The sequence below is a fragment of the Urocitellus parryii genome, assembly GCF_045843805.1.
Source record: "Urocitellus parryii isolate mUroPar1 chromosome 13 unlocalized genomic scaffold, mUroPar1.hap1 SUPER_13_unloc_2, whole genome shotgun sequence".
Classification (NCBI taxonomy): Eukaryota; Metazoa; Chordata; class Mammalia; order Rodentia; family Sciuridae; genus Urocitellus; species Urocitellus parryii.
Genome location: NW_027551770.1, coordinates 416003 through 488091, shown reverse-complemented (window position 1 = coordinate 488091; position 72089 = coordinate 416003). Strand labels below are relative to the sequence as shown.

Genomic DNA, 72089 nt, shown 5'->3' with positions numbered 1-72089 from the left:
TCCCAGTAGATCTCTCATTGCCACATGCTCTCCAACAATGCCCAATAACGGAGACCCACCAAAATATGCCCTCTTTACTTATCTCCACTCCATTTTCCATACCAGTCCACAGACTCTCAAAGCCTTTCTCCACTCTTTCTTTACTTTGACTCCCTAGAATAAAGAAGAGCTACAGCAAATCACAGCCTCATGCCAGATATGCAAAAGAGTGAATCCTAATACATCTTTAAAACCCAGAAAATTTCCTTCTCATCAGGCTAGGGGCCATATTCCTGGGGCAGATTGGCAAATCAACTTTACCAACATGCCCAGAGTAAAAAACTTCAAATACATACTAGTTTTAATAGACACATTCTCAGGTTGGGTAGAGGCCTTCCCCACCTCAAATAAGCAGGCTACCATGGTGGCTAACATCCTCCTAACTAAAGTAATACCTCAGTTTGGGATGCCCTCTTCAATCCAATCCCAAATGGGCCTGAATTTGTCTCTCAAGTAATCCAGAATGTGGCAAAGACATTGTCCATCCCATGGCACTTTCATTGTCCCTATCACCCCCAAGCCTCAGGTAAGGTTGATCGAGCCAATCACACAATGAAAGTCATCATAATGAAGCTATCTTTAGAGACTCACTTAGATTGGGTTAAACTCTTCCCTCTTGCCATACTATGCCTGAGGGCTTTACCCAAAAAGCCATCCCTTGCCTCCCCCTTTGAGATAATGTATGGTTGTCCTCTTCTTCCCCCCCTGGGAATTTCACCAGAGCCTTGGCCCCTCCCCAACCAATATGCTCTTCCCCTCCTCTTCCTTATATGCTCTGAGCTATGGAAGCAACAAGATTTTTTGCTTCTGGATCCAGAGAACTCAGCTGCCTCCTTTCTGCTCAAACCAGGAGAATGGGTCTACTTTTCTTACCCAGGGGAAAGATCCCCCTCTAACCCCAAAATGGGAAGGGCCATTACAGGTAGTCCTGTGTACACCCAATGCTGCAAAACTCCAACAGGAAGGAAAGAAACTAACACCTGATTCATATTTCTAGATTAAAACCAGCAACAAGCCCTCCAGAGGACAATCTCACCACAGCTCCCAGCCTTGCAGGACCCCCACAATTACCCAGATTTACCTGTGAGATATCCCCAGATAACCCTGGCAAGCTCTTTTTTTTCACAGTCATGTACCATCCTCCCTCCCATTCCAGAGGAGAAGAATATACATAAGAATGGGTCTCCCAATAGGATCTAGGAACCATGGCAACACAGTACACCCACACCCTTTTTAGACCTATGTCTACTGGCTTTATACCTGCTAACTCTCTTTCGAAGTGTAGTTCAGGGAAGGCTAAACCCTGTACTATCCTGTCCCACAAGCTGTAGCCAAACTTCTTCTAAGAAGAATTTTAAATTCTTCAATGAAACCCCTCAAAAGACTGTTACCACGATGATCCCCAGGCCTCTGAACACAATAACAATAGATACTGGATGGCCATTGGGAAAAATCCAGGCCTGTTTCCTCCCACACCATGCCCAAGTGGCTGGACATTCGATAGGAAGAATTGCTGGAAGAGAACAATTGATATACCCAATTGGCTGCCTGATTTGGTTAAGGCAAAAATAGTCAAAGAACCTCTTCTCTCTCATAAACATGTCAATATCTCTCTCAATCTGTCAAAGGCTACTAATAATACAAACTATGTCCAGCAATGTTGGCCATGTTTGCAGGCTAGAATTTAATCCCCAAAACTAATAGCAAACCCGATAAATAGTTCTCAGTCTGCACTCAAAGAGGCCTCTTCAATCCAAGACACCACAGCCAAACTCTCAGGTGTCCCTCTCTACCAGGCTGCTCCATTATGTTTTCAGTCATCAGGAAACATACCAGTAGGAGACTTATCTGAGAAGCAATGTCAACAAAAACCTCTCTACCAAAAGGTAGTAAGGCCCACTGCCCACCAGTCTCCGAGGCATCACTCTTATGTGGGATGACTGTATACCTGTCTGCCCCCTGAATGGGCAGGCATATGTACTCTTGTTTTCTTATTTCCCTATGTAGACATTGTTCCAGGAGATACAGAAATACCAATCCCCCTCATGACACACATAAGACCCAAAAGGGTGATCCAATTAATACCTCTCATTGCTACTTTAGGAATTACTGCAGGTTTGGCAACAGGTACAGCAGGTTTGGTTACCTCTCTCACATAATATGATCAATTGTCCAAATTATTCATAGATGACCTCCAACAGGTGACTGAGGCCATACTTACCCTCCAAAATCAATTAGATTTCCTGGCGGCAGTAGTCCTACAAAACCACTGAGGCTTAGATACACTCACAGTGGAGAAAGGAGTCCTCTGCCTGTTATTAAAGGAAGAATGTTGTTTTTATGTTAATCAGTCAGGGATAATGAAAGATAAGATTAAACAACTACAGGAACAACTAGAAAGAAGAAAGCTGCAATTGGTGCAACAATTCTATTGGGACCTCTTCACAAACCCCTTCATCCACTGGATTCTCCTGATACTGGGACCTCCCTCTAGTTGGGGTCTTTTGATTCTGTCCTTCCTTCCTTGAATTTTAAAATTCCTTCAAGGACAAATTAACAAAATCTTTCACCAAATTTTTAATCAGCTCCTCCTCAGGGATTACCAGCTACTTGCCAATGAGCCAGATGACACTCACATCCACACATCCCAAGAAACCTCCACCAAATGCTGAAAGATGAAGATACCAAATGACAACTCCATCAAAGATCCATCTCTACCCCACCATTCCAAAGAAATAAACCCTTGGTTTTCAGCTGTTTATGTTCTAATCTGCCTTCTCCTGGGCATAGGCCTTTTTCTTTTAGCCCTACACATTGGACAACATGCCCGAAATTAATGCTGTTTATTTTCATAGCTGCAGGGCATGTTCATGGATTTCTCCCCTGAGGAAATCCATGCCTTTAGTGCATGGATATGGGGCCTCCTGGCCCTCCTTCTCCAACCAACTGACCTACCTCCCTCTCTCTAAATGATGCCCCTACTCAGCAGGAAGTAGCCAGATCAAGCTTGGTGCCCCTAAACCAAAATTAAAAAAGGGAAGAATGTTGGTAAAGATGGCACCTGGAGTGTTTCTCTTTAGGAGCTCAGGTCCATGATGCATTGAATAGCATGTGAACCATCACCTCCAATTCCTCTGAATGGCACGAACTTTGAATGGTGCACCTCTAATCCCGGAAGTGGCATGAGCTCTTGGCCAATGCCATGCTCCTCCTCATCTCACGTTGAGCCCATAAATATCAACACCCTGTTTGCGCTCTCTCTCTCTCTCTCTCTCTCTCTCTCTCTCTCTCTCTCACACACACACACACACACACACACACACACCTCCTCTCTCCTCTCCCACCTCCCCATCTTCTCTCTCTCTCTCTCCTCTCCCACCTCCCCATCTTCTCTCTCTCTCTCTCTCTCAACCCCCTTCTCTTCTGCGACTGGCCATTACAGTCCCACTAATAAAATCTCGGACAAGTAAATGGTTGTTTCAGCTTGTTGAGTTTATGGAGCTCTTTCTGCCATTTCTATAGTTTCATGCTGTTTTCTTACTTTCTCTCTCAATATTCTCATACTAATTTTAGGTTTTATTAGAACTTGAATTTTCTCAAAGACTAGACAAACCAGCAGCTTAGGTTTGGGCTCACAGAAGTAAAAAAGCATGATTTGTATATGTCAGATGTGACAAGAGAAAAACTACTGTAAAACAATGCTATCTTAGTGGTGGCTAATTCCTCATTTTCAGAAACAGGCCAGTGATTACATTTGTAAATATTTATTAACAATATCAGAACAATTTCTAAGTTTTCAATATAAATTTTATAAGATCCTGTACTCACAAGTATTCCCCACCACAACTGTGCAGCAGGTCTGTGTAGAGGAAAGAGCCAGCATCCTGAGCAAGGTTCCAGCCACAGGGTCCAGCTCCACACTCTCTGGGGCACCCCAACCCCACACCCAGTTTCCTGCTTGGTGCAGAGGTCTCCCTGCTTACACCCCCTCTCCTCTCCAATGAGGTGTGGAGGTGAAACCTGCAGATGCACCTACTCATCAGCCACTCTGTTCTCCTAGCCCCAGACACCTGAGGAGCCACGCGGCTGTGGCTGCTCTAGGCTGGCACTCCCCACGTGCCATTGGAGCCCCTGGTAGTAATCCAGGGAAGTACAGGCAGGGACAGTGAATCCTTTTTTAAAATTTTTATTGATTTTTAAAATAAATGATAACAGAATGCATTACAATTCTTATTACACATATAGAGCACAATTTTTCAGATCTCTGGTTGTATATAAAGTATGTTCACACAAATTTGTGTCTTTCATACATGTACTTTAGAATGAATGTCCATCACATTCCACCATCCTTTCTAACCTCCTGCTCCCTCCGTTCCCTTCTCATCCCTCTGTCCTATCTAGAGTACCTCTTTTCCTCCCATGCTCAGGGTCAGTGAATCTTAAACCTGGCTGGGCTGGTGACGCAAGGGAGGGAGTCTACAGACCCACTTTCCTGGCTAGTTTGTCCTGTGTTTCCCACTTTCAAGAAAAGAACCATTCCAGGTCTGCTCAGTAGTAGAGCACTTGCCTAATGCACAGGGTTCCATCCCCAGCACCACATTAAAAAATATACATACACTAAATAAAGGTAGTGTGTTCATCAAAAACTAGGAAATATATATTAAAAAGAAGAACCATTCCATATACTTCAGTTTAAAGAGGCCACGTATGATGAGTGAAGTTTGCTCATTAGCATTGTGTCCCACATAGTATATTGAGCATGGATGGTAGTAATATTTTTAGTTGAAAAGAAGTTAGGACAGAAATAACTAATGAGGTTTGAAGAACATAATTATATACAATAAAAACTTGTACAAAAAGTATTTTTGTCTTCTTAGTTTATTTAATGATCCAGACTTGGGGAGGGGGGTAACCAGCCCACTTCAGTTGTAATGTCAGAATTTTATTATGTATACTCCTACTTGAAGACTTGAGAGTGATGGTCAGCAGATGTATTAAAAATCATAAACTGCCATCTGGAGATGACGAATCAAAGAACAAATACCATCATAATAGTGACTTTACTAAGTTAGGGGACTGAACACTTTCAACTGATAAATGAAAAGATTTTGAGACTGTGGTATTGATTTCCACCAAAATATTACTCCCAAAAGAGGCATTTTGAAAAAAAAATGGGATTTGAAGGGAAAGAAACTTGAATAGAGTGGTTTGTGATTTAAAAAAAAAAATCCAGAATCTAGTACCCAAATGGCCCACGGAAAGAAGAATCAAGAATTTCAAGATCCATGATGCTTGAAATAAATTGCCAATTTACTGACCTCCTCTAATTCCTGAAGAGGCTGTGAGCAGAAGCAAATGAAAGGGTAATGAACTGTCTCGACCCCTCGCCGGCAAGGGAAAAAACGACATAGGATTCTTCCTTCAGCAGTTTACTCATAATGAAAAGACAGGAACAAGAGAAGAAAGCACGCGCGCCCGAGCAGTCGGTCTGCCCTAGCTTAAGTAACCAGCCCCGCCAATGAACCAGAACCACGTAGAAGAGTCTAATAGGTGCAGCGCAGCGGAAGCAGGCCAGAGCCCAGCCCACAGCCCAACAAGGAGTTGTTTAACAACTCTAACCGCTGAGTCATCAGAAGCAGGAAGCCAGCGCCATTTTCAGGGTGCGGTCGCCGGCTCCCAACAATGAACCATATAACCCTGAGATCAATACTCTCCTAAAACTTGGTACAAAATTAAGACTAATGAACTCAGCCTATGGGAAAACATTCTTGCTGCATTCTACAATGTTAAAGATTTTAACTTTTGTGTGTGTGTGTATGTGTGTGTGTGTGTGTGTGTGTGTGTGTGTGTGTTGGTGGCAGAACTTAGGAATGTTTTACCACCAAGCTACATTACAAGTCCTTTTTATTTTGAGATAGCATGTTGCTAAGTTGCTGAGGTGCTCACTGATTTGCTAAGGCTGGCCTGGAACTTCCAATCCTCCTGCCTTAGCCTCCTGAGTCACTGGGATTACAAGTGTGTACTTTTGTGTCTAGATAAGATCTTTAATCCACAGAAAGTTCACACTTGCCTGAGATCAAAGCAGAAATTTTTGCAATTAAAATAATACCAACAGTAATAACAGGACTAGAGAATTTTCATAGCTTGCTAAAGTCACTGAGTTAATGCTAAAAGTGTTCAACATTTTGGCCAAAATATGAAAGTTTTGATTCTTTTTATCTGTTTTCACTCATTCTCAGGTCTTCGGGGAATCAGGAAAGCTCCCCACCCAGCAATCAGCAGCAATAGAGACTCCAGCAATCTCCCTGATTGGTTTTGCTATATAAAAACAATGCAAGAGGATGCCATTTAGAAAGCAGGAAATTATTATCAATAATACTACTCATATTATTAATATATTCATGTTATTAATATTATTTCATTCTAAGAGAATATTATTCACACTTGGGAAGGGAATTATGGTACCACCATATGGATGAACTTTAAAAATATAGTAAGTAACATAGCCAATCACATACACACAAAATACCAAATGATTTCACATTTGAGATTTACTGAAACCAAAGTCTGATCAAGTCCCTTAATGAAAATTACACACTATATATGACGTACATATACACTCCAGTATGCTTTAAATCATTTCTAGATTACTTATAATACCTAATACAATGTAATGCTATGTAAATAGTAATAATATTGTACTGTTTAGAAAATAATACCAAGAAAAAAATCTTCATGTTCAGTACACATTTACTTTCAATTTTTAAAAAAATCTGAGCTTGGTTGAATCCACAGATATGGAGCCTGGAAGAAGGGCGGCCCATGCTAACTGTTCTCCATGTATGATAAAATGATTATTTCTATCAATATAACTGGTATTATAAAGCCAGAAATAAATAATATATTACTCAATTGATTTAAAAATGGGGTAATAATGCTACTTTTTTAATGGTTGTTGAAAACATTACAAAGCTCTTGACATATCATATTTCATACATTAGATTCAAGTTGGTTATGAACTCCCAATTTTATCCCAAATACAGATTGCAGAATCACATCGGTTACACATCCACATTTTTACATAATGCCCTATTAGTAACTGTTGTATTCTGCTACCTTTCCTATCCTCTACTATCCCCCCTCCCCTCCCCTCCCATCTTCTCTCTCTACCCCATCTACTGTAATTCATAACTGGTATTATGAAGCCAGAAATAAATAATATATTACTCAATTGATTTAAAAATGAGGTAATAATGCTACTTTTTTGAAGACTGTAAGATATGTTTACTCAATATGAATACAAAATCTTGAACATAATAGTAGCACACAGAATGATTCTGGGAGGAAGAAGGCAAACATTGATCCTTCCTCCAATAAATCCTTTTCTATTTTTTATTATGTTCACAATGAAATCACTAAATCAACTGTTGTAGAAATAGATAGTGTTAACATTTCTTGTTTGTGGCCCACTTTAAGCAAGTGACAAGACAATTCCTGGGAAGAATGCAAACATCAATCCTAAAATGGCAATCCCTGGGAAGAGGGAAAACATTGATCCTTTCCCAGTAGATGTTGAATCATGACACAAAGAAAAGACCACTGACTCCAATTTTAAATTAAATTAAAGCAAGCTTATGTTTGTGTACACTGGAGCTGGCCAGGACTGTCTCTCCTGAAAACCCTGGGCTAGAGATCAGGGTTTATAGCACAAAAAGTTACAAAAGTGGGGTATGTTGGGAACTTACAGCTAACAAGATTTTGACAAGCATAATACAAAGGCAGATAGCAGGTTAATGATCTAAATGGCTTAACATTTCAAGGTAGGGTATAAATTCAGCTCCCAACATCAGAATTTATGAGGTGCCACTAAGGTTTTAGAAAGGGTTGTTATCTGATTAGGGTAAGCCAGGCATGGGTGGGTTCACAGCACAGGTGGGAATTCCAAGCAAGTTTAAAACATCAAAATATGGCCAGGCCAAATAGAAATCCTAGTTCTCTTACAGAAAACAGAAATGAAACCTTTTGATGAGATGATGTTAAACCATGATGCAAAGAAATGACAACTTACTCCAATTTAAATCAAATAAAAGCAAGCTTGTAATTCCAGCCAGCTGGGGCTGTCTCTCCCTGAAACCTGCAGGAATAGAAGACAGCTCTCTAGTATCGCAGTTTTATAGCACAAAAATTTGCAAAAGGGGGGGGGATGTCTTGAGAATTTACAGATAACAGGATTTTGACAAGCATAATACAAAACAGGTAGTAGGTTAATGGTCTAAATGGTTCAGCATTTAGGGAGTAATTTTAGATCCCAATATCAGAATTTATGAGGCATCACTAAGGATTCAGAGACGGTTGTTATCTGGTCAGGGAAAACCAGGCATGGGGGAGTTCAAGGCATGGGCAGGCATTCCAAGCAAGTTCAGAAATTGCAAAAATTTATAGTAAAGCAGAAATTAATTTTCCATGCCTTTGTGGCAAGATGGTTCCCAATCTTAAAACAGAATTAGGCTGAGTTTATTAATGGCTCCCAGTCTTAAGATGGAATTAGGCTGGGTTCATCATAAATTCTTTCCTAGTGACAATGAAACCATAAATTAATCCTATCTCAGTGATAATATGATGATCCCCAAAGTAAAAGATAAGCACTGAATGAAAACTGAGCTCTGGACCCTCCATCCTTTTCCAGTAAAATCAAGTTTCAAATTTATACATCTTTTTTTCCTGAATGCCCAAACTGACATGTTCTGTTAAAATCTCCAATAATTAAGTCAACTGCCAGTGTTTCCTATAAACACCCAAACCTTTCCAGTAACTAGTGGCCATTTTCTACCCTAAAAAATGAGCCCCTCCAATTCCTGACTGATTGACTTCACAGCTAAATAAATAGCATTGATAATCCAAGAGGTATGTTTCCAACTGCATCATTTGTGCATACAATGAATTATTGTCTCAAATTAATTCAGGTTGTTTTGTTAGAAGAACTATTTCTGGCCAGGTGCAGTGGCAAATGCCTGTAATCCCAGCAGTTTGGGAAGCTGAGACAGGAGGTTTGAGAGTTCAAAGCCAGCCTCAGCAATGGTGAGATGCTAAGCAATTCAGTAAGGCCCTATCTCTAAATAAAAATAGGGCTGGGGATTTGGCTCAGTGGTTGAATGCCCCTGAGTTCAATCCCCAGTATCCCCCACCTCAAAGGTAGTATTTCTGCAAAATGCTAAAAGAAAACAGTTATAAAGTTCTATAAGAACAATACAAAATAAAATTCACAAAACCAAAAACAATTTACATAATAGCTTTGAACCAAGAAGCATAATTTTTATAACATCACTAATACATCTTGGGTATCTATTTCACATCCACAAAGATTCATATATTTATTAACACAATTACATACAAATTTTACTTTAAAAATCATATAAAAATTATATAAAAAATTAAAAAAAACTCTTACAAACCTAAATACTTTTTACAATTTACCTAAGATTTACTTAAGCTTTTAATTCTATCCAGTTTACTTCAAGACCATAGTAATCTTTTTTGGGGTAAGGCGAGAGCTAGACCAGGGATTGAACTCAGAAGCACTCAACCACTGAGCCACTGGGACACATCTCCTGCCCAATTTTGTATTTTATAAGAGATAGTGTCTCACTGAGATGCTTAGTGCTTCACCATTTCTGAGGTTGACTTTGAACTCTCTATTCTCTTGTCTCAGCCTCCAGAGCTTCTGGGATTACAGGCATGTGCCACCATGCTGGCTCGAGATCACAATTATCTTTAGACCAAAAAACTCTTTTGAATACAACTTTGAATATGCTGAATTCTAGCTTCCTCAGAACCATTTCTTACATGGAGAAAGATGAGAGGCAGAGCCTTAAGTCAGGTTTGGCTGGCCCCTTGACAAATCTTAAAAATGTGTTTTATTTCTTAATCTGATTCTTGCCCCACTTTGTCATATTATTCTACAAATTTCTCATGTACCATTTCCTGAGTCTATCTAAGTATAAGTTAACATAATGAAACATTACATCTGAAACATAATCAGAGAGGATAAGAGAGCTCTTAACTTTCTTTTTGTGGAAAAATTGGCAGAATGTTTTCATGTTCCACATTGTTAACCTTTGAAAAAAACTGGCTTTTCTTACTGCCTTTCAAAAACACAAATTCCCATCCCAGTGTACACAGTAAGACAACATTGTGTATATCACCTATTGACAACAGGCTACTTTATCAAGCTATAAAACATCAAGTGACATGAATAAACACGAACCAAATTTGTTATTTCTATAAAATAAGTTTTATTTTAAAAACTTAAGTTTTACCTAAAAAACTTTTTTATAAACCTGAAATTACCTAAGCTTATCATTATCAAAATACCATCAACTTTAAGTGAATTCCCCACTGTCAATTGAACCCATAGGCTCCTTTTAGGCCTTTTTCTTACATTAGGCATATTGCTATTCAATGTATTCAATGGAGGAGGCCATTTCCTTTCTTTTTTGTAGGCTTTCTTGAAGATCCCTTTGCAGAAGCTGCCAACAAAGCATGTTTTTTTTTTTTCCTTTTCTTTTTTGTAGTTATTTACCCTGCCAGGCTCTCCATGCATTTAGTTTTACGGGATATAGTTAAAGCCAAAATTGCTTTGCCCCAGTGATGTATATCCCCTGGCCAAATAGTGTCCTTTCAGACCTTAAAAGGGGAGACTATTTCTATCCCTTGTTCACAAGCTGACAGTGCTGGAACTTACTGCCACGTTCTTTCTGACCAGCTGCCTCCACTCCCTACCATGGGCAAAAGGGACTAGAAGGCAGGGCAGAGACCAGGTTCTCTTTGTCCATTTTTCTACAGTCCAGGCAGCTTTTCTGGGATTTCTTTCCCCCAGCGAACGACTGGCATTCTTAAACCACCATGAAATGATCTGCAGCTGCCGGGATCAGGCTTTCTTCTGGTGTCCCGCTATACTGCATACCAAAGGCAGTAATTTGGGGCACCTTCAACTTAGTTTCTGACTGTTTAGACTCCTTATCATGCAACTGCATAAATGCCTGTATGTACAGAATCTCTTCTATATACTTTACACTTGAGAGATCAACTTCAACTGCAAGATTGTATAATAATTCAGAAAAGTGCAGCCAATTTGGAAAGCAGTATGGAGATTTCTCGGAAAGCTGGGAATGGAACCACCATTCGACCCAGCTATTCCCCTTCTCGGTCTATTCCCTAAAGCCCTAACAAGAGCATGCTACAGGGACACTGCTACATCGATGTTCATAGCAGCTCAATTCACGATAGCAAGACTGTGGAACCAGCCTAGATGCCCTTCAATAGATGAATGGATAAAAAAAATGTGGCATTTATATACTATGGAGTATTATTCTGCATTAAAAAATGACAAAATCATAGAATTTGGAGGGAAATGGATGGCATTAGAGCAGATTATGCTAAGTGAAGCTAGTCAATCTTTAAAAAACAAATACCAAATGACTCCTTTGATATAAGGGGAGTAAACAAGGACAGGGTAGGGACGAAGAGCTTGAGAAGAAGATTTACATTAAACAGGGATGAGAGGTGGGAGGGAAAGGGAGTGAGAAGGGAAATTGCATGGAAATGGAAGGCGATCCTCAGGGATTTACAAAATGTCATACAAGAGGAAAGGAGGGGTAAGACAAGATAATACAAATGGAAGAAATGATTTACAGTAGAAGGGGTAGAGAGAGAAAAGGGGAGGGGAGGGGAGGGGAGGGGAGGGGAGGGGGGATAGTAGAGAATAGGACAGACATCAGAATACATCAGACACTAGAAAGGCAATATGTCAATCAATGGAAGGGAAACTGATGTGATACAGCAATTTGTATACGGGGTAAAAGGGGGAGTTCATAATCCACGTGAATCAAACCGTGTAATATGATGTATTAAGAATTATGTAATGTTATGAACGACCAATAAAAAAAATAAAATAAAATAAAACAGGAAAAAAAAATAATTCAGAAAAAATATTCAAAGGCCAGATTATGTTACAGTAAACATCTTTCTCTTACATAGGCTTAAGCCTATAAGTGGCCCATTCAGCAAAGATCTGTCTTCTGGAGACTTCTGATAAGATCAATGCAACATGGCCCATGTCTTAAAGGGTCAGTAACAGAGACAAAAATGAAGTCATACAAGAGAGAATCACTGAAACCAGGGTTGGCAGAATAGAACCTTTAAAACAGACAGATCTGCACATACAAATTTCTTCCACTTACTTCACCTTTGACAGACCAACTTCAAGATTGTGTAATACCCCAGAGAGATATTTAAAAAGCCAGATAATTACAGTAGAATATTATCTTAGACAGGCTTATATCTATAGGTGACCTTTTTTACAACTCCCTTTAATTTTGACAAACCAATTCCAGTTGCAAGATTGCACTAAAAAGAAACAGAGAGAGAAAAGAAGAGAGGAGTGACAAAACGATGGCTGACAGAATGGAACCTTTAAATTGACCAGCCAAGATCTTTCCCAAGAGACTATAGGATAGGATCAATGCAGTGCTGGCCACGTCTTAAAAGGGGTAGCAACAGGTACAAACAAAACAAAAACACAGACAGACAACCAGGGAGGGGAGAATTCCCAAAGTCAATACTGTCTAACAGATGATAACCTACAACAGAAATATCCCTAAGTTTTTTTTTTTTCTTAACAAGGCAAATTTTGTTTTTTCAAGTTATAAAAATATGAGCATGTCAAAAATAGTCAAGTCCATATAAGAGCAGTTCCAGCCATTTAAAAGCTATACAGATTTGGGGAGAAAGTAATTTACAATCATTCAATTCAGTTATTGCAAATTATATGCAGCTTTTATTTGTGACTGTTCTCCACAAGGAAAAGTATTTGGGCATATTTTTTCTGGTAGAGCTGTGGATTAAAAAAAATCAAAATAAGGATAAGCTCACTTTGAGTAGAAAATAATGTGTAATTTTTGATCAGTACTAAAATAAGGTGTGCTTTAAATGTTAGTTCAACCCCCTTTTCACATTTAATTCTATTTGAGAGTATATCAGAAATATAGTGTGTAGCTTTGGGCAAGATATAAATTTAAGTGATAAGAAACATTAACTTTGGTTGCAATGTAGAGACAAAGCAGGGGTATTTAGTGTTGACATTATAAATTGCAAATATTTTAAAAGGTTAACCAATAATGAGAGCTAAGTTTTTTTTCTTTCCCTCTTATGTACTCAAGACAAAATTAATCAATTTGTTCTTTTGAAGTTTATCACGAAGATCCATTTTTCTCTATTTTTATCTCAAAAATGGTGATGAGAAAGTCATATAACAGAAACATTTTTTAAAATAAATGTGCCCAATGCCATATGGAGAAACGAATCACGAACTAAATAAAATTAACTTTAAATAATATATAATACAGTTGACAGTACAAAGTAAGGAGGAAGGAAGTCACTCATTTTGGGGGTGGTTAATACATAGGGATATTTCAACTTAAAGTTCACTGGAAAACTTAAGGGTGACATAAAGAGATAACAATGGCTTTGTTTCCAACTTTCCTCAGACCCTGTTACAAGGTTAGACTTATAGCTGACATTCAACCCATAATTTCTTGAATAAATAGAGATATATAATGGTGAGAAGTATAAGGGGAATTGTCAAGACCTTAAAAAATTATTATTAGAACAAAAGTGAGAATTATTACATTTGGCAAGAATAAATATTAACAGTAATTTAAATCTTAAAAATAGGTTATATTTTTAGGAGGTAGTAAACAAGTACAAAATTTTACCATTTGGTCACCCCCTTAACTTTTGGCTTCACCTTGGATATTTCTACATTTTTCATTTCTCATTCTCCCATTGAAGCTATTAGTTCTTCTACCATTCATTACCAAAATTTCTAGACCTGGAGCTGCCAAGATACATGTTTTCAAGAAATTTTAATCCACCAAATACACCCCAAATTCAGGTGTCAATTGAAAACATTTTTTAATCTATCTAGTTATCAATTCACTTATAAAGTAACAATTCAAAATAAGAAAATATAACATGAAAAATCTGTTAACTATTCCACATGCAATTCTAACATGTCATAGTAGTTATGAACTGAAAATCTATACTATATATTCCAATTACATTATCAGTATTAACTGAAAATAGGCTTGTGCTTTATTAAAAAAATTAACCTATTAACAACAACAACAACAACAACAACAACAGAAACAAAAAAAATCTCACTTACTCCCATATAGATATATCGTGCTGATACTCCAGATACTACTACAAAAGGATTCCATTTTTGTGATTGGCTGGTTTCACAGTGATTATGTTAGTACCAAGATCATATATTACTATTAGTTTAATAATGGCACTAGTGAATGTATGTAAGGCATGTAAAAAACTAATATTAAAGCTCTTAAGGGCAATAAACTGGCAGCTGCCAGAAAAGGTGTTGTGAGGAATAAAAAAACATATTGAAGAAACTAAATTTCAGCACAAACTAGTTTACAGTGTTTTTTCTAATTAAATGAACTAATTCACACAGACCTCTGCCTCGGGAACTAACAGAACAAATAATAGACCTTTTGCCTATTTAATGACTAGCCCAATCTTGAAAATGAAAGCAATCATTAGCAATCTCCCACACAGTGCTATTAGGAGTGGATTGAGCAATCATCAGAAATTTCTGATTGAAGTAATGTTGTTTGTTTCCATCAAACTTCATGGTTCCACTGATCACAACAAGAACTCTAGGCTGGGACTGGATAGATTGCTTCTTCTTCTTTTGACCATTGTCTCAAAGTAAATATTGACAAATTCCTCAGTAGCTCTACATGTCTGATCTACATAAGTTTTAAAATCCACTGACATGGTTCTAGGGGAGCCAGAATAAGTATGTTCCAAGAGTGGTGGTGTAACTACACTCTCATGTGTATGCCTCACAATGCTGCAGAATAAGCAAATATTTAGAAAATGAGCAAAACCCACTAAACACAGAGAATTTTCTACCCATCTAATTTTCTCCCTGAAGTACCTTGGTCCATTGTATAAGCACTCTGACCATCCTGAGGTTCTGGCTCTGCACCCATGGTGCCAAAGAGAAACCAGATATTTGTGGGGACAATGAGAAACCAGATGTTCCAATGAAGAGAAAACAGACATGTAGGATCAAGGGTCTTGGCATGCATAACAGGGGACTTACCAGATGACTAAGGGTGTCACAAACTTAGGGAGTTCAGTTTCATTTTTCTCAAAGTGGACCATGATGGAGCAATCTGTATCATTCAGGGAAGGAAGGTTGAAGTTCCCAAAAGCAGAAGGAGCTTCAGCAGCTGCTGGGATAATCTCTCAGTCCCTCCCTTTACTCACAGAAATAGCTCCTCTGTTTTGACCTGACTTACCTGTCTCCTTATTCTCCTATAATTGGCTCTCAACAAGTTCTCTAGCCACCCTGCATCCTCAGCATGGAAATAAGGTTCCTTAGAGAGCCAGATCTGCCCAAGAAATGTAGAGCAGAGACTGTTCTCAGGTCTCACCAAGAATATAAAATTTGTTACTGAAAACTCAATTCTTGTCCCTGATGCCAATCCAATAATGGGGACATGGTTTTGAGAAAAAGTAAAAAAAAAAAAAAAGTTTATTTCTTTGCTAGCAAAGGAGAAGCACAGGGGACTCCTGTCCAAGAGGCTGTAATTCTTGTATTTCTTTTTCTGATAAGTATTTGTTCAGTTTCTTTGTCCATTTATTAATTGAGTATTTATGGTTTTTGGCATTAAAAGTTTTTCAACTCTTTTATATATCCTGGAAATAAGTATTTTATCTAAGATGCAGGTGGCAAAAGATTTTCTCCCATTCTGTAGGCTCTCTCTTCATGTTCTTGATTATTTCCTTTGCTGTAAAGAAACATTTTAATTCGATGCTATCCCACAATAATGCTACTTTTAAAAAGTGGAGAACATTGAGATTTTTTTTTATAAATGGTGATATTTGTATTTCAGAATTCCAGATAATCTCAAAGCCATATTTTATTTATCAAGACAATGAAGCACATGATATCATGAAAGACTCAACAAATTAAATGCACCCACTAACAAAATCTTCCGATCTTCAGCTCAACATTTGTAATCAGAAGTGTCACTGAGTTTCCTAAGGAAGTAATTGTTCAACTCTCTTATGGACGACTCTTCTTTCTGGAGAATAAGGAATTATAGAATTAATCTATAATTCTGTAATTAATGTGGGAACTGTAGTTGAAAGTAAGCACTCAGTTAGAAGGTAGGGTCTTAATCCAGAGTTAAAAACAGAGCTTGAAGCCATGAACTGACCACAATTGGTGGCTGGATTACAGGTCAGGAGAGCAAAGTCATCCTACACAGTTGACATGAAGCAGCTGCCAAAGGTAAAGTTCCTACAGCAAAACAGGTTTTCAGACCCCAGTCTGCAAGTAACAGACACAGAAAACATAATTTCACTTTCAATTTATTTGTAAGATGTGCTCATTTAATTTTCAGATTATAAAGAATCAAACAGGGCTGGGCTATGGCTCAGTGGCAGAGCACTTGCCTTGCACATGTGAGACATTTGGTTCAATCCTCAGTACCACATAAAAATAAATAAACAAATAAAGATACTTTGTCCATCTATAACTAAAAAAAAAAAAATAAAAGATTTTTTTTTAAAAGAATAAAAAAAAAATGCATGGTGTTCTTATGATTGCTTTCAGCTTCTAGAACCCTCCAACCTTGATTGACAGTGTAGGGATGATTTCAAAATATTCTTACTAATTCCATGGATAAAATCAATGCTAGGAATCAAAACACACGTGTAGGCACTTCCTAAAAATATGTGATAAATAACCCTGCATGCAATTCCCATGTCAGAACTCAAAGAAGTTGGATAGCATTTGAGAACAAAGGAGAAATAAAGACAAAATGAGCTGATTTGCATGGAAGAGAGAACCAAATCAATTCTGGGGAAAACTGGAGGTCCCTATGGGCCTATGGAAGGATATGTTCTGTGGAGTCCATCAAACCAGGGAACAACACAGTGGAGCTCAGTTTGACATCAAAGCTTTCTAAATCCCAGTGTCCACATTTTAATATGAATAAGGTCTTCTGTGTTTTATGAAAATAATTCATGAAAAGTGACCAGGGCCAGCAGCATAATAAGAATTAAATTTGTGTTTCATATTATTTCTAATTAAAAAGTACAAAAATTTCATAAGAACTCACTTGGAAATAAAATGCTTTTGGGGTCACCAGGTTATTTCTCAAGGGTTTAACCTGTCCCACCAGCATGTTTAAAATGTGGTTTGCATTATGTTTTCATGAGTGGGTGGGTAGAAATGTTAGTGTTTTCACTCTTATGGTTTCTGTCATTTCTTCTTTTAAGATTAAAGACATATTTCTCCAGAGTAGTTTTGTGGGAATAAACAATGAAACAAAAGTGTGAAGCATTCCTATAAACCCTTATTAAATATTAAAGCACAAGAAACAATATTCCCTTTAGGATTAAGGGATGGACATCTCTCAGAAGAAAATAAAATAGCCAAGCTACTTAATTAAAATTAAATTTAACCTTTAATTCTTATGAGGTTAACAGCCATAGTAGAAAATTTGGTGTTGAAAAGTGAACCAGTCTTCAAGGATTTGGGGAGTAAAATAATATGCAAGGAAAAGAGAGACTGGAAAGGAATATTTTTTTGAGATTTTGTGGTTATTTAAAAGTGCCAGATAAGGCAGTCAATCAGAGTCTGCTCTAGTTTGAAAATGATATTAGAGCCAGTATCAGATAAGGGCAAAGTTCAGGTGATGAAGAGCAAATCCATGCATAAAATAGTAAAGTAACCACAGCTATCTTTACTTCAGCATAGTAAAATACACATCTCTAACTGGAGATTTAAGATGACAATCAGACATGTATTAATGAGCAACATGAAATCCCACCTCTATATGTGAAGACATCAAGAAATGGAATTCCTACCTAATCCATAGATGCCATAAAATCTGTGCATGTTTGCCCTTTGTTTGGGTCACTCTGAGGTTTTTGCCCAATAAATGTTGTCTCCCTTCTGGATCAAGCAAAAATTCCTAAATAAAATCTTGCCTATGTCTAAATCCTTTTTTAAGTTTGTTATTTATTTCTACCACTCTAGGTCCAAGAACCCAAGTTCAGTTAGGAAAAAAAAGATGAATTAAACATCACCTACCTTATAAACAAATTCCTTAAAAGCTATTTAATTTGGAATAAGCAAGCTGTCAGAAAGTATTACAAGCTCTTGATTGGTAGTCTTTTAATAAAGTACATTTAAATTAATGTAATTTTTAGCAGGAAAGAAAACTACACTTTGATTTTTGCAATGTCCAGAGGCAGTTTCCTGGGAGGATCATTATACCGTTATAGAGATTTAATAGGAACCCCAAAGCATTAAAAGGGCTTCTTCAATAATGCATCTGGATGGTTTTTGGTTAAAATCATGACTTAGACCAAACATAGACCAAAATCAACAAAAATCAATAGCTTTTTTATGCACCAATAATGAACCCACTAAGAAAGAATTCAGGAAAACACATCCATTCACAATAGCTTAAAAACAAACAAACAAAAACCTAGGGATAAATATTATCAAGGAAGTAAAAGACTTATACAAAGAAAATTACAGAAATATGAAGAAAAGAAATTAAAGAAGATACTGCAAGATGAAAATATTTTCTATCTTCATAGAAAGAATACTGTGGAGAGGTAAACCAAATTTTAAATTATAGTACAGAGTTATAGTGTCAAAAACAGTATGGTACTAGCATAAAAACAGACATGTAATCAATGGAACAGAACAGAAAACAGAGCAAAAACCATTGGATTCATGAAAATTTGCCAAAAACATACAGTTGAGAAAAGACAGACTCTATAGTAAAAGGTGCTGGGAAAACTAGGAAGCAAAATGTGGAAGAATGAAATTAGATTGGTATTTTTTGCCCTATAAAAAAGTCAGCTCAAAGTGGCATAAATTCCTAGGAATTAGACCAGAAACTTTGCAGTTCCTAAAGGAAAACATAGGGGCAACACTCCTAACATTTAGATGCAGGAAATGACTTCCTCAATAGGACTCTTAAAATTCAGGAAATAATACCAAAAATTGATAAATGGAATGGCATAAAATATAAAAGCTTATTTATAACAAAGGAAACCAAAGCATGAAGAGAGAACCTACAGAATGGGAGAAAATTTTTTCATCTACTCTTCCAACAGAGGATTAATATCTAAATTATATAAAGAACTCAAAAAACTCAACAGACACACACACACACACAATAAATAGGCAAATAAACTGAACAGACACTTGTTGAAAAAGTACAAAAAGGCAAAAATTATAGAAGGGAAGGTCATTATTTTTAGCCATTAGGGAAATGCAAATCAAAACTACATTGAGAATCAATATAACTCCAGTTAGAATGGCAATCATCTAGAACATAAATAACAATAAATTATGGTGAGAATATGAGGGGAAAGGAGTTCTTAAACACTGCTAGTGGGAATGTAAATTAGTGCAACCTTTATGGAAGTCAGTATGGAGCTTCCTCAGGAAACTAAAAATAGAACTACCATATCATCCAGGTATATCATCGCTCAGAATTTATCCAATAGAATTAAAGTGAGCACACTTGAAATATATATATCATACCCATATTCATTTCAGCACAATTCAAAACAGTGACGTTATGGAATCAGTCTAGGAACCCATAAACAGGTGACTAGATAAAGAAAATGGGGCATGGGAGTTGGAGGAGGGAGAAGCCAGGAAGAAAACGGCGGCCGTGGCTGCAGAGGCGGCAGCGACTGCTGCGTCCCCCGGGGAGGGGGGTGCCGGCGAGGCCGAGCCGGAGATGGAGCCCATCCCCGGCAGCGAGGCCGGCACTGATCCCCTCCCGGTCACGGCCACTGAAGCGTCTGTGCCGGACGGCGAGGCCGACGGGCAGCAGTCCGCTCCTCAGGCCGACGAGCCGCTGCCGCCCCCAGGGGAGCTCGCCCGCAGCCTGGAGGCGGCGGGGCTGGAGCTGGAGGCTGAGGAGAAGCTACCCGTCCGGGTGGCGGAGCCGGCGGTTGCCGCGTCTCAAGGGCCGGACCTTCCACCTTCCCCAGCACCGGCTCCCGAGGAGCGCGAGGACTCGCCGTTGCCCCAGCCCACAGCTCCGGCGCTGGAGATAAAAATTGCACTCAGTTGGCTGACTTTTTATACTACCTTATAGCCATTTTTAGACTGAGAAGCTTAAACTGAACATGCAATCAAATTTTGTATTCAGAAAGTGAGATTTTAGCAGTATTTTCCAATTTTGAAATCTAAAAGCATCCCAAGGCATAGAAGCCATAGCCTCAACTGAAACTGAATTTTTTCAGGGACTGTTAATTGCTATTTGTACTATTACTGTGTATATATATATATATATATATATATATATATATATATATATATATATATATATCTATCTTCACATATATATAACATTGCCTGTCACTATGTGACATAGGTTGTGTATTTGGGATTTAGTAAGGGGCACATTGTGGATATTTAATGACTACTTTTTTTTTAAACTAAAGAAAATTAGTCTTTCTATGGTCATAATGGTATAAAAGTTTGATATTTGGGTGTTTGACAAACTGAGATGCTTGCTTTGACAAACTGAATGCTTGCTATTCAGTGACATGCTGGGGAAGTAGCCCAGTATTTGGGATTAAAACTGTCAAGACTGGACAGGTTTGAGTCATTGTTCTCCTTTGTGCAGTGGGGATATAGCAGACTTTCAAGCTTCTGGTTTGGGAGCTTAGATACGTTTGGTTTTGGATATGTAAATAGTTGATTGCTAAATTTGGTCAGATTTCTCCTGACTGGCTGTTCCTAAATTCTTAGGATACGTCCCAGTAAATTACACTTTGTGAATTAATTGTCAAATGTGTAATTGTTGCATTTTGGATGTACCTAATTTGATAATTAAAAAAAATAAGGTATCTGTTTGCAGGTCAGAAAATGAGAAAATGTAATTGTGTAATGCTCTGAAATGTAAAAAAAAATACAAACAAGAAAACAAAACGAAAAAAATCTGTAAATAAAATCGACTAAATACAAAAAAAAAAAAGAAAAGAAAAAAGAAAATGGGGCATATGTATATACAATGAAATTTTACTCAGACATGACTAAGAATAAAATTATGTAATTTGCAGGAATCTGATGGAATTGATGATCATGTTAAGTGCAATAGACCATACTCAGAAGCCAAGTATTGCATGTATTCTGTCTATAAGAATTTAGGAAGTAGAAGTAGAATATAGGAAGTAGAATATAGGAAGAAAAGAAGATGACACGAAGTAGTAGGGTGACTATCAGGGAAAGGCAAGGAGACAAGGGGATGTAAGAAGGAGGGTAAGAGTGTAGATACAATCAAAGCATGTTGAATGCATGTATGGAAATTTCACATTGAAACCAATTATTTTTTGCAATTTACATGTGTTAATAATTGTGTATTGACATAGTTTAAATACTTAAGGTCTGTCTTGAAAGAATTGTTGATTTGCCAGTGCCTGAGCAATTGCCCTGAAAGAACAGCTGCTTTCCTAGAGGAGCAAACTCTTTCCTTGTTACATTGGTTGCAGAGTCTTCATTGGTTTCCAATTTGCCTTCAGGATGAGTATTCCCTAGAATAAAAAGTTATTCTTTTTGACAGAAGACACACATGTCCCAATTTTATTATTTATGAAATTTTATATTTTTTATCCTTGTTCTTCATTGACAGCATGTTCTAGGTAAACAGGTTTTATTTACATTTCCCCTTTTCTAAAAAATAGTTTATTAAGTTGAGTGTTGACTAACTTGAGAATTAAAAACTCCTGGGAGCTCAGTCTGAGGATGGCCCTAAGATTTTATGGCTTTTACTTCTTGAAGGCCTGCTAGCTTCTTGAAGTGAAGCTCTAAAATATCGAGTTTTTGCCAAAGGGAGGGGAAAAGTAACATTTTAAAGTAAGCCAAGAGCATTCTACACACACAAAAAAAGATTATCCTACAAGGGAAAAGACTTCACCAAACCCTTATCCAACTTGGCGAAAGGAAAATTTTCCACCTTTAGCCCTCCATATCCATCTTGGCTCACCTAAGAAGGGTATTAAAACTAAGGAGCACCTGACTGACACAGCCCAGAGGCCCAGGACTACTAAACTACAGACCCAGAAGATTCCAGATGCATCTCTTCTTCCAACACTACCTGAATAAGACTACTCTATAATAATGGTGGATTACACCTGGAAGAACTTCAAGACTAGGATTTCATGTATAAGGTCATTCTAGTTAAACCCAAAACAACAGAGGAGATAGCCAAGACAACAGAGGAGATTTTATCCTTTCAGAGGTATAGCTAATGCAAACAGCAAGCAAAACCTAACTGCTGATAAAACCTCACACCAACATCTTATTTAGTCATCCTCTTTTATCCACAGTAGATACTCCCAAGATCAACAGTGAATAGCAGAAACCACAATAAGTAACAAACCCTAATATATATATATATATATATATATATATATATATATATAGAGAGAGAGAGAGAGAGAGAGAGAGAGAGAGAGAGATGAGATGCTGTTGGTGAATTATGTAGGCACTGTAATACAGCATTGGGCTACCTGACAGTACATTAGAAGGAGCATCTTAGGTTTTGAGTGATCATCAAACCTTCATGGTGTTGGGTGTGTAGTGTATATGGTGTGTATATGCTGGTCACAGGGATGATTCACATCCTAAGTAGGGCAGAGCAAGATGGTATGAAATTTCATTACACTACTTAGAACAGTACAAAATTCAAAATTTATAGATTGTTTATTTCTAGAATTGTACAGTTAGTATTTTCAGACCATACTTGACCACTGGTAAATAAAACTACAGAAAGTAAAATCATGGATAAAGGGAAAACACTCTTCTTTAGTTTCAGAATCTATAATGTCTGACGTCCAAAGAAAAATGACAAGAAATGCTAAAAGACAAGAAAAAACACAATTTGGAGAGTTAAAGCAGCATGAAAACAAGAATCAGATAAGGTAGAGTTGTGGGAATTACAAGACAAGGAATTTAAAATAATTCCTATAGCAAAGATCTACTAGAAATAGTGGGAAAAATGCAACAATAGAGGGGTAATGCAAGCAGAAACATGAATATCCTAATAAAGACTGAGAAATGATGGAAATAAAAATACTACAGGAAAACAAGAATATAATTGATTAGTTTATCAGTAAATTGGACATAGTCCAGGACAAGAAAAATAACCTTGAAAAGAGGTGAATAGAAGCATCTCAATCTAAATTGCAAAGAGGAAAAAAAAAACTTAAAAAAAAACCAAGCATTTTCAAGAACTTTGTGACAATGTCAAAATGTATAACATGCTCAATGGGAATTCTAGAAATTGAAGAAAGATGAAAAGGAACAGAGAGGGGTTGAGATTGTGGCTTAGTGGTGGAGCACTTGTCTAGCATGTGCGAGGCCCTGGGTTCGATTCTCAGCACCACATAAAAATAAATAAACAAAAATTAAGGTATTATGTCCAACTACTTCTAAAAAATCAATATTTTTAAAAAAAGGAACAGAGAAAATTTAAAACAATATTGACTGATGAGTTTTCTGGCATTAATGACAGACACCAAATCACAAATTATGAAAACCAGAAAAATCCAAAAAAATATACACAGTAGGCAACTTCAGAAAACTAAAGACAATTTTAAAAAATGTTAAAATCCAGAGAAGGGGAACAAAACTTTATAATGAACCCAGGATGAGACTTGTATTAAACTTCTTGTCCAACCAAGAAGGTGGAGTGACAATTTACAATACCCAAACTGTGGAACCAACCTAGATGCCTTTCAACACATGAATGAATAAAGAAAACATGATAAAGATACACAATGGAATATTACTCAGCCTTTAAGAAGAATGAAATTATGGCATTTGCAGGTAAGCTGATTGGGCTAGAGTATATCACACTAAGCAAAATAAGCCAATCCCCCAATATCAAAGTCCAAATGTTTTCTCTGATATGTGGATTCCATTCACAATAAGGAGATGGGGGCTAGGGAAGAATAGAGGCACTTTTCATTAGACAGAGGGAAGTGAAGGGAGGGAAGAGGGTATGGGTATATGAATGATAGTAGAATAAAGTAGACATTATTACTCTATGTGCATATATGATTACACATCCAGTGTGATTCTACATTGGGTACAACAAAAACAGTGAGAAGTTGTACTCCATTGATGTATGATGTGACAAAATGCATTCTGCTGTCATGTGTAACTAATTAGAACAAAATTTAAAAAGCCATAAAAAAGAACAAAAAAGGGAAAATAAAAGAAAGGTAAAGTGAAATATCTAAAATGCAAAAAAATCAATCAATATAATTATGAATATATTAAAAATAACTTTAAAAATGAAGGACAAATATTCATTGAGACATAATTTAAGAAAATTTGTTAGAAATAGTTTTACATTCAAATTAATATTACCAAAACAACCATACTTCCAAAAGCACTATACAGATTTAATGCAATTCCAATCAAAATTCCAATGGCATTCCTCATAGAAATTGAAAAAGCAATCATTAAATTCATCTGGAAAAATAAGAGACCCAGAATAGCTAAAGCAATCCTTAGCAAGAAGAGTAAAGCAAGTGGCATCACTATACCAGACCTTAAACTACAGAGAAATAGTAACAAAAACAGCATGGTATTGGCACCTAAACAGACTGGTAGACCAATGGTACAGAATAGAGGACACAGAGACTAACCCACAAAATTACAATTACAATATATTGGATATAGGTGCCAAGAACATATATTGCAGAAAAGATAGCCTCTTCAACAAATGGTACTGGGAAAACTGGAAATCCATATGCAACGAAATGAAATTAAACCCCTATCTCTCATCATGCATAAAACTCAACTCAAAATGGATCAAGGACTTAGGAATACAACCAGAGACTCTGCGTCTAATAGAAGAAAAAATATGCCCTAATCTCCATCATGTAGGATTAGGCCCCAACTTCCTTAGTAAGACTCCTGTGGCATAAGAATTTAAATCAAGAATCAATAAATGGGATAGACTCAAACCAAAAAAAGTTTCTTCTCAGCAAAAGAAGCAATCTGCCAGGTGAATAGAGAGCCTACATCTTGGGAGAAAATTTTTACCCCTCGCACATCATATAGAATACTAATGTTTAGGATATATAAAGAACTTAAAAAGTTAAACACCAAAAAAAGGAAAAACAAATAACCCAATCAATAAATGGGCCAAGGACCTGAACAGACACTTCATAGATGATGATGTACAATGAATCAACCAATATATGAAAAAATGTTCATCATCAGTAGCAATTAGAGAAATGCAAATCAAAATCACTCTAAGCTTTCATCTGACTCCAGTCAGAATGCCAGCCATTATGAAGACAAACAACAATAAGTGTTGGTGAGGATGTGGGAGAAAAGGTACACTCATACACTGCTGGTGGGACTGCAACTGGGCAGCCACTATGGAAAGCAGTTTGGAGATTCCTTGGAAAATTGGGAATGGAATTACCATTTGACCCAGCTATCCCTCTCCTTGGTCTATACCCAAAGGACTTAAAAACAGCATACTACAGGAACACAGCCATATCAATGTTTATAGTGGCACAATTCACAATAGCTGCTTTGTGGAACCAACCTAGATGCCCTTAAAGAGATGAATGGATAAAAAATGTGGCATATATACATAATGGAATTTTATTCAGCAATAAAAGAGAATAAAATCATGGCATTTGCAGGTAAATAGATGGAGTTAGAGAAGATAATGCTAAGTGAACTTATCCAATCTGAAAAAAACAAATTCTGAATGTTTACTTTGATATAAGAAGGCTGATTCATAGTGGGATAGAAAGAGGGAGCATGAGAGGAATAGATGAACTCTAGATGGGGCAGAGGAGTTGTAGGGGAAGGGAGAGGAAATGGGGTTAGAAATGATGGTGGAATGTAATGATCATTAATATCCAGAGTACATGTATGAAGACACCAATTGGTGTAAATATAGTTTGTATACAACCTGAGATGTGAAAAATGGTGTTCTATATGTGTAATAAGAATCGTAATGCAGTCTTCTGTCATATATAAATAAAAAATAATTAATTAATTAAAAAAGAGTGCCAAGTAAAAAAGAAAGAAAAAAGAAATAGTTCTACCTTGCAAGAAATTTTAAAGGAGATTTTCTGAAGGAAGATAAATTAATAAGTAAGAAACTTGGATCTATATAAAGAAGGAATTATTTATCTATTTACATTAGACAAAACTAAATGAAGATAAAATAAAATCTTCATTTTATTATTCTATCTAGTCAAATAGAAAAATATTAATTAAATTGTATTGGGCAATAATAATACAAGGACAGGTGAAATGAATGACAGCAATGTTATAAATTGCAGGGGAAAGAAACTGGGAATAAACTGTTACAAGGTAACTGCACAAACCATGAAGACATATAATGGTATTTGAAAGTGGATTTTGAATAGGGGTGTGTGTGTGTGTGTGTGTGTGTGTGTGTGTGTGTGTGTGTTTGCACATACCATGCTAACACTGCTATTTATAATTATGCATCTAACAGCAAAGCATCAGAATGTGTAAGAAAAAAACTAACAGAATTTCAAGCAAAAATAGGGGAGTTTATTATTGTACTTGGCAAACTCAACACACTTCATGAATAATTGACAAAACTATCATTGAATCAAATAGTACCATATTGTTATGGTTTGTATATGAGGTGTCCCCCCAAGCTCATGTATGAGACAATGCAAGAATTTTCAGATGTGAATTGATTAGATTATGTGAACTTTAATTTGTAGATTAATCTGCTGATAAGAGTTAACTTGTCAGTAACTGAAGGCAGGAAGGGTGTGACTGGAGGAAGGTCATTGGAGGCATGACTTTGGCATTTATATTATACTACATTTTTGACAAAGAATTTGTCTAAGTTTGTTTATGTCCTGAGACTTTCTGGAAGGCTGAATTTAAAGGTGATGGACTAATTAATCTGATGGAGGAAATTTCAAGGCAGCACAGCATTCACACAAAGCCATATATATTGCTGGTGGCTTTAGGCCAAGTTTACTAGGATAATCAGGAGCAGAAAGCAGAGAAGAAACAGGTGAAAAACTTGCAGTGTAGCCAGAAATGTGTGAGTGAAACTGGAGCTAAGTTGTGGTTTTCAGAGACACTACAGCCACTAAAGAGAAACTGAGTACTTTAACCAGAAACAATAAGATAGGTGACTTGAGGTCATCTCAGGAATTTGTAAGACCACATATATCTCAGGCTCAAAAATGTAAAAGTAAAAATTTCTTTTAAGAAGAAGCCATGTTGGGCTGGGGTTATGGCTCAGTGGTAGAGTGCTCATCTAGAATGTGTGAGGCCCTGAGTTTGATCCTCAGCACCACATATAAATAAATAAAATAAAGCTATTGTGTCCACCTTCAACTAAATATATATGAAGCAATGTTGTTGCAAATGAACTACTGCTGAACATTCAGTCCTACAATTATGCATGAAGACTGTGGGTCCTAAAATTGATAATTTGTTTATTGGAGGGAGCTGGGGAGCCTCCAAAGCTTCAGACTGCTTTGTTCTTGCACAGCACATCTTTTATAGGACAGTGTGAAGTTAAATCTTAACTATGCTATAACATATTGGAAACAACTAACTTGTTTGCTAGTACTCAGAAAAGATTTTAGCCAGTGACAAAACAGGATATGTTCTCATAAAATGCCAGGGAACAATCACCTAAAGTATGTATTAGGTAGTACAGTGGGGTCTTATTTTTTTCCTTCATCAGCGACATTGTGCCCAACAAGAATTAGCCTACCGTGAGGAGTCATTTCTGTCTTGTCACATTCAGCATTCCAGCTTCCTTCCTTGGCTTTGGCTAATACATAGGATCTCTGCATTTGGATTCTTCAGGGTACACTCTCCATGGCTTCAGGATGGCACACCAACACCTGCTTATACAGGGGTCTAGGAAATTTTTTCACTGTGCTAAGCTGCCCAGGCACTTAGAGGATGCTTCAACCATGGCCCAGAAGTCTTGGCTACTGCTTAAGATGGTGGCAGACCTTGGTGTCAACCACATGGTGTTGGTTCTGCAGGTTTGCAGGATGCTGGAGTAAGGGAGTCATGGAAGATTCCATTGAGATTTCAAAGGAAGGTCTGAGAGGTCAGCCCCTGTGAGGATGATGCATCAAGATATATGAAGGGAGCCAGAGCTCAAATGAGACCCCTAAGATTAAGAGATGACAGTAATGTGGGATTATCTACAAAGGAAAGCTGCAGAATCAAGGAGAGGCAAGACAGAGACTATGTGAACTGCAACCAACAATGCCATAAAGATGGAGCTGTGCAGGGTCTCTTGCACAGAACATCAGGGTGCCATGTGCTTCAGATAGTGGATATAGAACTACAGGACTTGTTTGCCAGCTGGATTTCATTCTTGCTTTCTTTGGTCTCATCCATGCTTTGCACAACTAGAATACATATCACTTGGTCTTTTTTTTTTTTTATAAATTGAGCATATTTACTTTGCTTTAATTCAGCTGCAGAAGCTTCACAAATTTAGCATTGCACAAGTGTTGGTTTTTTTAAATGCTACAAAATTAGTTTCTTGTGAACATTTTCATATACTGAAAACACCACACAATTTGTAACACTTGGAAAAATATATTCAATTCACATCAATTCTCAAATCCTCTCACTGGAAGATACCATTATTTTACATAGTCCACCATTACTTCTAAAATCAGAAAGATCAGATAAAAAAGGGTCAGTACCACAGACCAATGTGCTTGACATTGTTGAGATTAAATTTTAAACCAACCAGAAGCTGTATAAAATGCCATTTTGATTTTTCCTCTTATGTTGTTTCTGCTTAAATAACATCAAAAGATACAGACACAACCACTGAAAAAAGATCACTTTAGTTTGCCATCATTGAAACTGTAGAACTAATGAATGTGCTTGTATTCCAAACACAGCATGAAATATTATTCAGGTTTTAAAATTTGCTGCAATTGATACATAATATAAAAAAATTATCCATGAGATGACTGATTTCAGGTTATTTTTTTTTCTGAGGCATTAAAGAGTGCTAAGTCATTTTGGGTACATTTTATCATGTCCTCAAATAAGGCAGGCATATTAGTTGTTGCATATGCTTTTAAAAAGGATGGAAAAATATTAATTTCAGAACCTCATCTATTACAATCTTCACTAGATAATTAAAGTCAAGTAATTAAAAATTGATAATGTTAATTTTTAATATTTTAAATTGAAAGTCAGAAAAATCTTTAACTTATTTTATCCCTTATATTTCAGAGTTGGCCAATCTTAACTTTATTAAAATACTTAATTGTTGAAACTGTAGGGTAAAACCCTACAGAGGAAGTGGAGTACTAAAAATTATGCCACTGGGCCAAGAGGAGAAAATCTTTCACAATAAATCTCTTTCCCCATTGGAGAAGAAAACAGAAAGAATCATTTTAGCCCTTCTTAGCCTTTCAGAAGGAAAAGGCTCCAGAGTAGAGTTTTATTTTCCTGATGATAATAAAAAAATTCTATCTGTAAAAGGACCTAGCTCAGGAAAACTCTAAGTAGATCTCTCTAGTAAGGATTAACAACAACAAAGACAACCACCACCACCACCTTTCTCCACAGCTAAGACTTAAGAAGCAGAACTTAAGTGTGTTATCTAAATCACAATACCACTCAATACACATTACATATATAAAAGTAAAGTCAATCCTAATCAGAAAGCTGGAAATTCCATTGAAAATTAGACCTTTCCCACCTATACTTTAAAGATCTGCTCATTATGTTTTGGTTTAAGTGGTCTCTTCTGAAATTAGAGACTGTAAAAGTCTCACATTCAACTTGTAAGGATTTTCAGCAGTAAAGCAGATTCGGTACTTTAATAGATTTTTTTATGCAAAGATTTTCTTCTCGAAATGAAAATAGATCGTTAGGAAGAGAACAATTTGCACTCCCAAAACTACATGGTACATCATGGCATTCATGTTCTGAATTTAAATTTGGCAATGGGCGGCACTTTCTAAGGGGGGGGGCATAATATGCCCTTGAGGAAAAACTTAGTTAAAATGAAAAGTTTGAAGTCTAGAATAAAAGCTTGCTCCTCTCAGAGCGGGGAAAAATGGACATGATTAGGGGGTGGGCGGGTGAAGAAAGCAGCGGCTGCGCTGCAGCGGGCGGTAGGACCGCGCAGACGCCGCTCGCCCCGCAGCGCCCGCGAGGGCTCCGTCAGGGCAATTAGAGCAGCGCCGGCCGCGCCAAGCAGGGGGCTGTCAGCCTTAATCTGCGCGCTGACAGGCAGCGCGAAGCCCGAGCTCAGCCCGCAGGAAGCACGACCAGTGAACCCATATTGCTTTGACAGTTGCACTCATCTAGAAATAATGCAAAACGCTATTTAGATGTATATATCACGACCCTGTGCTCTAGGAAGAAAACAATCTAATGAGGGGCTGGGAGTCTGCTCCCCGACAGCAAGCAGTTAGGCGACGTGTGGATGCATGCTCCAGAGTGGTTCCTTGGCTTCCCCTCCCCCGTCTCGCTCGCTCTCCTCTTACAGCTCTTCGTGCTTTATTCGGTGGGAGCGTCGCGTCAGAGTCGGCTTGAGGGAACTGGTCTTTGCCTCAGAGGCTTCGGTAAAGAATTTGAAAATAGACGGGAAGCTCTTCCAGGAAGTTAGCTCGTGACGGTCGGTGCCTGCTGAGACTCGGGGACAGTCAGGTAGCATGGACTCCACTGATGTATCTAATGGTTCTGAGCTAGAGACCCAATTACAACAGTTCTCTCTCATCCATTCCCGAATCGTTTTCCCAGCTTCTTGATGCCATACATTGTGAACAGAGTCTGTCAGTGCCACAGCAGTTACCTTACTTTTCACATCCGCTTCTCGTTGAATCATCAGTTCCAGAAAAGCAAGTCCTCCATAGCTGTGAGCAACAAAAAATACATTCTCAGCTGCAGACTGGGCTATGAAATGGTCCCAAACATAGACGGCATGTTCTTCAGGAGAACCATTCTCTCTTATATACAATTGCATCATTTCTTTTTCTCTTTGGGGGTTACGATACTTCTCATAGAAATCACGTCGCTTCTTTGTTTCTTTAGAGACTTTATCTTTTCTTTCCCGTTTTTCTGCTGGTTCATCTGAACTATCAGAAGATGACTGTACATGCATCTTCGGCTTTTCTACTTCAATATAGTTTTCATTGGGATTCAGTACTATTACTCCATATCCTTCATCCACAGCTCTCTTAATAAAAGGTATCTGTGTGCCACTGTCCAGATCTTCATTTATAATAAGCCTTCTAGCCCACTGACCTGCCCTGACAACACCACTACCATGAATTAAAACCATCAGTTTCTGTGGATTTGTCAAAGCATCATCACTCATAAAGATAAAACTCTTTGGTTCACTTTCAGTGGCATCTACTGGAATAGAGATTTTTTTTCAAATTACAGTCCTTCTCCAGGAGTTCATATACATACTTCGTGATAATCTCTCCCAGAGCCTCATATCTTTTCTGGTTCCATCTGTGCAAATCTTCCCGGTAATTAAAAACAAATGGTTCCCCAGTTTTTATGTGTCTTAACTGCCCCTTTTCATTAAAAGCGTATTCAAATCCTTCCAGAGTATCAGGAAAATCAAGAGGTGGTTCATCTTTTTTCATTAGTTCATCCAAATCTATTCTAGATAATAAGTCTGAGCTCTGCCCCCAGCTACAGGGCTGAGGGGGGAGGCGGGAGGAGGCGTGGCCTTCCAGCTCGCTAGTGGAACTCCCTCGTGCGGTTGTTGTGACTTTCCCTCTAGGGATCCGCGCCCCGACCAAGTTCGAGTTGCACTTCCGGGGTCCACAGGAGCCTCACTTGGTCTTGATATAGAATTGCTATATATCGCTACATGCTGTTTGCTAAAACTTTGTTGAGGATTATTTTTTATCTATGTTCATGAAAGATATTGGTCAGTACATTTTTTTTCTGTTTATGTCTTTATCTTATTGACATTATAGTCCCATGGTATAATTTGGAAAATGTTCTCTATTCATTTATTTTCTGAGAGAGATTATAAATAATTATTATCATTTCTTTCTTAAATTTTTGGTAGAATTTACAGTGAAATTTTTTTGTGCCTGGTGCTTTCTTCGTTGGAAGGCTGTTTATTATTCACCTGTTCCCATCCCAGATATAGACTTACTCAAGATGATCTATTTCTTCTTTTGTGAATGCTATAGACTGAGTTGTATCCCTTTAAAATGTATTAGTTGGAACATAATCTCCTATGTGATGGTGTTCAGAGGTGGGGCCTTTGAGAGAAGGTTATGTCCTGAGGGTGGAGCCTCATTAATGGGATTAGTGCTTTGGTTAAAGAGGCCACAGGGTCTTCCCCTCTTCTGCCATGTAAGAACACAGCGAGGAGATATCCTTCTATATTCCAGGAGGTAGATCCCCAAGAGACACTGAAATTGCTGACATCTTGAATTAATTTTGAACCTCTTCATCTCCAGAAGTATGAGAAATAAGTTTCTGTGTCAATTCAAAATCATATCAAGCCACTCGGTTTATGATATTCTGTTAGAGCAGCATGAATATATTAAGACACTGAGTTTTGGTGGTTTGCATCTTTTAAGGAATCAGTCCATTTTCAAATTGTAAGCATGCATAGTTTTCCTAATATTCTTTTGTTAATCTTTTAATGTTCATGACATCAGTGGTGATGAACTTGTTTTATTTCTGATATTAGTAATTTTTAAATTTTTTATGTCTGTCTCCTCATTTCTCTTCTTTCCTCCTGCTCTACTTCTGATTTCTCTCTTTCCTGACCTTTTCTCTCTCCCATTACCTTGGTTTGGGTTTTATCAATTTTATAGATCTTTTTTAAAAAATGGCTTTGGATTTTGTTGATTTTTTTGATATTGATTTAAAAAAACTTCATTGATTTTTGTTCTAATTTTTATATCTTTTCTTGCTTTATTTAGGTTCTTTCTCTATTTTTCTAAGACGAATACTTAAATTATTGATGTTACAGCTTTCTTATTCGAATATATGTATCCTGTGCTAAAATCTTCCTTCTAAGTACTGCTTTCTATACATCCGTGGTTGGCTGGCTCCATTTCTTGGACCTGAGGTGAGACAGAATATCATGGTGGAGGGCTTAGTGAAGAAGAGCTGTTCAGTTCAGGGCAGCCAGGAAGCAGAGAAAGAGAGGGAGAGTATGGGCTGTGGAGAAGATAAATTTCAGGCAAAGTTCCAAGTGACCTACTTTCTCCAATTAGGTGTCATCTCCTAGAAGTTCATTCAGCTATCACTGGATTAATCCCCTGAGGAGGTCAAAGCACTCATGATTCAGTTATTGGCTAAAAACTCCAACTCTGAACCTTGATGCATGGGTGACCATGCTTTCAGCACATGAGCCCTGTGGGGGACATTTCAGATTCCAACCCTAACACTAACACAATCCTTTATCCTTTCAATAAATATTAACTGAACCTGTATCTTAGTCTAATTTTTATTACATTACTAACATTGTTTTGAATTGAGAACTCATATATATATTTATGGGATGCCATGTGATTTTATACACACACACACAGAGAATGTAGAATTATTCAAAAGTCAAGCTCATTAATATTATCTATCTAGTTCACTGCTGATCTATTATATTTTGTGGTGAAACATTTGACAGGAATCTGGAAGCAGAATGGTGGAGGACTCTGTCTCTGGGTTTCATGGGGTTGCTTGCAGTCAAGAGGATGGCCAGGGCACCATCCTCCCAAGTCTTGATGGGGATTGAAAGACCACTTCCAAAACGGTGCCCTAGCATGGCTAGTGGCAGGATGCTTACAATCCTAGCCAAGTGGACTCATTCACATTGTGGCTCATGATGGGTCAGGGGACCTCCCTCAAAGCAAATGACAAGAGGGAGAGAAGAAGTCAGAGAGGAAAAGGGAGAGGTAGGTAGAGAAAAACAGGGAGAAGGAGAGAGAAAGAGGGAGAGAAAGACAGAATGGAAGAAAGTAAAAGAGGAGAGGGGGAGAGAGAAAAGCAGAGAAGAAGAGGAAAGTGGGGAGAGAGAAAAAGAGAGGGAGAAATATAGACAGGGAGAGAATGAGGAGGGAGATAAAGAGGAGACAGAGATAGACAGGGAGAGAGAAAGTTGGAGTGAGATAGGGAGAGAGAGAGAGAGAGAGAGAGAGAGAGAGAGAGAGAGAGAGAGAGAGAGAGAGAGAATATGACCACCAACAAGACAAGAGATACAGTATGCTGTGTAACCTAAACCTGGAGCCAGGGAGAGAGCCATGGCTTCTGCCATCCTCTGTTGGTCATATAGATGCACCCTGTGCCATGCAGAAGGACAGGGACACAAGTTACTGAAGGGCAGATCACTGGGCCATCTTGGAGGCTGGCTATCACAGGATCCAGGAAAAAATAAGCACATAGATGGCCTGATATTTTCAGTAAAAAAAAAAAGATTCATATTCCATGGCAGGGTTTGGGGATAAATAAGTAATGGACACATGGAGAATAACCCCCCCCCATGAGTCAATTATTAAGTAAAAAAATAAAAGAAGAAGTTGTACAGAGATTAATTACAACACATTACTCAGCAGTGACCAATGTATGCAAAGAAACATCTCCTACACACTGAATCCTGATTCATGAGGATGGGAGGAATCAGACATGTGTGTGCATCTGGCCTCCATGAGAGAACAAACTTTGACTCTCTACAGAGGAATGTTGATGGGTAATTTCTAAATCTGAAAAGAAATTGAAAAAGCAGAAGCAACATTGCTATTGAGAAGTAAATATTAAAAGAACCAGTCTAAATACCAGGAGGAGGATGGAGAAAGTAGGGAGCTACAGAAGAGGAGATGGGTTCCATCCCAAGCCCTACAGAACTATCTGATTATCCAAACTGTGCACATTTATCACTTTGTTTAGAACAAAACACAAAGGAAATTTAAATCACCAAAAACAAAACCCATAGCACCCAAGCTGCCTTCCATGCCCAGCTCCCTGCAGCCTGGGCAGGAGCACAGACAGCCAGGCCTTTTCCTGGGTCTGGGCTCCCCAGTGTCCTCCTTCCCCTCCTGCAGGTGCCCTTGGTCTTTCTGCTCTGTCCTGGCCCTCAACTCGATCCCCTGGCCTGCCACTACCTAGGCTGCCCTCTGCAAGGTGGGGAGGAGCCTAAGAAAGGGAGGAAGCCAGCTAGGCAAGCAGCTCTCTCACCACCAGCCCACACTGGCCTCTGGTGTCAGAAGCTGAGGGGCTTGGTCCCCTGGCTGGGAGGCAGGGAGCAGGCTGTGCCATCCTTCCACACTCCTCGCCCACCACCCCCCTGCCACTCACCCACATGCCAGTGCAGCCACCTCTGCTGTCATTAGTAATTGACAAAACTCCACCAGGTGCCTGGCCAGGGGAGTGCAGTGGGAACCGCTGGGCTGCTTGGGTTGCTGCTGGGGCAGGTGGGCCAGGTCCATGAGCCCCCATCCCACACAGGCCCCTGGTGGTGCCCCAAGTTCCTCACCTTTCTGAGGGACTAGAGAATGGGCTTCCTTGGGCAAGAGAGGGGTGTCTTCAGCTGGGCACTGTACCTGGAGACACTGATCCTACCATCCCACTGATGGGGAAAGAGGCACAGAGAGGTGAAGTGACTTATCCCAGCACACAGAGCAGAAGCCTGAATTATAACCTGCACACAGCTGTCTCCACCAGGGCCAGGAGCTCCAGGCAAAGGCCTTCAGGCGCTTTTCTGAGGAGGCAGTAGAACAACCCCCTGTGGGAGTGTGCTAGGGATCTAAGGGGAAGATTGGCTCCCCTGCAGCCTGAGATGGCCTTGAGGCCCTGCATGGTTGGCTCCAGGAGGCCCATGGCTCTAGTGAGATGTTGAGGAAGGGGCCAAGGGGCCCAGCTTGACCCTCTCAAGCAGCCCAGTGTCTGGGGGTGGTGTAGACTGAAGCTGGCCTTGGGCAGATCATACAGGCCACTCCAGCTCTGGCTGGAGTTCCTGAGGTCATAGAAGAGCCCTGAGGGGTTCTAGGTGAAACCCAGAAGCCAGCCAATTCACTGCCGGAAGTCACCCCCTCCCAGTTCGTAGGCAGGTTCGGGGACTGGGAAGAAGCACAGAGGCCAGCAGGTGAACTGCAAAGTCTATTTGGATCTGACTTGAATTAATAAGAGTTTCAATAATATTCTTAGCCCCTAAAACCACTTAGCTCATGGTGGCCTATAAGGCTCTGTAGCAAAGAACTTAGACCCCTGAGTGCTGCTCCCACAGCCCCAGGGGAATGGTCTGCCCTACAGTTCCCACCTGTGGCCTGCTAGCTAGAAGGCCAACACCTGTGGCCTCTGTGAGCCCTGCTTCTCCAAACAGCCTTCCTCACTGTTGGTCACCATGTTTCAGGCCTGAGCCAACCCTTAGATTCCTCCCCTCCTGGAGTCTTTTCAGTCCCAGGGAAGGTGAGATAGTAATCATTCCCACCTGATGTCTGAGTTGTGCCCAGTTTATTAGAGAGAAGCCATCAGATCCCTGCCAGCTATTCTCAGCTTCAACCCTGTTCTTCCAATTTCCCTGACCCATGGTCCTGATGGAGGTCTGTCCAAATCTGAAAGAAGTTAGGAGGGCAGCTTCTGGGGCCACCTGCAAGCTTTCCAGTCTGGGCTTCCATGGGAGTGCCAGGGAGTACAGTGTGTGTGTGTGTGTGTGTGTGTGTGTGTGTAAGTTTGTGTGGGGTGTGGTGGGCAGCTGGACAGGGCTGTTCCTCCTGGGGACCCTGATAGCCTGGGGCACTCTGGCAGGGGTTTTGGGCACCAGCTCAGGCCCACCCCAGCAGGTAGGTGGACTGAGATGACAGTTTTCCCACCCAGGGGGAGACAGACAGGAATCTGTACACTGATAGTGTCTTTTGCAATTAGTTGCTCCCTGATCATGTCCCCTGGAACCCCTATACCTCCCCACCTGGCTCTGCCCCATCTGCTGCCAACTTAGGTGCCTTCTCTCCTTAAGGGACAAGCAAGTGTTTCCCATCCTCAATGGGAAGGGGTCTCAAAGCTTGGGTGAGAATGTGACCCTTTCCCTAGCTCTCCATGTGTGCAATGCCTGCCCAACCCTATGGCAGTCATGTGTCCCTTGGAGAGCTTTTCTCAGGTCTGCTTGAGGAAGTGACATAATATTTTAGGAGGAGAGCTCTGGGTGCTTTCACTATGGCCCTGTTCTCTTCACACCCTTGAGAGGATTCCAATGGGGGACCTGTATATGGGGCTGACCCATGCTCAGGTGTTCAGTGGGCAGGTGCAACCCTCTGCCTACCATCTTGTTCCTGGGCCCAGCCTGGGACTAGACTCCTGCTCATCCACTCTTCACTTACTGGGAATTTCCTGCATGTCCAAGAGACTTCATATGTATTTGTACATATAATGCCCACCAAAACTGCTGGGGAAAACATGATCTAAGTGAGACCTGGTAGTCAGTTTTCTCAGAAGCTGCTGTAAACCCACCCCAAGGGGGTCCTCAACACTCAATGCACACTGGCTTGAGTGAGGGGCCTGGCATCTGGGCTGCATCTAGTCAGGATATGTTGGGCTATCCCTTGGGCTCAGCAGTAACCCATCATTGAGCATGTGGCTGAGTCTCTTTCCCTGCTGCCTTTCTGTTTGGTTCACAGCCCAGCTGCACTAGCATAATGTAACAGGTTGCTGAGAGACCCAAGGAAATATCCACAGATGGCATGCAAGATATTGGTGTACTTTTTCTTTTGGTACCAGGAATTGGACACAGAGATATTTCATCACTGAACCACATCCCCAGACCTTTTTTCTATTTTATTTAGAGATAGGGTCTTGCTAAGTTGCTGAGGCTGGCTTTAACTCACAATCCTCCTGCTTCAGCATCCTGAGCTGCTGGGATCATAGGTGTGTGCCACCATGACCAGTAAAATTGGTGTATTTAAAGCTGCTCATGGAGAAGGTCCAGGGTAGCAGATTGGACAGGCAGTGGCCACCCCAGTATACCTACTGCAACTCCATCCCTTTTCATATCTTGTCCAATGGAAGCTGGCTAACAAGAGGAAATTGTCACCTCCATGGCACCCAGGGAGAAGGATTTACTGGTCAGGCCACAGTAGTGACATTATTAGAGTACTTTATCTGCTTTGATTCTTTCATGACCAGTATCCAAAGAAGAAGCTGTCCTAGTTTGTGTGCAAAAAAGCAGCTCCTACTGATAATGCTGGTCTGCTCTATATACAGGTGTGAGAGTCAGTGTTCCTTAGGATGCCATTTACCTGGACATTCTGCTCTGGGCTTAATGTGTCTTGGGAATAGACTGGGGCACATAAGGGACATGGTTTGTCGCTGTCCTCCATTTCTTTATTTTTTTAATTAATTAATTTATTTCTTTACACATAACTGAAAGTGATGTTGCAGTACATAAGTTATTTACAACTGTGCAGTAATGTGTTGCAAAATAAATTATCTAGAAGGCAGCAAAAGTACATTGTGAATGTATATAAAACTGTACAGCGTTCGTTCTCGGATACTCTCTATAGGATTATTGGCTCTCTCTATAGGATTAGTGTTTCAAGTTACGTTCTCAGAAAGAGAAACAAAATGCCCAAGATTAAAGGAAAAAAATATACAAACCACGTGGATTTGACTCCATTAAAAACACTATTGGAAAGTCCTGGCTGAGTCCCTCTGTGGCCGGCAGGTGGCCCTCGCCTGGCACCAGCGACCTCAGTGTCCCAGCCTGTCCTGAGGACCTTGGCGGGCGGACACTCCTGCCCCGGACCAGAGGTCACTGTTGTGCGAGGTGGATGCCTCAGTCGTTTCCTTTAGTTGATCAGAGGGGAGCAGGGACTTCAAAAGCACACTCTCCTGCTCCTCGGTTGCCTGCGGCTGGCTGGGAGGGACCCAGGTGCCCCTCTGGATGGGCCATGGTCTCCTCCTCCTGCTGGGCCAACGAGGCACTGCAGCGTGGGGGCCGTTCTCCCTGCCACCGCTGGTAAAGACTCTGATTTCCTGGCCTCCGGGCTGGTCTGGCAGGCGAGGCATGTGGCCAGGTGCAGTCTCTGGGCTCCTCCCACCTGGCAGGCACAGTGCCCTCCTGCACTGCGGGCACGTCAGCAGCACTGGTGACTACGGCCCTTGCCGGTGTCCTGAGACTTTCCCCTGGTGTCACGCTGGCAGCAGCACAAAGTCATCATTGATATCGACCATGGGCACGTAGAAAGAGGGCACCTCCTTCACACACAGCGACTTGTGCCCTGCGGGGTCCAGCTCCTGTGCCTTCAGCTGCCACTCCATCCTCTGTGCGGCATTGAGGGCTGCGGCCTCATGCTGCTGCCACATCAGGAGGCAGTTCTTCATAGGGTCGTACTTGTCATCCACGTCCTGTAGCCAGGAGATGAACTGGTGGGCGTTGAAGCGATCTCCTCGTAAGGACTTGTTCTCCTCGCCCTGGCTCTCCAGAGGCATGTTGTAGACCTCAGAGTCCAGCAGCATCGTGCAGGCACTGAAAGGCACTGCCTGGTTGGCGATGGTCCTGGCCGCCCGGCAATGCACCCCCAGGATCTCTTGCTCACACGACACGATCGATCAGCTTCTCCCGCTGGATGCTGTGCTGTAGAAGCAGCTTTCCCCGCACCGTCTCCTGCTGCTTGAACAGCTCCTTCAGGGGCTCCGCCAGGGAAGGGGGGGGGGTGCAATCACAGGGATGTGCAGCTTGCTGAGCGGCTTGCCTTCCAGGAGGTAGGACCTAGTGTAGGTGACGTACTCGGCGTAGCACTGGGGTGCCTGGGGCGTGATGTAGCAGAGGATCTTGCGCTTCTCCTCAATCTTCTTTCGGATCTGGAGGTACTCCAAGTAGGGGTTGGACCTGTGGCTGTGGTAGGGCTCAATGTCGTCCAGCTTGATGGCGTCCACAATGGCGGCCAGCGTCTGCTGGATGACCTCTCGTGTCTGCTGCGTACTTGTGTTCAGCTGCTGCTGCAGCTGCTGGCTGGAGCGCTGGAAGCGGTGCTTGCGGGGGTGCTGGGCCTGGGCATCCTCCTCCTCAGAGGCATGGCCTTTGGTCCTGGCAGCTGGGGTGGGCGTGGGGGCGGGCTCCTTATCAGTAGGAGGTATGCTCTGCTTGCTCTGGCTGGCCAGCATCTGAGCGCGGTTCCTGGTCATGTGCTGAGGGACCTCCTCCACCTTGGGGGCTTTCGGGGGCTGGGCAGTGGGCTTGGGCTCTGGATCCGTAGCTTCTGGCTGGAGGCTGCCTGGGGGCCCCTCCACAGGGATGGCAGCAGGGGTGACCTCAGCACTGTCAGGCGTCTGTGCCGTGCCATCAGTGGCAGGGCCGTCGGGTACATGATGGGGAGGTGGAGGGGTCCTCAGTCTTGGTCTCCTCAGCTCCGACCCCCAGGGGACACTGTTCGGGAGGGCCAGGGGCCAGTGCCAAGCCAGAGTCCAAGTCCTCGGGGGTCCTCTCGCCTGCCACAGTCTCTGCCTCTACCGCGGCTTCGAGAACCACGTCCAGCTTTGGCTCCTCTGAGGGCTCAGACTCGGTGGGAAGTGGGGGAGAGGCCTGGTCAGGAGGCAGTATGGGCTGCCCCTCAGCCCCAGGGGCGCTCTCCTCTGGTGGGACGGGACTCCCTTCCACGGGCTCGGTCTGGACATCTGAGGAGTCTTTGGGCTGGAGGGGGAGATCGGGCAGCGAGAAGGGCCCCAGGTCCAGGTCATTCTCGGGGCTGGTGAAGGCGTCATGCCAGGGCACTGGCTCGCCCTGGCTGAGGGCAGACAGGCTGTGGCCACCGTGCAGGAAGCTGCTTTCCAGGGTCCCCAGAGCCTCCACTTGGGTCACCATGGTGACACACGTGGGCTCAGGGGCCACGTCAAGGGGTGCCTCAGGAAGTGACTTGCAGCCACTGAAGAAAGACTCCAGTCTGGCAGAGGTGGCATACGCAGTGGCCCCTTCTGTGGTGGAGACGGCCACAGAGATGGCTCCCGCCCCATCGTCTTTGACCTCCTCCAGGCCCGGTTCGGTGGCTGGCAAGGGGTAGGAGCTGGGGGATACGGGGTATGGGGGCTCTGAGGTGCTGAAGGGTCCTGGAACAGTGATATGCAGGGTCTCTGCAGGACAGAAGTGTTTGGGGGACTCTGGGATCCTCTGTGGAGACTTCAGCAGAAGGTCGGAGCCCACGGGCCAGCCAGGGGTTTTCAGAGGTACTGGCCACCAAGGTGGAGGAAAGGGCCTGCTCCGCGGCAGGATAGGCCCACTCCACCAGCTCCTCGGTGATGACAGTGTTGAAGGGGCCCTCGTCCAAGGGCTCCAGGTAGCTGGGCTCCGGAGGGATGATGGCTGCTGTGGCCTGCTGGTCCTCTGTGGCATCCAGAGGAAGGCCCAGGTCCGGGGGCAGGGCCCCCTCGATGGCTGGGGCCAAGAGGTCACCCCTAGTGGCAGGGGAGGGCTTGGCTGGTAGGCCAGGGAACACGGCCTCTGGGGAAGGTGCGCTGCTGACCATGGCAGCTTTGGGTGAGGGGAGGCCATAGTCAGGGGAGTAGTAGCCAGGGGAAAGGCAGGCAAACTTCTCTGCTGGAACAGGTGGCAGGGCAGCCTTGTCCTCCATCAAGTGCTGGCCGGGAGAGTCGAAGCTGGAGGTGGCAGGAACACTCTGCTGTCTGAACAGCTTGTCCCCCACACTGAACTCCTCCTCAGGGGTTCTCCTGATGTCCACGGAGATGGAGCGGTACAGGTTTGTGGGGACGGGCCTCGTGGGCGTCTGGCCCGGGTGCTCTGAAACCCCGCTTGAGGCCACAGAAAACCTGTCGTAGAGCGGGGGGAGCAAGCACTGGTGGTGGGCAGCGGGTGCTGGGTGTCGGTACAGTCGAACACCAGGTCGGGGTAGTCGTCGGCACTGCAGGACGGGGTCTGGAGCTTGTGCAGCTTCTCGTAGCTGGGACCCGACTCCAGTGAGGTTGGAGTGGGCACCCCGGCTGGCTGGCTCTGCTCGGTCCCGGGCGAGGCGGGCAGGGCCTCCTTCAGGGGCGGCCCTGCTGACCAGTCTTTGGCCTCGGCACCCAGTCCTGGTGGGGGCTTGCTTTCAGGAACAGGTGGCGTCGCAGCTGACTCCTTGGCCTTCTTCTCTTTGAAGGGAGGGTCCAGCCCCAGGGGCTTCTTGGGCGCAGCATCCAGGCCCTTCTTGCGCATGTCATCCATGGGCTTTGCCTTTTCCCGGAGCCTGGGGTCCCCAGACCTGTGCCGCAGCTTCTCCATCTGCCGCATGCGCTCCTTGTGCCGCTTGTGCCGCTCCTCAATCTCCAGGTCCTTTTGCGACAGCATCCACACAAAGCTGGTCATCATCAGGTCGCCATCCCCCAGCAGCTTCTCCTGGGGCCTGGTGTCCTTCTTGCCTGGGTCTCTGGGTGGCGGGAGCTTGTCCATGCCGTTGCTGATCTTGGTGGGGTTGCCCCTCTCCTTCTCTGTGCCCTCTCGGGGCTTTTCCTTGGGCTTGGCCTCACCCAGCTTCAGGGCCTTCTCCCTGCCCTTTTCCTTGTCCCAGATGGTGGGCCGCGGCTCCTCCTTGTGGTGCCTGTCCCTGTGCTTGTCCTTCTCCTCCCGCCACCGCTCCCTGTGCTTCTCCCTCCTCCTCTTCTCCTTCAGGGAGCCAGGGCACTGGACCCGAAATGCTTCAGCTCCTTCTCCACTTTCTTGGGAGGCTCCCTCTCGGGCTCGCTCCTCTCTCTCTTCTCAGAAAACCCGTCGGTGGCCTTGTCCAGCTCCTCCTCGCCGTCCACCTTCACAGCGTAGGCCATGCCATAGGCCTCGGAGTCCAGGAAGTCCTTCTCGTACTGGCCGGGCTCCCTCCTGCCCTAGTCCTTGGCCTTCTCCTTCCTCTTGGCTTTCTCCTTCTTGGCCCGCTCGAGTTTGTGGCTCTTCTTGGAGGAGGAGGAGGAGTGCCAGTGCCGCTCCTTCTCCCTCAGCCTCACGGCCAGTCAGGGGCCCTCCCGGGCCTTGTCCTCCAGTGGCTCTGAGAAGGACACCTCTAGGAGGGCGCTCAGGCCGGGCTCGGGGCCGCAGTCTGCAAAGCTGTCGGAGGAGCCCTCGCTGGCCTTGTCGTGCGCCTCCTCCCTGCCCTCCTGCAGCGCCTCCTCCTCTAGCCGCTCCAGCAGGCTGCGCTCCACCTCTGAGACCCGCGAGGCCCTCTGCTCCCGGTCCTGCTTCTCCTTGTGCTTGCCCTTGGCCCTGTCCTCCCCGGGATGCTTCCTCTCCTCCTTGTCTGGTGGCCTCTGCCTGCTTTGCCTCTCCTGGGTGGCGTCGGCCAGGACCCGGTCCTTGTGGTCCTTGTCCCTCTTCTCTCTGTGCTTCTCCAAGGCCTTCTCCTTCTTGTCTCTGCCTGCTTCAGGGGCACCCATGTCCTTCCTCTTCTCTTTGGGCTCCTTGTCCCAGGGCTTCTCGTGGGGCCTGTCAGAGGGGCTCTTCCTGTGCCTGTCTGCAAGGAGCAGCTCCCTCCCATCCTCCCTCTCCTGGAGGGCATCCGCCCTGGGGGCCTCATAGGCCTCCCCTGCCCGCAGCCTGCTGGCCAGGTACTCCTTTTTCTCGTCCTTGCTTTTGTCCGTGAAGATGTCTGCGATGTACCAGCTCTTCTCTTTCCCCTTCTTTTCCTCTCTCTTTTCAGAGGAGTCCTCGGAGGCGGCTGCAGGGAAGGCCTTGTCCTTCCTCTCCCGGGCCAGGTCGAGGCCGGCCCTCCTGTCTCGGTCTCTGCCGTGTGTGTCCTTGCCCTTGCACTTCTCCTTGCCATCCTTCCTCTTCTTGAGGCATCTGTCAAAGTCTCTGTCCTTCGGACACTTCTCGCCTCGGTCCCTGTCGCTGGACTTGTCCTTGTGCCTCTAGGAGCGAGCCTTCTCCTTCTTCTCCTTCTCCCGAGCTGCGTGGTGCCACTTCCAGGACTCCAGGCTCTTGGCGAGGTCGCAGTCGGGCTTGTCCTTGAAGGCGCCCTCGCAGCCACACTCCTTCAGCTCCTCCCTGTGCGGCTCCTCTGGCCGCAGGCGGACATCCTTCCGCTCCCTGGAGCCCTCCAAGGAGTCTCTCCGGTCCCGTGGGTCCCGTGTGCCTTCCGAGGACTCTCTCCTCTTCTTGTCCTTGTTGGGGAGGTAGCTGGGAAGGCCCCGGTGCTTCTCCACCTGGTCCCTCCTCTTCTCCGAGCTCTTGTCCAAGTAGTCCCGGTCCTTCTTTCGGAAGAAAGAGTCTCTGAGATCTCATTTTTCCCGGGCCTTATTGTCCCGCTTCTTCTCCTTACTGTCCTCTTTCACCGTTTCCAAGATAAGTTTGGCCACAGAGTCACTCTTGATGTCCCTGTAATCTGTCACTGGGGAGTCCCAGCTGTCCTCCCCTTTGAAGTCAAAGGAGGAGTCGGAGAGGTCTGAAAATCACCTGTCCTGCTGGTCGTCAGACAGGCTGAGCTTGGTGTCCTCGCTCTCCAGGAAGTGGCCCCGGTGGCAGCAGTCGTCGAAGGCTGCGTCCTCCCTGTAGGCCTTCTCCCTCCAGAGCCTCTCCTTGTCCTCCTTCAGGGCCTTCTTCTTGGCCTCGCCCTTCTTCTCCAGCTTGGGGGGCTGGTCCTGGGCCTTCTTCTTCCTCTCCTCCTTGTATGGCCGCAGCCTCTTGGGGGACTTCTCCTTGCCCAGCCTCTCCCACTCAGCCCTGCCAGCCTGGTCCTTTTCCTCCCGGAAGGCCCTGCGGCCGTCCCTGCCCACGTCCTTGATCCTCTTCAGTGGCTTCTCGTTTCTGAAGAGCCACTCCTTGTCCTCGGGCTTCGTCCTGCCCAGCCTCTCCTCCCTCTTGAGGTGGTCTCGGTCATGCTTCAACACCCGCAGCCTGCCCTCCGCGGAGATGTCGCTGTCCAGGAGGGCGGCCTTGTCGGCCTTGGGCCTGGGGTCCTCGTACTCGTAGGTGAAGCTTTTCAGCTTCAGCTCCTGGCCAGGGCACTGCCCCTTCTCCTTGTTTTTGTGTCTGTTTCGTCTTGTGTTTCTTGATGACTTTTCCCTCCTTGTCTAGCTTGGGCACGGAGCCGTCCACGCTGGGGTGGAAGCTGCCCCTCTTCTCGGGAGCCATGTTCTGCAGGCTGCCCCTCTTTTGGTGCTCTTGCTTCCTCCTCGCAGGCTTTAGGGACTCCACGCTGGAGCCCTTAGAGGAGCAGTCCGACTCGCTTGTCAGGCCGGTGCCTGATGAGTCCGACAGCGAACTGACCTGCAACCAGGCAGGGGAGGACACCGCCTTCCAGCTGTCTGTGCGCCAGTGCTTGCTGTGCTGGTCGGCGTGGCTGGTGCCATGGGACGAGGTGGAGGAGGCTGACAGCGAGCTGAAGAGTGATGTGTCCTTCAGCACCAGGGGGGAGCCCCTGTGGCAGCCCGTGCTCCCCACCGAGTCCCGGTCATCCTGGCTCTAGGAGGATGCGCGCTCGGACCCGGAGGAGCACAGCTTGTCACTCCTCTTCCCAGGCCGCACCTCCTTGCCCTGGGCCTCCTTCTTCCACTTCTTCTTCACTTTACTCTTCTCCTTCTGCTGCCTGGGCGCAGGGGGCTCGCGGGCCTTTGAGCCGGGCAGGACTGTGTGCGCTGAGAGCCTCAGCTTCTCCCCCGCACCCACAGCCAGACCCGCGTCCTCCTCGTCTGAGGTGTCGGACAGGATGTGATGGGCGGCTTTCTTTGGCGCGGTGGTGCTATTCTTGGCATAGCTCTTGACCTCCATCTTGGGGATTGACACGAAGCTGCTGGCCTTGGGTTCTTTCCTATAGTCTTTCTTCAGCAGATGCTTGTCGTCCACGGGAGGGACCCTGTCCTGCTCATCGTCCTCATCAAACTCATACTCGTCCTTGACAGGCGTCACAGTCTTCTGAGGCTCTGGGTTCTTGGCCTTGAGCTTCAGGCCCTTCTCAAACTCAGAGTCTGTGTTGTTGCCATCAACTGAGCTGGAAGGTGCAAAGGATGGGGCGTCCTCCTCCTTGGAGCTCTCCAGGAGGGCAGGGCTGGCCAGCCCCTGCTTCTGGAGAAGCACGTCATTTGATCTATCCCATCTGAGGCCAGCCACAGCAGAGGGAACCAAGAAGTCTGCTCAGAGGTGGGGCTGGCCTCCCGGCAGAGACCGCGGCAGAGACCGCAGCTTCTCGGTGGCCAGGCCCCAGGTGTGGCTCCTGCAGTCCGGAGTTCCTGAAGGCGCCAGGCCCCCAGGAGGCTGGGAGACCCTGCGTGGCCATCTGTGGAGCTTTCCTCGCTGGAGGGGTACGTGCCTTTGCCCAGCAGCAGGTTCACCATAGTTGGGGAGTTGGCAACTTTCAGCGGAGTCTCCCCTTTCCTGTTGCTCTGCTGAGGGTTTCCTTCATATCGCAGCAACAACTCTACCACCTTATAGTGCCCGTTGTTGGCAGCGTCGTGCAGTGGTGTGTCGTCATCCAGGCCCTTGGTGTTCACCTCTGCACCTGCGGCCAGCAGCTGCTTGGCGACGTCGTAGCCACGGTTGCAGGCCTCATGCAGCACTGTCCAGCCTGCGAAGTCCTTGACATTGACATCAGTGCCCTCGCTGATGAGCTCCTTGATGCGCCGGGCATCCCCCCTGATGGCAGCACGCACGGTGCAGGCGGGTCTCGCCCTGCTCATTCCTCTTGTTGACTTTGTCTTTGGTTTTTGAGCTAGAGCTGGGCGTTCCCTTCTGACACACTGCAGACTGGGAGGAGTGCTTTGGTGTGGTGTCTACTGGGCTGTTGGCAGACTCCTCAGCTGTCATCTGCATGAGGAGAGCCACCTGCTGGCGCTCAGAGAGTGGGTAGCCAGCTCGGATCCCAGACAGCCCCATGCCGAACAGCAGCCCGGACTTTCGGGCGACAGGCTCCTTCTTGATCCTCTTCCGCTCAGGACCCTGTTTCTCTGTGTCCGAGTCCTTCTGTTCTCCATTGGCCCCCACAGTGAAGGGCAGCTTCCTCTTGGTGGCTCGCTCTCTCACCTCCTTTCCTCCATCACTGCGGTCCAGCTTTGGGGTCTTGGTCAGAGAAACTTTATCTTTATCCTTTTTCCCAGTTTGTCTCTCCACCATGTCACTGCTGGGAGAAAAGTCTTCCTGCTGTGGAGTTCTAGAGCCTGCGCCCCTGGGCATCGTTCTGCTCCCGCGCCTTGTCTCCTCTAGGCCGCCACCGCGTCATCGTCACCAGTCGTTTCCATGGTGGAGAATCAGCGTTGCTGAGGACTGCAATCAACTCCAGCAGGGCTGTGTACTCCGGCTCCGACGGCGGCGCGGCTCGGCGGAGGTTAGGCGGCGGGGAGCGGGCGCGGCCCATGCAGCCGGCAGCCGCGATTCCCGGGCCGCTCGGCCCGGGCGGGAAGGCGGCGGCAGCGGCGGCGCGGGATCCGGCTGCTGAGAATGCGCGGCGCGCCCAGGCTCGCGCAGGCGCTACTGCGGGGACGTTTGGGCGCGGACTCCGCGGCGGCGCCTCCCCGGCTGGGGCCCTCAGTCCATCGCTCTCAGTATCGGGCGGCCTCTGGCTCCAGGACCCAGCGGCGGCTGCCTCCTCCATTTCTTTAAAGATGACACACCTCCCTCCTTTTCTCCATTGCTGGCTACCTTCTTCCATCTTGATCTGGAACTAGGGAAATGGGGCCCAGAGGATCTGGCAGCCACCTACCCTCTGCCAACTCCACTCTGGGAGCCTAGAGTCTGGGAGGCAAAGTGGTATATGAAGGACTGGGAATGAGGCAGGTCACAGCTGGGCCACCCATTTTTTGTGTCCTTCCTCTAAATTGCCACTTCATGCCCACACCAAGAGAGGAAGTGGCCAGCTAGGACAGGGAACAAGTTGCCTTCCACAGTGGAGATGGGGCTTGAGGCTGTTCCTCTGGGTGAGGGTGGCAGGAGTGTCCCTGGGTCTCTGGCAGTGGGCATGGGGCCTCACCTGCTTTCCTGTTTGTTATCCTCTGAACCCCTGGCAGCCCATGCCTTGGCCTCATTCCAAGCTGAGGATAGACTTATGATTGCTGAAGCATAGCCACACCAGCATGGACTCCCTCTGTGGCTCACTGTGGCTAGTGGGGCACCAGTTAAAAATGAACCCTCAAAGAAAAGACAGAGCAAGTGAAGGCAGGTTTATATTCAAAGGAGTAGACTGAGCAGGAGAGCTATGATGTTTGCACAGCTTTGGGTCCATTGGGCACATGAACCTGAATCATCTTCACATGTTCTAGGAGGGCAATTGCAGACACTTTCTGGTCTGGAACTGGCCCTGGGAAGGTCTGTCCTATTGGGGCACTGTGGCCACATCCACCAGACAGTGCTGCATAGGATAGGCTGCCACTGGCCATACTAGGTGTTCCAATGGGCATGTCCAGGATCCTCCTCCATGTTCTAATGGGCCTCCGCTTGTGGTTGGGTGGGTGAGGTCCTCATAGCTGCTGTCCTGAGGCTGGAGTGGGATGTCAGCAATCCAAGTGCTCACAGCACTCAGTTCTCTCCATCTGCCTGTCCCTGCTTCTCCTGGGAGCCTCCAAGCCTGTCCGGGGCCTCTGCTGGGGTCCTTAGGAGTCTACAGGCTCTCCCAGGCCTCTTTTGGGTCATGCCATAGGACTCTGTGCCTTCTGGTTCCTGGTAATGACGTGGAGAAAGGGATACCATCAAATGCCAGAGCCAGCCTAGAAGACACTGTGTGGTCCTTGGATGGCCTGAGGATGTGCCTGGCCAGAGCTTGACAGGGCTGCCCTGCACTTATATTGGCCAGCTCCATCTGTGAAGCTGGGCAGTCCCAGTGGCCCATCTTTCAATTCTTAAAGCAGCTTAATAAGGCCTAGGAACAGTCACCAGAAAATGAGAATAGAGAGGAAATGAGTAGAGGGTGCACAGCCCTTGAATGACTTGTGCTGTCCAGGCCTGGGTACCACACCAGCATGGATCCCCACTGTGACCCACTATGGCTGGCTAAGAACAAGTTAAAAATGAACCCTGAAAGAAAAGACAGAGTCAGGTTTGTATTCAAAGGAGTGGACTGAGCAGGAGAGCTGTGGTGTTCACACAGCTTCCTTCAGGAGTAAGAAGTGCTGGAAATAGGGCCTGGAACCCAGGCTGCCACTGCAGCCTGCACTGTTGCTTATTAACACCCTGGGCCTCACCTTCCTCAACTATAAGATCCAATACCTCCCTCCTGGTGAGGCTGTCATCAGGTTTTGCTAGCCCATCTACAGTCCTCACAACAGGACTGTGTTGTGACACCTGGGACCAGAACTACTGTGCTGCCTCACAGATGAGGAAAAGAGGGCCAGGATGCATGTGATATAGCTAGTTGTGAAGAGCTAACAGAGGCCATATCATTTCTGTGGAACCCAGGCCAGGGTCCCTCGAAGGTAAAGTGGACCAAGAGAAGAAGCTGGAATAACCCTGCTGGGATACAAGCCTTGGGTCAGTTATTTCCAGAGAGTTCCTACCAATCCAGGAGTCTATCTCGCTCTCCTCCCCTTTCAGAGGCCTCTCCTGTATTTCTGGCCAATTCAGAGCCACAACACTGCAGCAGAAAGAGGCTGGCCACTGAAAGCAGCCACCTGTGAGTGGCCTGAACTTCTCTGGTGCTCACCTCTCCTGCCTTGGTGCAGATGGCCTGAAGTGACAGAGTTCTGCAAAAGTGTTCTCAAGAGCAGATGTCAGCCTGAAGGAGTCAGAGCTCAGTAAGATGTGATGGGCGATTCTGAGCCAGACTCTGGACACACCCTTCCTGCCCAACAGTCTGGGAAGCCCTCACACCTCAGGCCCAGCTTTCCAGATATTAGGAACAGCAGCCACTGGTGTGTGGGTGACAAAGATGCCAAGAACCTCAATGTTGCTCTGAAACAGAGGAAGAGGGTCCTAGGGTCCTCCCCACATGAGCAGCTCTGCCCGGCTTTTCTGAAGACTTCACTCACTGTGGCTGGTGGGGCACCAGTTAAAAATGAACCCTCAAACCACTGCTCTGTGACCCCAATTGAGCTGACAAATGGTGATAAGTATAGGAGCATGTGCTGGACCCCACCTGTTGCAAGGGCTCTGGGATCTGGAACCTGCAGGAGCATCAGGTTAGGTGCATGGCTGTCTCCATGCTCATCTTGTGGCCCACAGAGATGTAAAAAGGCTTGGTGCTATGGCTGTGACTCTTCAGGGCCTATAGCATGAAAGGTAGGTCAGAGAGGTATGGGACACATGCCCTTGGGTCCAGGCAAGCCACAGGGGCTAAAGGCTCTGATGAGGTCCTGGGTGGCAGCAGGGAACTCTTGGACTCCTGGCCCTTAGGCTCCTTCCCAGTGCCTGTCCCCAGGCACAGTGGGCAAATGCTGACAGCAGAGGGTCTGAGGTGCATGTGTGTGAGTGCATGCACTTCCTCTGACCTGGCAGAGTAGGTGAAAGTCCAGGAGAGTCACCATTCCCAAGACAGTACCAGAGTCTTCTGAGAGAAGGAATGCATCTCCTCCAGTCCACAGAAGCTGAATCTAGAAAATGGGGAGAAAACTTTCAGAAAACATTTTTTCTTGCTGAAGGGCTGATGTAAGCCTCTTCCTCTTAAAAACCCAGTCACTATCCAGGAAATAAAAGGGCTCTATCTTGGATGGATGCTGAATCTAAGCAAAGCCATCTGCTAAGATAGCCCTGAGTGTGCCTAAGGCCCCCATCTGACCTCACAACAGGGGCTTTGAGATGGGCAGCAGCTCACCAGGGAACACAGCACTGGTAAATACAGGAGTGGACTAGGACCACTGGGCAATAGGCTGTGGCCAGGAATGAGCTTCTACCTTCCTTCTGCTTCCTCTCCTACTAGGAAATTGGGCATGTGTGGGTCACCTCCATACTTTCCTTTGGAGGGGAGATGGTGGGGCCAGAGTGGGTCACATTGGCCTGGGTAGAGTCTGGACCTCCACACCCTCCACTGATGTTTATAGAGTGAGTGCACCACATAGGTGCCTGAGCTGGAGGAAAGGACAGATGGGGTCTCTGCTCTTGGAATTTGCTGCCCAATGGAAGAGCCAGAGTGTTAATGTCACCTCCCCAATTCAGACTGCAGGGCCAGAGGAGGGAGATGCAGGGGTGAGAAAGGGTGTGGATGCAGTCACAGGCAGGAGCAGCAATCCAAAGCACAGGCAGCCCCATGAGCAGGGTCTGGAGGCTGAGCTATGTGAGCACTCCAGGGGGACAGGCAGCTGGGATGGCATGGGGGTGACTGGAGAACATAACCTACAGTAACCTACAGAGGTGGAGATGGAAGAGATAATCACAACAGGGGGAGGAGTCCAGGAGCCCCAGGGGTTGAAAGCTATAGGCTTGGATGTACCACCCAGGGCCTCATGGAGGGAGGCACCCAGAGAATACCAGGTGTGCTTTACTCCAGGCCAGGATCCAGGGACACAGGGGTATGCAGGAGGTAGCTGACCCATCCTTCCCATCCCCAGGGCCATTCCAGGCACATGCTGGCTGAACCCAGGCTGTCCAGGCCTCTTTACCTTCCTCTTGTGCCGGTATTTTTCTCCAACCCATCTACCTGCAGGAGTTTCTTGGCCACTTCAATGCAGAGCAGTTCTGTGAGAACGCTGAAGTAATAGGCCACCTCAAAGGTTGGCAGTGGGCAGAGGAGGGTGAACTGGGGCAGTGAGGTTGGCCAGCAGTAAGCTATGCTGCCTGCAGATGGGCACAGGTTGAGGGATGAACAGAATCTCATCATCTGCAGAGGAGCAGAGCACTCAGAGACCAGACTCCAAGACCCTCTCTGCCCTGACTTCATTGGTGAGGATGGTGCAGAGGAAGCCTTCTGCCTTTACAGGTCCAGTAGCCCAATTAGCAGGCTCACAACTCTTCACCCTGTTCTTCCTTTCATTTTATGGCAATTTCCTTCTTCCTCTCCCCTTTGCTGCTGCCCTCAGTCCTATGCATTTGTTTCCATGGCCTGGGTGCCCATGCCCAAGAGCAGCCTGCTGGTCCCAGGACTAGCATCCAGGTCAACATGAGTTTACCCTGTGGCTTTGGGGCCATGGGGTCCAAGGGTAGTGGCCAGGATGACCATCAACCTCAGCACCTTCCTGGGAAAAGGTCCTGGCATCCACAGGAAATGGCACTCCTGTTTAATTATGGACAGAGGCCTGACTGTCCAGCTCAGGGATGTTGGTGAGGGTGGGGCCCTGAGCTCAAGCCCTGTGACTCTTCACAGTGGCCAGGTTGGCCCTGGACCATGTAGGTTGGCAGTGTAGGGCTGCTGTGGAGAAGAGAGGGTAAGCAGTAAAGGTGGCATAAAAGGGGGGCTCTTCTCTGGGTGGGGGATCTGTCCTGTGTCTCAAGGCCTTATGGTGAAAATGAGTCCAGAAAGGAGCCATGAAAGCCCTGCTGGCAGCAGGTGCTCTTTCCATGGGGTTGGAAGTGCCCTCTCTGGTCCTTCTCAGCACCCACCCTGACCTCTTTTGGGAATAAGATTACCTTGATTGTAGAGCACCAAATTTCCATCCATAAGGAGGACCTACAGAGCCACAGGGGAGTCAGTCAGCTAAGCTGATCTTCATTCCTCAGTATGGGCTGTCCTTGGGGCAGCAGGAAGAGGAACTGCCACAGGGGTTCAGCTTTTTAGAAAATTCTCTTCTTTTCTGGTTATGGGTGTTGGTGACTCACAGGGGCTTTCCCCTTTGACTATGCAGATGCAGAGGGGCCACTTTTCTTCCCTGAGATGAGGCACTTGCCTGGGGCATGAGGCCTGGCTCCTTCTCTAGCCATTACACCAAATACACCAGGAAGGGCAACTCTTGAAAGGCCATGAGGCTACCCATTTAGCTCTCTTCATATACCACCTGCCACCAGGCATGCAGGCCAGCAGGTGCCTGAGGCCATCTGCTTCCTGCCTCCATTTTCTCTGCCCTGTTGCTCACTGCCAACAACCAACCTCCCATCTCTGCCCCACCCATGGCTTCCTTCTCTGCCTCACCCATGGGTGGGTCATGCAAGGCAAAAGATTTGAAGGAAGTGACAAGATAACCTTCCCCCAAAATGGTGTTGGGGATTGAGTATGATCTCAGTTCAAAGGTGCCCACCTGGGACCTGGTGTGTGTGAGGATCCCCAACCCCTTTTCTTAGGAGCTCTTCTAAAGGTGGTGGTTAGCCTCACCCCTGCTTGCCCCTTCCCTCCTGGCCTTCTTGTAAGTCAACACTGACTCCTCCACCACCTGCACAGGCCACCGGAGGCTCAAAGACAAGGCACAGGAAGGCACTAGCATGAAGGCAACATCATGTGGACACTGAGAGAGATGGGGAAAGCTGGATCTCCTGGAGGCTGTGACAGTGAGGTAACCACACTGGCTTTATGAAGAGACCTCTAATCATTTATAAAGGTGGGCATGACCTTAGAGCTAGGAAATCTGAGAGAATAGGGTTTTCCAGGGACAGAGCACTTAGAGACACTGAGGGAGGAAGGGAGTGCATATTGGTGTGGAGCTACAAGAACAGCAGATGAATTGACTCTGAAGAGTTTGCACATGTTGCTAGGAGGTGTGGATGTGGAGGACAGAGAGTCCAGATGGCCCGGGCTTTCTGGAATAACTGGGAACAACCCAGAGAGCTTTTAAAGTTCAGCTCCTTTTCTTAGGACTTCTCTGGCAAAGAGACTGCTTCAAACCCAAAAGACCCTGCCCCACAGTGGAAGGGGGTGGCTGGTTATAACTGTAGAGCATATAGGTCAACCTCTGTTCTAGAGCATATAGGTCAACCTCTGCCTAGAGCACATGAGGGTGGGGCTCTTAGCTCTGTCTTTTCATTAGTCTCACTGGCTGGAGCTACTTTGCAGCCTGGTCTGTTTCATTCCCCACAGTGACATCTGTAACAGGCTCCTCTTATGTCATGGGCATGGGAAATGAGAGGGGCTTTCCTTTCTTGCTCTCTGGTTTTTGGAGGTTGTGTGGAGAAATTCTAAGCAGTCACCACCATCCTATGGGGACCCAGGATGCCCCTTGTGTTCCTGTGGAAAGTCATCTGTAGGCTTCAGCAGTCCACCCTGCTTGGGTTCACTAAGAATAAGTTTCTCTGGTCTATCATTAGAGTGGACCCTCCCCACTTTGAGTCATTTGCAGCTAAATTTCTTACCAATTTACTGATGAAAAGGATAAGAGACAAGTCAGCCTCCAGGCTAACAGAGAAGTCAGTTCTCTTAGGTGTTTTTTTTTTTTTCAGTTGACAATCCAGCCTCCAGAGAGTGATATACCTAGCCTGATTCTCTCTTTAGATCAGGATCAAGCTTGTCACAGTTACAAAGGATTCATTTCTGTTTTCTGAAAAAAATATTAGGATGTCTGTATAAACTGGCCATAATTTAATGTTGTTAAGCTGGTTGGAATGCCTTCCCATGCCTTGAACTCACCCCTGCCTGGTTTTCCCTGACTGGATAACAGCCCTCTCCGAAACTTTAATGGTGTCTCATAAATCTTGGCTTTCCCTGGCCAGATAATGACCCTCTCTGAGGCTCTAGTGGCTTTCCTTCATAAATTCTGATGTCAGGGCCAGCAAAAAATATGAACTAGCCTTTGTGTTATGCTTGTCATAATTTTTTTATCTGTAAGATCCTCGAACATCCTTCTGTGTAACTTTCTGGACTATAAAGCTGGGCTTCTAGAAAGCTTAGCTGCTGTCTTTGGCTCCCATGATTGTTGGGAGAGGCAGCCAAGCTGGTTGAAATAATAAGCTTGCTTTACTTTGATTTTAATTGGTGTCAGTGGTCTTTTCTTGTGTCGTGGTCTAACAAGGGGACTCCTGTCTCAGAGACAGTGATTCTGCCCATCATGGGAAACAGGGAGTTTTTAAAGATGTTATTCAGACAAAAATGAGATTAGGGAGGAGAGATCAAGGAGGATAAAGGTCAGGGAAAAGAAGTTTTAGAAAAAAAAAACATAAGTTTCATAGCAACAAGGAATATAGTCAAAAACATCAAGTGAACCCCTGTTACACCACCATTTGCAAGGAAGTTTATCTTGCAGGCCCCACACATGGGTGAGGAAGAGAAGGGAGCCATGGTTGGGTCAGACAGAGGAAGTTGGTTATTGGCTGTAAACTGAGCAATAGGGCAGAGAAAATGGAGGCAGGAAGAAGTGGCCTCAGGCTCCTGCTGACCTGCATGCCTGGTGGCAGGTGATGTATGAAGAGCGCTGAATGGGTAGCCTGATGGCCTCCTATGCGACAGGACAGGCCTTTTTGGCCTTCTGAGACTTGCCCTTTCTGGTGGATTTGATACAGTTGCTATAGGAGAAGGAGCCAGGCCTCATGCCCCAGACAGGTGCTTCCTCCCAGAGGCAGGAAGTAGACCCTCTGCTTCTGCCTGGGGTAGGGAAGGCTCCCTGGAAGCCAATATCACTCAGAGTCAGAAAAGAAGAGGATTTTCTAAAAAGCTGGACCACTGTGGCAGTTCCCCTTTCTTCTGCCCCACGAACAGCCCAACCTGAGGAGTGAGGGTCAGCCTAGCTGACTGTGATTCCCCTGTGGCTCTGTGGGTCCTTTTTCTGGGTGAAAATTGGGTGTTTCATCACTGAGGTAATCTTGCTCTCCCAAAAGAGAAGGTCAGAGTGGCCACTGGGAAAGACCAGAAGAGGGCGTGTCTGACCCCATGTAAGAGCATCTGCTGCCAGCTGGGCTTTGTTGGCTCCTTTCTGGACTCATTTTCACCATTGGCAGTAAGACCACAGGACAGACCCCACCCAGAGAAGAGCCCCACTTTCACCCCACCTTCACTACCTACCCTTCTCTTCCCCATAGCACCCTACATTGAGCCATCTCCAGGACCATGGTCCAGGGCCAACCTGGCCACTGTGAAGAGTCACAGGGCCTGAGCTCAGGGCCCCACCCTTACCACCATCCCTGAGCTGGACAGTCAGGCCTCTGTCCATAATCAGACAGGAGTGCCATTTCCTGAGGATGCAGGGACCTTGTCCCAGGAGGGCTGAGGTTGACGGTCATCCTGGCCACTACCCTTGGACCCCATGGGCCCAAAGCCAAAGGTTAAATTCACGCTGACCTGGATGCTAGTGGTGGGACCAGCAGGATGCTCCTGGGCATGGGCACCCAGGCCATGGGAACATATTCATAGTCCTGAGGGCAGCATCAAAGTGGAGAGAAAGAAGGAAATTGCCAGAAAATGAAAGGAAGAACAGGGTGACATAGAGTGACTGTGCTGATTAGGCTGCTTGGGCTGCCCCAACCTCACCCATGAAGTCAGGGCACAGAGGGTCTTGGAGTCTGGGCCCTGAGTGCTCTGCTGGTCTACAGATGGTGAGATTTTATTCAACCCTCATCCTGGGCTCACCTCCAGGCTGCATGGATTACTTCGGCCCAACCCTACTGCCCCAGTTCACCCTCCTCTGCCCACTGCCAAGCTTTGGGGTGGCCTGCTACATTGGTGTCCTCACAAAGCTGCCCTGCACTGGAGTGGCCAAGAAACTCCTGCAGGTAGACATGCTGGAGAAGAGTGCCCTGCAAAAGGAGAAGGTAAGGAGGCCTGGACAGCCTGGGCTCAGCCAGTAGCTGCCTGGAATGGTCCTAGGAGGAAGGACAGGTTAGCTACCTCCCGGACACCTCTGTGTCCCTGGATCCTGGCCTGGAGTAAAGCACATCTGATGTTCTCTGGGTGCCTGTCTCCATGTAGCCCTGGGTGGTGTATCCCAGCCTGTGGCTTGCAACCCCTGGGGCCCCTGACTCCTCCCTGTGCTATGATTGCCTCTTCCATCTCCACCTCTGTGCTGCTGCTGCCACACTCATGTAGATTATTGTAGGTTATGTCCCCAAGTTACCCCCATGCCATCCCAGGTGTCAGTCTTTGGACCACTGCTCCTGCCTGTGACTGCATCCATACCCTTTCTCACCCCTGCATCTCCCTCCTCTGGCCCCACAGCATGAACTGGGGAGGTGACATTAACACTTTGGCTCTTCTATTGCACAGCACATTCTGAGGGCAAAGACCCCAACTGTCCTTTCCTCCGGCAGAGGAGCCTGTGTGGAGCACTCACTCCATAAACATCAGTGGAGGACATGGGGGTCCAGACCCTTCCCAGGCCAATGTGACCCACACTGGGCCCATCCTCTCCCCTCCAGAGGAAAGTGTGGAGGTGACACACACATGTCCAAGTTCCCAGTAGGGAGGAAGCAGAAGGAAGCTAATAGCTGAGTCCTGGTCACAGCCTGCTGCCAGGGTGGTCCTGTGTGCCCTGGCCCACTCCTCTACTTACCAGTGCTGTGGTCCCAAGTGAGCTGCTGCCCATCTCAAAGCCCCTGTTGTCAGGTCAGATGGGGGCCTTGGGCACACTCAGGGCTGTCTGAGCAGATGGCTTTGCTTAGGTACAGTATCATCCAGGATAGGTCCCTTCCCTTTCCTGGCTTGTGATTGGGTTTTAAAGAGGAAGGGGCTTGCCTCAGCCCTTCACCAAGAAAATACAGTTTTTACAAGTTTTCTCCCCATTTTCCAGAATCAGCTCCTGCAGGTTGAGGGAGATGCGTCTTCTGGCAGGAGGTTCTGGAACTGTCCTGGGAATGATGACTGGCCTGGATCTTCACTCTACTCTGCCAGGTCAGAGGCACTGCATGCACTTGCACGCATGCACCTCAGACCCTCTGATGCCAACACACACTCACCCTGCCCAGGAACAGGCACCAGGAAGGAGCCTAAGGGATGGGAGTCCAAGAACTCCCTGCTACAACCAAGGACCTCGTCAGAGCCTCCCTGTGGCTGGTCTGGACCTAGGGGCATGTGTTCCTGCAGCTCTGACCTCCTTTCCATGCTGTAGGCCCTGAAGAGCCATAGCCACAGCAACAAGCCTCTCTACATCTCCATGGGCCACAAGATGAACCTGGAGGCAGCTGTGTACCTGATCCAATGCTGCTACAGGTTCTGGATCCCAGAATCCTTGTGCCAGGCAGGGTCCAGCACATCTCCTCTACTTCTCACCATTTGTCAGCTGAGCTGGAGTCACAGAGCAGTGGTTTAAGGACAAGATGGCTCTGGGCTGAGGGTAGTCCATGAGCCCCTTGCTGGGGAACCTTGTGTGGACACATTGGGCCCTGGAGGCAGGAAGGTAGACCAGAAAGATGCAGAGTTCCTAGGATTCTACCTGAGATTTCCTGCCTGTGCCTCAGAAGCTACTTAGCCTAACACTCAGCTTCTCCCTTACTTGAGCCTCCGGCACCTGGGTACCAGGTTGTCTGGAGGATCATTTTATGTAAGCTCTAATGGCAGAGTGCTCCACCAGTCCCCAGTCAGGAGCAGCCCTCAGCTGGAGACCCTTGCAGAAACACTGGGGGCGAGTGCTAAGGAAGACCCATGTTGGCATCAGGAACTCCAGGGTGTTGCTATGCCAGGTACCCAGCACCTAAACTGGTGCTCAGGTCAGGGGATCAGCACTCTGGTGAGCCAGTTGGCTCAGCTGTGTTAGAACTCAGCCTGCAGCTGAGCACACAATGCTCACAGCTCACCTTCACATTCATGATGAGAGGACACCAGTCACATACTAGTATGTGTTCCACAGAAGCTGTAAGGTGAAAATCCATGAGAAGCCATCCTCAGGAAGAGAGAAATCCTGGCTCAGGAACAGTATTTGCAAAAGCTCCAGGGCAGGTAGGAGTTTGATGTGCTCGGGCAGCTCAGCCAGAGCAGGGAGGTGTAAAACCAGGAGCCAGTTTGTGTCTAAAGCTTTCAGATTGCAAATGTCACTGCAGAGACTCAGAGCCAGTGTGTGGGGCTTCAGATCTGCCTTCTTCAGGCAGCAGCACCCTGTGTGCTACCAGGACCTTGGGCCTTTGGGAGGAGCTAGGGGCATGGTCTGTTCCCGAGGCCCTGCCTTCCTCAGCCCAGCCCTGGAGACTGCTGAGGGGTTGGGCAGAGGGTCCAGAAGCCTCCCTGCTGTCTGATGTTTCCTGCTTTCCTAAAGCCTGTGCTGGGCTGATGGAGGTAGTCACCCAGCAGAGGGGCCACAGGCTACACACACTGGGTCTCAGTCCTACCTTGGCCTGGTTGCAGGTGTGCAGAATGGCCTCCAGGTGGCAGCAGCAGCCTGCAAACCACCAGGCACAGGCTCCTGGGGCAGATGTGCCAAGAGGTGGTGGATGAGTAGGCTTGTGGGTGTCCACCAGCAAGAGCCTTGCTCTCTCCCCATCCAGGCTGTTGCTGGAGTCTTAAGCACATGGGATGCCAAAACTGAGTGTGTTGTCAGCCCTAAGAGGACTTTCCTCTTCCATTCTTTCCCAGTGGCATAATGAGAAAAAACAAAACAAAACAAAAAACAAGGAGATTTTCTCAGAGACCCTCAGCCCCAGAACTTTGGGCTGTGCTCTCCCAGACCTGCTGGGTAGGCCTCTGTCCTCTTCTTAGCTTACCACAGAGCGGCCTCCTGTTCTTGCAGGTGAGGGGTCAGCCACATGAGATGTCCTTTGACCACCTAGAAATAGGCAGGGTCATGTGCCTTGAGCTGAAGAAGAGCCCAGCAAGTCCTGGACCCACACTTCAGAGACAAGCCACCTGCTGGAATGGGTGAGTGTCCTACAGGCTCGACATTTTCTTCCTGGGCCCACTGGCCTCTCAGCCCTCCTAGATAGTGTGAGAGAGGGTCTTGGAGTTGGGTCTCCCTCCCGCTTCTCTGGTGGGCCCCTGGTCATAGATGCTGCTGCCCTGCCAGTGCCAGGTGCAAGTGCTCCTTCCACGCTGGGCTGCTGCCTGCCAGACACCCACCACCCACCCCAGCTACTTTCTCACTAACTGAAGCAGGAGCCATCTGGGGATTAGCTGCTCCTGCCCATGAGTCACGAGGCCCCAGAGGTCAGCTAAACCAATCTGAGCCACGATTGGGAGGCTTCTTGAGGCCAGGGTCCCACTTGGGACTCTGCCCTGTTTCATATTCCTCTCCACCTGGGTTGTCCCAATCTCCACCTGCAACCCACAAGCCCTCTTTCACTGTGGTAAAAGGTAACCTTGCTAAACTTTCTAGAGATGGCAGGAGGCACAAGAACACTAGTTGGAAGGTCAGACTAGCTCTGCTGGGAGTCCTTCGAAGAGAGTGAATTCCCCAGTAAAGCTGGGCAGAGCTGCTCATGTGGGGAGGACCCTAGGACCCTCTTCCTTCATGTCAGGACCTCAACACTGAGGTTCTTGGCATCCCTGTCACCCACACACCAGTGGTGGCTGTTCCTAATATCTGGAAGTCTGGGCCTCTGTGGGAGGTGTGAGAGCCTCCCCAGGCTGTGGGGCAGGTAGAGTTTGTCCAGAGTCTGGCTCAGAACCAGCCAGCACATGTCACTGAGTTCTGTCTCCTCTAGGCTGTCATCCACTATCAAGAACATTTGCAGGACTCTGGGACACTCCAGGCCATCTGGACCAGGGCAAGAGAGGTGAGCACCAGGGGACGTTTAAGCTGCCAGCAGGTGGTGCTTCCAGAGGCCCAGTCTTGCCCTGCTGCAGTGTTGTGGCTCATGACTGGCAGGGAACACAGGAGAGGTCCTGAAGGGGGAGGAGAGTGAGATGGACTCCTGGCTTGGTGGGAACTCTCTAGAAACATCTGGCCCAAGTCCTGTCCCCCAGAAGGGCTACTCCAGCTTCTCGTGGCCTATTTTATCTTCAAGGGACCCTATCCTGGGTTCCACAGAAAGGGCATGGCCTCTGGAGACCCTTCACAGCCATCACATGCATGCTGGCCCTCTTTTCCTCACCTGTGAGGAAGCACAGTAGTTCTTGTCCTTGGTGTCACAAAGCAGGCCTGTTTAGTGACTGTCAATGGGTTAGCAAAGCCTGATGGCAGTTTTACCAGGAGGCAGGTATTGGGTCGCACCGTATGATTGAGGAAGGGGAGGCCCAGGGTGTTGATAAGCAGCAGTGCAGGCCACAGTGGCAGCCTGGGTTCTAGACCCTGTTGCTGGCACTCCTCAGTCCCTGAGGGAAGACTGTGTGAGGTGTCCAGGGCTGGATGGCACAAGTCATTCAAGTCCTGTGTATCCTCTGTGCTCATTTCCCCTCTGCCCTCATTTCCTGGTGACTGTTCCTCAGCCTTATTAAGTTGCTTGGAGAACTGGGAGATGGGCCCCTGGGACTGCCCAGCTTCACAGTCAGGTCTGGCCAACCCAAGTGCAGAGTGGTCCTGTCAAGCTCTGGCCAGGCCCATCCTCAGGCCTTCCAGGGACCTCATAGGGTCTCCTGGGCTGGCTCTGGCATTTGATGGCAGCCCTTTATCCATGCCATTACCAAGAGCCAGAAGGCACAGGGTCTAAAAGCATGCCCCCAAAGAGGCCTAGGAGAGCCTACTGACCCTCAAGGACCACAGCAAAGGCCCCAGGATAGACTTGGAGGCTCCTAGGAGCAATAGGGCTAGGGCAAGAGTAAACTGGGTGCCATGAGCACTTGGGCTGCTGGCTTTCTATCCCAGCTGAGGACCTCACCCACCCAACCTCAGGTAGAGGCCCATTCGAACATAGAGGAGGACCCTGGACATGCCCATTGAAACACCCAACATGGCCAGTGGCAGGCCATCTTCTCCAGAATTGGTTGGTGGGTGTGGCCACATTGTCTCAATAATACAGACCTTCCAAAGGCCAGCTCCAGGACCAGAAAGTGCCTGCAATCTCCCTCCTAGAGCACATGAAGAGGATTCGGGTTCACATGCACCATTGACCCAAAGCTGTATGAACACCACAGCTCTCTTGCTCAGTCCACTCCTTTGAATATAAACCTGCCTCCACCTACTTTGTCTTTTCTTTCAGGGATCATTGTTAACTGGTGCCCCACCAACCATAGTGGGCCACAGAGGGGGTTCATGCTGGTGTGGCCATGTTTCAGCACCCACAAGTCTGTCCTCATCCAAGAATGAGGCCAAGGGTAGGAATGGGCAGCTAGGGTTCAGAGGATGCCAAAAGGGAAGGCTGTTGAGGTCCCATGCTCATTGCCAGAGAGCCAGGGATACTCCTGCCACCCTCACCCAGAGACACAGCCTCAAGCCTCATCTCCACTGTGGGAAGGCAGCCCTTCCCCCACCCCATCTGGCCACTTCCTCTCTTGGCATGGGCTTGAAGAGGCAACTGAGAGGAAGGGCACAGTGGGTGACCCACCTGCAGCCTGTCTCATCCCCCATCTTTGTTTTCCCCTCAGACTCCAGGCTCCCAGAGTGGAGTTGACAGAGGGTAGGTGGGGCTGGCTGCCAGACCTGTGGGCCCTGTTTCCCCAGTTCCAGATCAAGATGGAAGAGTGTGGCCAACAATGGAGAAGAGGAGGGAGGTGTGCTGTCCTTAAAGAAATAGAGAATGGTGAGAAACCATGTCCCTGAAATGTCCTGGTCTATTCCCAAGCCACATTAAGCCCAGACCAGAATGTCCAGGTAAATGCCATCCCAAGGGACACTGACTGTCACACATGGTAAATAGGGCAGACTAGTGTTATCAGTAAGATCTGCTTTCTTGCACCCACACCAGGACAGCTGCTTCTTTGGATGCTAGTCATGCAGGAATCAAAGCAGATGAAGCACTCTAATGGCATCACTGCTCTGACCTGACCACAAACCCCTCTCCCTGGGTGACTGGCCTGGTGTTGGCACCAGGGAGATGACAAGTTCCTCTTGTCCAGCCACCTGCCACTGGACAAAGTGTGGAAAGGGATGGAATCCCAGGAGGGGTGGGTGCTGCCTGTCCTGCCTTCTGCCCTGAGCCTTCCCCAAGAGCAGTTTTCAATACACTGATATCCCTGGGCACAGTGGCACATACCTATAAGGCTCAGGAGGCTGAGGCAGAAGGATTGTGAATTCAAAGACAGCCTCAGCAAACTTAATCAGGCCTTAGCTCTAAATAAAATATGAAAAAGGGCTGGGGATATGGCTCAGTGATATCTGGCTTCAGCCTCTAGCAGGGAAGGGGAAGAGGGAAGGGCCTGAGGGGCCCAGTGGGGGTGGGCCTCACTCCTCCCTCTACCACTGCCACAAACCCTGGGCACACACTCTGGCCTTGCTGCCTCAGTCCCTTCATTCATTCCAAATGAAGGGTGGCCAAGAGAGGGGATTGACAAGGGACGGAGCAGTGCAGAGACAGCTGTGCAGGCAAGTGGTGTTTTTAGCTCTGTAGGAATCAAGGGTGGCAGATAGCATCTTCAGGGCAAGGAGGAGGGCAGAGCAGGAGGAAAGGAGGAGCTGGGCCCAGGGACAGGGTGGCATGGGGCTGGGTAGGCCATGAGGTGCAGAGAAGTCCTGGCTTGGCTCAGAGACAGGCTACCCCGGGCATTGTGCCTGAACCAGGTGTCACACACTGGCAGACCAGAGCAGGGTCTGTTCTCTGCTGCTGTAGGACTGAATCAGCTTCTGAAAATCTTTAAGAGCCTTGTTTTCTCCTCTTAGGTTGGGGATGCTAAGCCCAGTTCCAAGAAGTGCTGTGAACATGAACAGGGTCCCCCAGCAGGCACTTACTGAGCTTGGTTTCCTCTCTGCCTCCCATTGGTGTGGCTTGCCCCCCACCCCCCACCTGGTGAAGCTCAGTGGAACATTCTTATGTCAGAACCAGGGACCAGGGTGCATTCCTGTGGGCTGGTCAGCTGGCACTTGGTGGGCATAGACCAAGTGCCAGGCTTAACCCTGGCACCTTGGACCAGTAACACTCATGCTCTGGGTGCCTCTGCTGGCTGTGTCCCCCAGATGAGGACCAGTGACTATATCCTCACATGCCCTACCCCTGACATTGATCATGGTAGAGCTGCTGCATGCCCTCTGGTGCAGTAGATACCCCCCCCCCCCCCCGCCCCCGGTCTACTCAGAAAGTGACTGGCAGCTGCCACTTCCCAATCCTCCAGTCTCATGCCTTTTCATGACACTGACATATGATACCTCCGGGGTGGCAGAACAGAGTTCCGAGGATGCTGCCAGTTGCTAATGCAGCGTGTCCCCATTTGTCTCGGGGTAGATGGCTGCCAGTGAACTAAGTGTGTGCAGGAGAACAGGTGCCACAGGAACCCCTTCCTGCAGGGAGTGTGGGGAAGGAGGTGCAGGCACCCACTGGTGGAGGAGCAGGGACCACATCAGAGGGAAGGGCCTGGGATCACATGGGCTCCAGGGTTGGGGCAGGACCCAGGAGCCAGATCCTGAACACGGGGCTCAGGGAGCTTGGGCCCAGCCTCAGAGAGGGTGCAGGACTCTGTAGTTCAGGGTTGGCATGCCCCTGTCATGCCTAGCTTGGTAGCTGTAGGCAAGTCCCTTCCCTCTCAGTTCCTCAGGGCCTGAAAGAGAATGTTTGGTGGCTTCAGTCATCTTCATTTCCTGAGCCATGAGCTTAGCAGGACGAGGGCTTCCTCAGCACACAAAGGCCTGCTATCTGCAGGGGTCTCTTGCCAGGAGGTGATGGGGAGAGGGGACAGGGATCCACCTGCCATGCTACACCCTACCAGACTCCCCTAGAGTGCATGGGCAGGGACTCCACCCTGCACTCGGAGGTTTAGTCTCCATAGAGTTTGGGATGGCTATCAGTGAGGTCCCCTTGAGGAGCAAGACCTCTTACCAGCTTTCCTCAACCACCTAGATTGCAGCAGGAGCCACACATTGAGGGGTCTGGCCAGGCTCTTGGGCAGGAATCTGATTGTAGTAGGAGACCCTGCCTGCCTTGGCTGCCCTCAAAACCTTGTCCACTGGACCCAGAACACTTCAGAGACACTGGGCCTCAAGAAAGAAGGTGGTGTGGAATGTCACTGAAGAAATAATCCAGTCACCAAAGCCTTGCTTTGGTTGGGAGGGCCTGGCAATGGAAGGAAGGCCCCATGGGCACCCCCAGAATCTCTGCTCTTGAGTAGTGCCCACCCAGGCCAGGAGGCTTCTCCTTGGTGACAGAATACATAGCAGCATAGCCTGTACTCAGTCCTAGTGTACTGGACTTGGATTCCCAGGCTTTCAGCCTCCTGTAACCAGCAGAGGCATCCTTGGACTTTGGTTCTGGACCAGAGTCCAGGAGCAGCCCCTGTCACATTAAACAGACAGGAGACTGAGGTGAAAAAGGCCTGAGTGGCTGGCCCAGGCCCTGGGGCTGCTTAGTGCTGAGCTGTGCTGTGAACACAGGTTCTGGTCAGCTTCTGGGCAGCTGGAGGTGTGTAGATATGAAACACCCTGTTAGAAGAGCCCACATTCTTTGGAGAGTCTGTTTACTGCCTCCAGAAGTCCAGGGGAGCATGGCAGGAGGGCCCCTTTCCCCACTTCCCATCCTCTTATACTACGGCTGGCTCCCACCCCCAGCCACTGACCATGGGCCACAAGCCTCTGCCTGCTGTGACTCAGCCTCCTGTTTGCTGGTTGTTGTCTTTTTAAAAAAATTTTCCAGAGTATGACATTGCCACAGAGCCATGGCAGGGTAATTTCTGCTGCACTGTCAGGGAACTCCTCTCAGGCCTAAGTTCATGAGTGCCCAGGAGGATCCCTGGCTTGTTCTGGCCAAGTGGTTGATAATTAGATCCTGGGATGAGGCATCCTTGGACTCTGGTCCTGTACAGACTCTGTCACCTCCAGGGCCAGCAGTCTGCACCTCAGTTCCACATGACTCAGGCATGGTGCTGGGACACCTGACCAAAGTCCCACCCCCCCCCCACTGCCTCCCAAACCAAGGGCCCAGTGTCCTTGATGTAGATTAGGGACCTAGAGGCTAGAAATCCTCCAAGGGAGGGGTATTCCAGAGCCCTGCTTCTTAAGGAAGGGGTAAGAAATGGAGATTTGTCCTGGGAAGGCCCAGGAGGTGGGTCAGTACTATGCATGGCTCGGGGGTCAAGTGGAGAAGGGCTCTCCCTGGAGGAAGACAGCTTCCCTCACACTGGGCAGTAGAGGCTTTTGTTTTGTTAGGCACTGAGCCTGGTCCTTAGGAGCAAAGCAGGGAAGGACAGCCCTGATGCGGATTGGGCCCAGCATGGGTCAGTTGGTGGAGTGTTAAAAGTGGAGGTTGGCCATGCTGGACTTGAAGCCTGGGTTCAGTCTGTGTGGAGTCATTTAGGTTCTCTCTCTCTCCTCATCCTGAAATGGAGTTAGCACCCCCTTTGAGTGCTCTGGTGCAAAAGAGACAAAGTGGGAGCCACCAAGTGTAGACCTAGTTCTGACCCCTACATTTGGAAGGTTCTCTGTCTTTGAAAAGGTTCGCTACCCACAGGAGCCTGCTTCAAAGCAGTGGCCTATACACCACAGGAAATCTGGGAGGACAAAAATAAGTGCTTCAGTGATAAGCACTGAGGAATTCACTGTCTTTGTTTTAAATACAAAATCCCAATGAGATACAAATAATGCACAGGAAATAAACCTGAACATGACAAAAATAAATAAATAAAAGATATTTGTTTTGCAAATATCTTCTCCCATTCTGTGGTTTGTTTCTTCATTCTCTTAACACTTTCTTTTTGAGATCATAAGTTATTGATGGATTGACTGATGGATTATTTATGATCGGATCTCACTATGTTGCCCAGGCTTGTCTTAAACTCCTGAACTTATGTGCCCAGTGTCCCAGGTTCTTAAAAGTTTTTAATTTTATCAAAGTCCCAATTTACCAGTACTTTCTTTCATGGATTTTGAGATTCAATTAAAAGAACACCACCAAATGCAAGATTATCTAAATACTTTCTCATGTTATTTTATAAATGTCTTATAGAGTTTTAAGCTTAAATTTAGGTCTTCAAGTTTAACTCATAGAAGTAAAGAGTAAAATAATTGTTACCAGATTCTGGCATTAAAACAGACACATCCACCAGTGGAATATCATAGAAGATGCAGAGATAAATCCACACATGTATAATCATCTGGTCCTTGACAAGATGTCAAAAGTGTATGTTAAAGAAAAGACATCCTTTTTAACAAATGCTGTTGAGAATACTGAGAAACATGTATAAAAGAATAAAATGAGACCCTTATTATATATTTATATATTTCAAAATAAAAGTAATTTTAAAATGTTTCACCACAAAAATAACATAGATCAGGAAAGGACTAGATATGTTAATGAGCTTGACTTTTTGATAATTCCACATTGTATACATATATTAAAAATCACATGGTTCTCCATAAATATTCATAATTATAACTGCTCATTCAAACAATGTTAATAAAATGTAATAAAAATTAGATCTAAGATATAGGCTGAGAAAATATTCATTGAAAGGAGAAAGTCTCTATTCTATTCTATAGATCAATTTGCAAGTCTACAACTTTTTCCTTCATCTCTAGTACTGTTGACTAGTATGGGTGTTTTTCCTTTCTATACAAACTTTAGATTAAGTTTGCATCTATACAACACTTCATCCAACAACAGCACAATTCACATTCTTCTTAAGTGCACGTAGAATGCCAATCAAGATAGAATACTAGGATACAAAACATAGCTGAACAAATTAAAAGAATAATTATCATACAAAATATGCCCTTAGACAACATGGAATAAAGTAGAAACATATAACAGAATAATACACCAAAATTCCCAAACTATCAAAGACCGAACAATATATTTATAAATAGCACATGATCCTGTCTCAAGAGAAATTCAGAATTATTGAAAATTAAAACAAAATTTGAGGGATATAGAGAAAGCAGTACTTAGAATGAAGATTTTAGCACTGGATGCATACATTTTTTTGAAAAGTTATAACATCAATAATTTAAGCATCCACCTTAGGAAAATAGAGAAAGAGACTAAATAAAGGAGAAAAATAAATAAAAATTATAATAAAAATCAATGAAGTTTCAAAAAAATCAACACCAAAAAGTCAATGAAATCCAAAGTAATTTTTTGAAAAGATCAATACAATTAATAAAACCCAAACCAAGGTAATAGAAAGAGAAACAGGAAAGAGAAAAAAAATGAGGTAGGAAAGGAGGAAAGAGAAGTGAGGAACCAGACATAAAAGATTTTAAAAATTACTAATATCTGCATTTGGGGTAAAATTGGGAGTTCATAACCCACTTCAATCTAATGTATGAAATATGATATGTCAAGAGCTTTGTAATGTTGTGAACAACCAATAAAAAAAAAGAAATAACAGACGTTTATCACCACTGATGTCATGAGCATTAAAAGGTTAACAAAAGAATATTAGGAAAAAACTATGTATGCTTATGATTTGAAAATGGACATATTCCTTGCAAGATGCAAACTACCAGAACTCAATGTCTTAATATATTCATGCCATTCTAACAGAATACTGTAAACCAAGTGGCTTTATATTACTTTGAATTGACACAGAAACTTATTTCTTATCCTCCTGGAGATTGAGGAGGTTCAAAATTAATTCAAGATGTCAGCAGTTTGAATTAAGGATCCACTTCCTGGAATATAAGGATTTCTTCTTGCTCGTTCTCACATGGCAGAAGCAGGGAAGGACACCCATGGCCTCTTTAATCAAAGCCTTAAACCAATTCATGAGGCTCCATCTTCAGAATATAACCATCTCTCAAAAGTCCCACCTCTTAGTACCATCACATAGGAAATTATGTTCAACTAATACATCTTGAAGGGATACAAATTCAGTCTATAGCATTCACAAAAGCAGAAATAGAATTTCTTGAGTAGGTCTATATCTAGAAAGGAAACAGGTGAATAATAAACAGTCTTCCAATAAAGAAAGTACCAGACAAAATATTTCATTGTGAATTCTACAAAAAAATTAATAAACAATTATTTACAAATCTCTCCCAGAAAATGGATGAATACAGAACATTTCCCAAATCATCTCAAGGGGCTATAATGCCAAAATAAGATAAAGACATAAACAGAAAAAAATATGTGCTGACCAGTATCTTTTATGAACATAGATTTAAAAAATTCTTCAACAAAGTATTAGCAAACAGAATCTAGCAAGACATAATAGCAATTCTACACCAAGACCAAGCGATATTTATTCCAGGTGTGCAAACATGGATGGGACCAAGGAAAGCAAGAATGAAATCCAGCTGGGCAAACAAGTCCTGTAGCTCTATGTCCAGTGAAGCACATGATACCATGATGTTCTGTCCAAAGAGATTGTGTAGCTCCATCTCTGTGGCATTTCTTGTTGCAGTTCACATGGTCTCTCTCGTCTTGCCTCTGCTTGATTCCTGCAGCTTTCCTTTGTAGATACTCCATATTACTGGCATCTTTTAATCTTGGGGGTCATTTGAGCTCTGGCTTCCTTCACATATCTTCATGCATCATCCTCTCAGGCGCTGCCTGCAGGGATTTCAACCCTTCTACACTTTGCCTGATTTCTCATACCTTTCTTTGAAATCTCAGTGGAAGCCTCCATGATCCCCTAATTCCAGCATCCTGCAGACCTTCAGCACCAACACTATGGGTTTGATTCCAAGGTCTGCCACCATTTTGAGCTGTAGCCAAGGCTCCTGGGCCACATTTGCAGCCATCTCTAAGTGTCTGGGCAGCTTAGCACAGTGAAAAAACTCCCTAGATCCCCTGTGAAAGCGGAGTGCACCCATGGTGGTGAGGCCCAATCTTCTGAAGTCACGGGGAGTGTACCCTGAAGAATCTGAATGCAGAGATACCCCAAGGAGGCTGGAATGCTGAACAGGGCAGGACAGCAATAACTCCTCATACTCGGCTAATTCTGGATGAGCACAATGACTCTGAATAAGAAGAAAAATAAGGCCCCAACTGTACTACCTAATATGTATTTTAGGTTGTATGTTTCCTGGCATTTTATGTGATGTTTTCTTAGTACTAGCAAACAATTAGTTGTTTTCAATATGTTGTGCCACAGTTAAATATTTAACCTCACACTGCACTATAAAAGATGTTCTGTGCAAGAATAAAGCAATCTAAAGTTTTGGAGGCTCTCCCACTCCCTCCAATAAACAAATTGTCAATTTTAGGACTCAGAGTATACATGAATAATTGTGGGAACAAATGCTCAGAAGTAGTTTATTTGCAGCAAGGAATTTTTACTTTTACACTCTTGAACCTGAGGTATGTGTGGTCTTGACAATTCCTGGTATGTTCTCAGGCCATCTTATTGTTTCTAGTTAAAGTACTTAGCTTCTCTTTAGTGGCTGTAGTGTCTCTTTAAACCACAACCTCCTTAGTACCAGTTTTACTGTTCCTTTTCTGGCCACACTGCAAATTTTTCAAATATTTCTTCTCTGTTTTCTGCTCCTGATTAGCATAGTAAACTTGGCTAAAAGCCACCGGCAACATATATACTTCTGCCTCAATGCTGTGCTGCCTTGAAATTTCCTCCAGAGATTAATTAGTCCAACACCTTTAAATTCAGGACATAGGCAAGCTGTAGACAAATCCTTTGTCAAAAAGTCATACCTCAAATGACCTTCCTTCGGCTACACCCTTCCTGGTTTCAGTTACCATCCAGTTAACCATTGTCAGTGGATTAATCTACTAATTAGTCTAAAGATCTCATTATCTAATCAATGCATCTTTGAAAATTCTTGCATTGCACTTTGGGGAGGCACCTCATATCTAAACCATAACAATATGGTACTATTTGGTTCAATACTAGTTTTGTCAATTACTCACGAAGTATGTTGAGTTTGCCAAGTAAAATAATGTACTCCCCTATTTCTGCTTGCAATTATATAAGTTTTTCCTTACACATTCTAATGCCTTGATGTTAGATGCATAAGTATAAATAGATTAGTGTTAGCATGGTACACGCATGCATGTGCACACACACACAATTCAAAATCCACTTTCAGTGGATTTTATCTTAATGATTTGTGCAGTTACCTTGTAACAGATTATTTCCAGTTTCTTTCTCTCCTAATTTATAACATTGATGTCATTCATTTCACTTATCCTTGTATTATTATTGCCCAATGCAATTCAATTAATATTCTCATATTTGATTGTATAGAATAAGAAAAAATGAAGATTTTATTTTACCTTTATTTATTATTCATCTGATGTAAATATATAAATAATCCCTTATTTATGTTTATATTAGGTTTCTTACTTATTAATTTTCCTTCCTTCCAAAAAATTTCTTAAAATTTCTTGCAAGGTAGAGCTATGACAAATTTTCTCAATTTATGTTTCAACAAGTCTTTGTCCCTCATTTTTAAAGGATAATTTTCACTAGATTCATAATTATTGATTGATTTTTTAACACTTCAGATATTTCCCTCCACCTTTTTATTTCCTTTTTATTTTGTTCTTCTTAAATGGCTTAAAATTTTGTTTGAATTAGTTATACATGACAGTAGAATGCATTTTGACACACTATACATAAATGGAGTACAACTTCTCATTCTTTTAGTTGTACATGATGCAGAATCACACCAGTCATGTAATCATATATGCATATAGGGTAATAATGTCTAATTCATTCTATTATCCCCATGTCCCCTTCCCTCCCTTCACTCCCCTCTGTCTAACCCAAAGTACCTCTATTCTTCCTTAGCCCACACCCCCTTATTGTGAATTAGCATTCTTATATCAGAGAAAATATTTGGCCTGTTGGGGGGTGGGGGATTGGCTTATTTCACTTAGCATGATATTATCCAGCCCATTTAATTTACTTTCAATGCCATAATTTCGTTCTTCTTTAAGGCTGAGTGTATATATGTACTATGTGTGTGTATATATATATATATATATATATATATATATATATATATATATCACATTTTCTTTATCATTTCATCCTTTGAAAGGTTTCTATGTTGGTTCCATAGTTTGACTATTGTGAATTGTCCCTCCGCCTTTTTGATTGCATAGTATCTGACAAGAAGTTTGATATAAGTCTCATCCTGGTTCATTTTTTAAGTTTTGTTCCCCTTCTCTGGCTTTTGACAGTTATTTCATTGCTCTGGTTTTTTGAAGTTTGAGTATGAATTGCCCCATGTGTGGATTTTTGTTTTTAGTACTTTTTTGGTCTTCATGATTTGTCGCTTGGTATCTGTTGTTAATATTAAAAAACTCTTCAGTCAATATTGCTTTAAAATTTATCTGTTCTTTTTATCTTTCTTCAATATCTAGAATTCCCATTGTGCATGTTACATCTTT

At 45.3% G+C, this 72089-nt stretch overlaps 1 protein-coding gene and 3 pseudogenes across 1 annotated transcript; all 4 read right to left on the bottom strand.

Annotated features, from left to right (window-relative positions):
• Positions 1-14614: 14614 nt before the first annotated feature.
• Positions 14615-14892, bottom strand: LOC144251400 (NTF2-related export protein 2 pseudogene; annotated as a pseudogene).
• A 15561-nt stretch (positions 14893-30453) lies between these two features.
• Positions 30454-31893, bottom strand: LOC144251415 (cotranscriptional regulator ARB2A pseudogene; annotated as a pseudogene).
• Positions 31894-39307: 7414 nt separating this feature from the next.
• On the bottom strand, positions 39308-47258 carry LOC144251417 (ankyrin repeat domain-containing protein 11-like). Its single transcript, XM_077794348.1, is given in 10 exon segments — positions 39308-39727; positions 39729-39830; positions 39833-40481; positions 40483-41325; positions 41327-41951; positions 41954-42781; positions 42784-45125; positions 45127-46137; positions 46353-46738; positions 46740-47258. Coding segments are annotated over 10 exon segments (7725 nt in total).
• Positions 47259-47410: 152 nt separating this feature from the next.
• LOC144251399 (endonuclease V-like) lies at positions 47411-52903 on the bottom strand (annotated as a pseudogene).
• Between the last annotated feature and the right edge of the window lie 19186 nt (positions 52904-72089).